We start from the raw sequence: 72089 nt of genomic DNA, 5'->3' as shown, positions 1-72089 counted from the left end.
TTCTTTAAATTCAGATCCTTCATCTATCTTCTTCTCATGATTTCATCGATTCTCTTTCTGCATAGCATAATCTTGAATGTTTATTTTTTTTTCATGAAGAGCATAATCTTGAATATGTTCTTGACTTAAGCTGCTTAGCCTCAAATCTTCACAGGCATTCGACGAGAAGCAGAACTGAAAATTTAGTATAGTGCCCCAGATATCTTATGTTATAAAACTGAGATTATTTTTGGGATGTGTTGCAATGTATCTGCATGTACCATGAGATTATTTTTACTCATTCTGTTTTTGTTATTTTATGTCCTATCCTCTCTATACAAAAGGAACAAAATTAGGAATATTTGGTTGGCTTTATTAAGAGGAGAATTTTATGAGAATTTTTTGCTTTCTTTCTCTACATTGCACTGGTAATATTGATGTTGTGTCCAATTAAAGCGTAAGCTTTCTAGTTTGGGATGAACTAGTGTATTCCCCCGCACAAAGTGAGTAAGTTAAAATATAATTGTTTGTTGATGTCATAATTTTTTATAAAAAAAAACATGCTCCATGTGGATAACAAAGAAAAGATACAAAAAATTTTTAGTATACATAGATGACTCCTTCAACTAGTCAAAAAATTTTACTCAAGACACATTCTCTTAAGGAGCAGCTTATTGAGAGTTTTCTCCTTATCCAATAGTACATGAGCTATAAACAAATTTTATAGCTCATGTACATGAAGAGAAATCTCCTCAATCTCACATCTTTACAGATTACGTGTGCCATGATTTCCATTTTCTATCTAAGAAACTAAAATAGGCATGTCGCCATGGTCTTATGAAAAGCAATGGAGCACTTACACCCCAAAAAGCCACAATGAATCCTATTGCCATAGAAACATAGAACCATTCCACTTCATTATCATCTCCATTTGTGTCATCTTCTTCATTTTCAACCTCAGGATTTTTACTGCATTTCTCCTCGAGTGGAAGCCCGCAAAGTTTATTTCCAGTAAAACTAGAAGGGCTAAAGCTTTGAAGTTGAGTGCTCAGAGGAATCCGCCCTGATAAGTTGTTGTGAGACACATTCAAGTAGCTCAAAGAGTACAAACTCAAAATGTTTTGTGGTATTTCACCAGAGAGTTGATTATTCGAGATATCAAGTGATTCTAGTACCTTCATCTTGTCAATGCCCCTCGGAATACTACCAGTCAGATGATTGTTGGAGAAATTTAATGATCTCAATCCCACAAGACTTGTAAGACTCATAGGAATGTTTCCAGAGAGATAGTTGTTGGAAAGATCCATGCTTGTAAACAATGACAAAATGGTATCATACTGGTACGTGTTGCCCTTAGTTGCTACTCTTGCACTCTCCCTGAAAACTCCAACATAATAAGAATAATCCATCTCGTCTTCTCCATCTCTAATTTCCTTCCTTCCATTCACCATGGCAGTGTAATTGTTAACGCACCGCGGTATAGCTCCAAACAAATTGTTGTTGGCAAGATCCAAGATCTGAAGATCATTGAGCTGGCAAAGTTCTGGTGCTAGTTCACCTTCGAATTTATTGGACCGAAGACTCAGGACTATCAGCTTTGAAAGCCTTGTACCTAGCCAAGGTGGTAAATTTCCATCTAACTCATTCTCATTCAAGTCTATTTTCCACAATCTTGTGCAGTTGTTCAAGGATGAAGGCAATGGACCAGAAAGCTTGTTTCTTTTCAAGTCCAAAGATTTCAAATTGCTTAAAGCTCCAATGGATCTTGGGATTCCTCCGGTAAGCTTATTTTCTCCCAAGTTGACAACTCTCAACTCTGGCCAATTCATCCAACAATCGGGAATTCCTTCAGAGAAAAGATTTCCACCAAGGTGCAGAATCTCTAACATGTAAGTTTCATTCCTTTTATCACACAAGAAGTTTGTTAAACCTTCCGAGAAGGAGTTATCTGAAAGGTCCAACTCCGTTACCATGGTTGGAATATGAGGGAGTGAACCACTAAAATTGTTGGAACTCAAGTAGATCAACCAAGGACCTCCACTTCCCATGTTGCTATCAGAGATTGAGAAAGTGGGAATTTCACCTATGAGCTGGTTGTGAGACATATTGAGGAAACGAATTTGAGACGATAAGTTCCAGAACCAAGTGGGAACTTCACCTACTATTCCAGCATTTGATATGTCCAAAGTCACAATTGATTGTTGAGATTGGATCCACAAAGGAAACTCGGGGCCTAAGCTCCAACCGCCAATTACAATGTCAAGAGCTTGGAATGGTGGAATCCAATCTGAACTCACTCTCAAAGTCAAATTACTCTTAGATGCAGAGAAAAACTTCAAATTTGTCAGGTTGGTGAAATGTTCTTCTGTTAACACCCCTTCCAACCTATTATTCAGTATGTAACAGAATTGTAGATTTGAAAGGTACCCAAAACTCTTTGGAAGATTTCCAATTAGCTTGTTGTCATTTAGTCTTAAAGTTCTCAAAGAAGAACAATTTCCTGAGCCTATTGGAGGACAATCATTCATAGTATTGAAGATCTCAGATACTTCTCCTTCAAATCGATTTTCTGAGAGATCAAGATCTTCTAGTTTCCACAACTTTCCAATTACACTCGGTAACTTTCCAGAAAGATAATTTTCAGACATGTCGATACTAGTTAGAGATGTCAAATTTGAAATCGAATCTGAAACTGTTCCCTCAAGACTGTTTTTCTTCAAGTTAAGCGTTTCAAGATTCTTGCATCCGTAGAGCCAATTCGGGATAGTGGAGTTCAGATTATTGGAAGCAAGACTAAGATAAGTGAGCTTGGTCAAGTTTCCATTTCCACTTGGTATTGGACCCTCAAGACCACAATAACTCAAATCAAGATATTCAAGATTACTAAGATCAAATAACCATTGAGGCAAAGCAGAACTAAAGGAGTTGCTTGAAGCTTTAAATGTTGTGAAAGAAGTCAAGTGAAAAGGACCCTTAGGAAATGAACCAGTGAAGTTACTACCAGTGAAATCAAGAGAAACAAGATTACTAAAACTGAAAACCCACCCAGGAATTGGAGAACTAAAGTTATTCAAAGAAAGATCAAGATTTTCAAGAACTGAATTGTTATGATCAAACAAAGGAGGTATTGAATGAAGACTACAATTCGAAAAACGAAGATTCACCAAAGAAGGGAGAATATTAATCACCTCAGTCCAGTTTGTAGCTTCACTCAAATCCACACCTGACATGTCCAAACTATCAAGATTCTCAAGACTTGATAACCATTGGAAATTATCAATATTTAGGCCTTTAAGTTCTGTCCAATCCCAGCCATTGATGGTTAGCTCAACGACAGAACCAGTTACATTATGGCACAAAACTCCTTCCCAGTCACAGCAATCTTCTTTATCAATCCAAGAAGATAGTACATTTGTTGGATCATTTGCTTCTTTCTTTAACCTTAGCAAAGCTTTTTTCTCATTTTCTTTGCAAATTCCACTACAAGAACTCAACTTTAAAGTAACTGTCAAAGAGAAAAACAGGACAAGTACTAAGTAGTACAACCCTCTCATTTCTGTGAAATTCTAATAAAAGAATGTGTCTTAGAAAGATATCCAAGTTTCTCAACATGATATATACATAAATTTTGAGTAACAAATTCGTGGTAGCTGCTGAATTGTAACTTTAAACGTGATGGTAGTTGTTTTTTAGACGTGGAAGTGCAAGTTGTTGCTTATGTGCATGCATTTCTTTTTGGCGTTTTAAAGTTTGACCGATACACGCTAAAGGCTGTGCTGTGTTGAGATCTTTATATGGGAGAAAATGTTAAAGACTTACACTAAAAGACACGAGTTAAAAGACGTATGCAGAAAACTGAAAAGATATAATGTGGTATTTTGTTCGAATTTACGTGGCCGTGCAGTGTATAGGGTGGTGCGGAAAAATCAAACCGACCGATAAATTGAATCGATAAAAATATTATTATTTTATTATTATTGGGTTAACGAATTTTTAATGGTTTTATAAAAAAAAAATTATTGGGTCATTGATTCGGTTTGGTTTTTTCTTATTGGGTTATTGGATAAACCAATAATCCAATAAGAATATATATATAGATATATGACCTATTATATATTTCTCTTAATTTCTCTTTAATCTCTACAAATTAACAAACTTATTATTTCAATTATAGAAACTCTTAATTTCTCCTAACAACATTTAGTTCAAACTTGAAGATTCTTGTAAATTAAAACACATTATGTAGGATTTGTGTTTGCAACTAAGATTCGATTGTTTTTCATGTTAGTTACTACTATTTTTATTTTATGAGTATTTTCTTATCGATTAAATCGAAAAATGAACAGATAAAGACTAAAAATCGATAAATCGAAAACCGATAAAAAATATCTTATTGGTTTGGTTATTGGTTTAGCATATTTAAAAATCAAAAACCGATAAATCGAACCAATAATATGTAAAATCGAACTGAACCGACTATTGCACACCCCTAACTCAACACATTGTTTTAAGAAAGGAATGGAGATTTCTAAACTTATATGGTGTATTTAGTTAGAAATTTTTTATAAAAGAATAATTTAAGTTACAAAACTATTAAAAGTCCCTTCATTGAAAAAATATTAGTTATAAATATCCCAACATTTACTAGTTTTACCTTGTGTAGTTAAAAGTTGAGATACATGTTAAAAACTCCCTTTTACATGTTATAACTTTATCAAATTAAGTAACGGTTTCCTCCTTTTTCAACGCCTTCTTTTCTGCTGCAGTTTCAATTCCTTTTTTTGCTCCAATTCAAACTTTTGAATTAAGGTAAAATTTTCTCCTAAAATCATATTCAATATCTTATTATCAACTTTACCTAGCATTCATCGCTCTAGAAAGTAAAATCATCTGCCTTCTCTATAGAATACTCCAACCAAAACCACTTTCATACCACTGGATCCGATAGATCCATACCAAAATTCTCAATCCATCCCTCCCAAACCGCCAAATAGCGACGAAAATGATACAGAAATGGATGTCTCACTTGCGTCAAAAGTTAGCTTCAAAGACAAACTTCGACTCAACGAAAAAAATTCTGAAATCAAAATGGATTTTTTCAATAATATTTTGCTGAGCGAAGCAAAAAATCAATTGGAACCCACGCCAGAAGATGATACAGTGATCAACTAATTTAAAGTCATTCATCTTTCCGAGGAAGAAACAATCCAACTACACTCACCTTGGAAATACTCTCTAATCATCAAGTTACTGGAGAAAAAAAATGTGCATTATTATCTCAAAATAAAAATTCAAGATCTATGGAGACCTTCAGAGTAATTTCTTGTATCTCTTGTTCTCTGTTTTTATTGTTATATGTATATCTTATTTTTTAAGTTTTAGTAAAATAGGCATATCAAAGATACATTTAGTGAGCTTAAAGATATATATATTGTGTGCGAGGTTGTTTCGTATGTATCTCACACTATTTTTTATTTTGATTCAAATATTTATACCAAAGATACATATTATGTAAAACAACAGATACATTTTAAGCTTTTTGTATATCTGATTTTGTGTTATTGTGGATTTATGTATCTCTTGTTATTTCAGATCTAGGTAATTTCGGACTTAGATACATATTTACACATACATGATACATTTTTCAATATCCTGTATCTATTGTTATTTGTTTAAGTTTTATATGTATCTTGTATTTTTAAGTTTTCGTGGAATCAACATACTAAAGATACATGTTAGTAAGCGTAAAGATACATATAGTGTATGAGAGATATCTTGCTTTTTTTTTTAATTCAATTATTTAGCCCTCATATGTTACATCGTTAATCCAAATGCCAGAATGATGTAACAACACTGAAATATTCATTGCAATTACTTCAAACAAAATCAAGAAAAAACAATAAAAAGGTCGTAGGAATCGTTTATAACTGGAAACAAAATATGAAAGAAATTTTGTTTAAAAATGTGGAATAACAAACAAATTACCTATTTTCGTGAGATTTTATTCAGTTTTTACTATTGTTAGTTAGGTTAATTGCTAAATTAAAGGAACTTTAGCCGTTACAACCCTTAAATTATGCAAATTAGTTTAATTACTAAATGTATCTGTAAGATGTATCTCATGTTAGTTATATGTATCTTCAGCGACAATATGTTAAAAAAATTAAGATGTATTTTATCGTACAGAAAAAATTAACTAGAGATACATATATGTACTATCGTGAATAATATATATCTTTAACACTACTAATATGTATCTTTGGTATGCTTATATCACTAAAACTAAAACATCAAGAGATACATATATATACACAACCCAAACCAGAGATACAAGATGAAGAAAAAATGTATCTAGTTAGACCAAATATGTATCTCGACCTACTAAAAATAACAAAAATAGAATTACATAAAACAACAATCAATTTTATGTTAAATGCATAATTGAATAAATAAGAGACAAATAACTACTTTTGAAACGTTAAACAAGATACAAATCTTTTCTGTCAAATCTTTTCACCTAGAAATTGAAGGAATGCTCAATGATATACCATACCATAACCGAAATAAGAGTACACTTATCCTTGTAGATTTGTCCAACCTTAAATTCACTATTTTTGCAATCTGTAATGATTTTGTTCCCCTTCATATCGAACAATGGCAATAGAGCAGAACAATTAGAATTATAACTAATTAATTCCACAACATCTTCACACAGATTATCCAAACACATTACTGCACCAGCTTTCCCATCAAATAACATCTCACTATCAGATTTATCTACTGTAGTGATGATAAATGGATACATCCCAAAATCAGGCTCACTTTTCATAATTTCAATATAAAGCTTTACACCCATCTCATTACGAATCAACAACGGTGTCGCATTACCATCAACTATTTAACGAGCCTCAATTTTTTCTGCTTTCATCAATTTTTAGTTCTATATCAATGGCCAAAATCAATTTATCATACGTTCACTAACAACGATTCCATCACTCTTATAGCCCTCGTACTTTATATCGTTAATCCAAACGCCGAAATGACGTAATAACACTGAAATATTCATTGCAATTGCTTCTAACAAAATCAAGAAAACAAAAAAAAAAGTCATATGAATAGTTTCTATCTGGAAACTAATTGTGGAAGAGATTTTATTTAAAAAGGTGAAATAACAAACAAATTACCTTTTTTCGTAGGATTTTATTGAGTTTTTACCATTATTAGTTGGGTTAATTACTAGTTTAGTTGTCACATTCTTTAAATTATGCAATTTAGTTTAATTGTTAAATGTATCTGTAAAATGTATTTCACATTAGTTATATGTATTATCAAAGGCTAATAGGTGAGATTTTTTGAAATTTAGAAAATGGTTGGAATTTTAGGTAAATAGCAGTAAACATGTCGTTATATAGGTAATTTTTACTATTTAGTTCGTACATTCTCCCTTAGCCCCATCCCACCACCCCATACCCCTACATCCCCACCCCCTATCTCAATAATGCTAACATGAGATGTTTAAAGTTAAATTATTTTTAAATACAAAAGTATATTTTCTCTTCTTTTTTTTTTTTTAAGATAGACTAAAAAAATGTGATAAATAAATAGAAATGGAAGGAGCACCAAAAAAAAAAAAAAAGGAATATGCAATGAGAAAATGATTTTAATAAAATGTAGACCTCAAAATTGACTTCGAGATAAGGGCACATACTACCATTGAACTATATAGATTAAATATATCAATTTCTTTGTTTTATAAAATGCAAGTGGATAAAACGAAGACTTTCTTTCTTGGTCCAATATCCAAATCGGGTTTGAATAATCAGTTTCAACTCATGCACATGTGAATACTTGGGTGTGGACAGGGAGTGGGTTTGGGGGTGGAAAGTCAGATCAATTATTGGTCATTATGAAAGAGAATCAAACTAAAACATCATCAAAAAGAAATGCCATCTTAATTATGGATTTTTTACAGCAAAGAAATGTATACATGTTTAATTCATAATATATTAAGGATAAATTTCACAAATGATCATTGAACTACAGATTTTTAACATCAAAGTCACGTAATTTTATTTTTGTCTCTTAAAAGTTACATTACTATAACCTTGGTAACCAAATACTCACGATAAGCTCTTGGTTATTTTATTCTCTTGTTTCCATCACACAATATGCTTTAGCAGAATAGATTTTAGGATGGAACTAATACCAAATCCAATTATCATAAGATATTATTAGCACTAATACCAAGTATGATCCAATTCTTAACTAGTGTTGGTATCAACAACACAGACTCGATATAAATAACACGAACTAACAAAAATGAATACCAGGAAAAAATAGATGTATACATAAGTTAGCTAGGTGCATGTCACAGGTTTTATATGGGAGAACATGTTGACTTGCACTAAAAGACACTCCGACAAACCTTGAAGTAGGGGTATTTGTAGACATCAAAATTTTGTGAACTCTATAAAATTTAATTTTTGTAGAGTTTATAAGGTTGTTTTATCCTAAATCTAGCTTGAAGGCTACTCTACCCAAATCCTAAATCACCCCTATATAAAGGGGCAAATACTCTCTTAAAGAACGATCTCTAATATCTTAAAAATTTGTGGGATATTCATAAAGAAATCAAAACTCTCTCTTTTGATAATCAAATACGTCAAGAATATCTACAAACCCATCAAATCAAAATATTACTACGTTCGAGAAATACACCACTAATGACCCTCGAATCATGGAGGAATCCATATCAAATCCAAATATTCCTACGTTCAAGAAATACGCCACTAATGGCCCTCGAATTACGTAGAAATCCATATCAAATTCAAATATACCTACGTTCAACAAATACGCCATTAACGGTCCTCGAATTATGGAGAAATTCATATCAAATTCAAATATACCTGCGTTCGAGAAATACGCCACTAACGGTCCTCAAATTATGGAGAAAATTCTCGATTTCCGGAGAAAATCAAGAGATAAGAATTCACTGCTCTCGTATTACGGAGAAATCCATATCAAATTCGATTATACCTATGTTCGAGAAATACGCCACTAACGACACTCGAATTACAGAGAAATCCATATCAAATTCAAATATACCTATGTTCGAGAAATACGCCACTAAAGTCCCCGAATCACGGAGAAATTCATATCAAATTCAAATATCGAGAAATCCATATCAAATTCAAATATTCCTAAATTCGAGAATTTCGCTACTGACAGCCCTCGAATTACGGAGAAAATCAAGAGAGAAGAATCCACTACCCTCGAATTACGGAGGAATCCATATCAAATCCAATCAAAATTCAAATATTCCTACATTCAAGAAATACGCTACTAAAGGCCCTCGAATTACGGAGAAATCCACATCAAATTTGAATATACCTACGTTCGAGAAATACACCACTAACGGTCCTCGAATTATGAAGAAATTCATATCAAATTCGAATATCGACAAATCCATATCAAATTCAAATATTCCTACATTCGAGAAATACGCTACTGACGCCCTCGAATTATGGAGAAAATAAGAGAGAAAAAATCAAGAGAAGAACAGATTTATATCCACATCGTTTATCAATAAAAAAAAAAATCATATTTCTTCATATTTTGTCCATAAAAATTTATTGAAAACACCCTAATACCTTCATATTTGATATATCCCTAACATCATATTTGACATGATATTTGAAAATTTCTCATACGTTTTCTGTGTGACATATCCTAACACCATATTTGACATGAAAATTTCTCAATCTTGTGGAATAGGTTTTTCCTGAGATTATTTTGGTTTCTACCAAAATTACCATTCTATCTCTGATTTGGCGTTCATTTTTTGCCTCCATTGTGGTATATTTCGTTGATTTGCCTCTTCATTTGATGTGCAAAAATCTCGATAATGGGGATTGAGAAGATCCATCCTATTGAGCTGCTTGATAATGAGCAATGTAGGTTTATTAAATGCACTTTCGATTAAGTTGGCGTCAAGTAATACCATCAACCGCATCTCAATAAAATTAGTGATCTAAAATCAAATTTTACTATTAGACCCTAAATATATATCCATAATAAAAATATTATCAACAATTTAGAGTTATTTTTTTATATTCTTAAGTAGTACTAATTTCACATAGTAATATTATTATTTATAAAAATAAGGACTAATTTTAACTAATAAGATATTAGTCATTTGTTTGCAATGGATTACCATAAATATTACTGTGAAAATTTTATTTATTAATATGATAATTTACTAAAAAAATTAAATTATTTTTTTTTGTTGATAAAAGCTCCATATGCATACGTGTCTACGATTGAGCCAGTCGCATCATTCAGCCCAGTGCAGTAATAACGGCTAGCTAATTTATCTTTAGGACTCTTGCTCTATTTTTGGATGTGTCTACGATTGAGCCAGTCGTACCATTCAGCCCAGTGTAGTAACAATGGCTAGTTGATTTACCTTTAGGACTCTTGCTCTATTTTTGGACTTATCAGCTTTGGTATATATATATATATAGGTATTGTATTTTAGTAGGTCTCTTGGTTACCTAGGTTTATTCAGCTTTATTTGTAATTCACAGTAAGGGTGTCAAACGGGCGGGTTTGACCAGGCCCGAACTGGCCCACATAAAAGGCTCAGCCCAGTTTGACCCGGCTCAGTCAGCCCCCGGGCTGTAGGGCTGCCGGTCCTGGGCTGGGCCAAATTTTTTTTGGGCCCGGTTAACCCTGCACTACAAAAAAAAACTGCGTTTAGCAACGGATTTATAGCAACAAAGTCTTTTTCGTCGCTAATTAACGACGGAATTGCAACGAAATAGAAATTTTGTCGCTAAATAAACGAAAATAAAATCAATAGCTTAATTAGTGACGGAATGGCAACGGAATATAAAATTAGTTGCTAATTTTTTGCGGTAAATATTGGCGCCTTTATTTTGGTAACAAAATTAGCGACAAAAATAGGGAGAATTTTTTTTGACATGGTGGAGACGGCAATAGCAATGAAAATACTGTCGCTGGAAGTATTTTACCATTTTTAATAATATATTAGGTATATATTTAATTAATGATTAGTAACGGATTATATATCTGTTGCTAAATCTGTCACCCTACCAACCTAATATTAGGGCTAAGTCTTTTATTTCACTTTGTTCCCAAAACATAACATCATTCGCCTCTCTCTCCAAAAACAGTCCCCTTGCCCTTTTCTCTCCCAAATCGCTCAATATCAGTCGAAAAGAGTGTCAATCGACGAATTTTGAATCTAAATTAGAGGTTAGATTTTATATCTCATAATTTTAGTTGTTTCTCCTCTTTTAATTTCTTAATTTCTATATTAGAAGTGACGTGCTAATGATATGTTTAGGATTTTTTGAGCTATTTTAGTTAGGGTTCTTCGATTATTGTGTTAAAAAATTCGATAAATGGTTATTTACTCGAAATGGGAACCGTATTTTCTTTCTTAGAATTATTTTTTATGGGATTTTTGATATTCCAATGTTGCATGTCTATGAATCTGAAATTTCTTCAACAAAATTTTCGGTTGTGGCTTAATTTTCAGTGTTTTGCATACACTGATTATGTTAGGGTTTTTGATTTTTTATTTGAAGTTCTATTTGTGGTTTTTTTGAGCTTTTTCAATTTTCTTTGTTCGATTGTTGTGTTAAAACGTTGTGTTAGTGGTTATTTAATCGAAATGGAAATAATATTTTTCCTCTTAACTTCTATTTATGTTTTTTTTGTATCTTTTGTTCCAGGTTCATTAATCTCTGATTTCTTCAACAAATTTTTCATTTGTGTGGTTTAGTTTTGTCTTTTTTATGTACAGGTTTATGTAAGGTTGTACTTAGTGTGTTGCATGTTGAAAAAATTAGAAAACATAGAGCAGTTTGAGTCACTTTTGCTTACTGTTATTCTGATTTTCTGTAAACAATAAAATATAGTATGTTTCATATTCCTTTGAAATTGTGTAATTGTCATAATCATTTTCTGTTTTCTTGTGTTGACTGTTTAGCCTTTATCTTTCTAAAAATTTCATTTGTGGGATCATATTTGATACATGTTGTTGTTTTTTCTTAATCTGATTGTGATGTTATATTTTGGGTTTTCAGAGAGATCCCCAAAGGATACCAGCAAATCCCAGAAAGTGAGCTAGCATATATCTGGTACTATAACATTTTCCCTTTTAAATGATTTTCGATTAGTTTTTCATATATTTCTCTATTGCCGTTTGTGTTCTTCATTATTCGTGAAACTGTCTCTATTTTCTTTTACTTACCGATTGAGGATTTGCTTTAAATCCGATTAAATTTTGTGATGTAACTTTGTGTTAAAGTTGTAGACTTTATTTGTTTATTTTTGCCAACAAAGTTGCAACTTATTTTTAGGTTTTGTTTAATGTTCAAATTTTAGGTATGTACATTGCTGAAATTTGATGTTTTAATCTTGTTGCCGGGAGCTTTGCCTCATGCCTTATGATTGTAATGATAGAAGTTTCAGTTTTGTATGTAATTAAACTTTTTCGCTAACACTTATTAAGAAGGACAATGAATGATATGTTGTGTTTGTGATTTCTTGTATATTTAGAAGAAAAATGACTGATATATTCTATTTCCTTGTAAAAATTGAAAGATATATTCCAGTTTGTTAAGATATTTAATTATTTCTTCACTTTAGTGGTAATCCTTGATGTATGCATTACTAAAATATAAAACTCTAACTATGTTGTTTATGTCGACATTAATAGGAATATGAATAATCTAGAGCGTGGATGGATGTATGATAGGTTGGATGGCCGAGGGGCTATAAACTCTAGATTCATTACTGGTGTGAATAACTTTACCCTCTTTGCATGTTCTCAACAAAATTGCATCAGTGGTAACAACATTAGATGTCCATGTAAAAAATGTCGCAACATTAAATACAAGGATGTTGAAACGGTTAGATATCACCTTCTTCATGATGGATTTGTTAAGGACTATTTTGTTTGGAAATATCAAGGGGAAGCAGATCTGATAGGTGAGATTTCTTTCAGTAATGATTTGATCAATGTTGCTCAACTTGAATTGGGATATGATAATCCATATCGACAAATGATTTTGGATGCTGCCGGTCCCAACTTTAACCATGGTTACAACAATATTGAATCTGGACCATCTCATCTGTATGAACCTTCAATTGAGGAGGAACATGAAACTTCGATGGAGGAAGAGCCTAATTTAGAGTACCAAAAATTTTATGAATTGTTGCACTCTGCTGATGCAAAATTGTATCCTGGTTTTTCCCTCTCTCAACTTGCAGTAATCTCTCGAATGTTAAATATTAAGATGAAAAATAATATGTCACTGAGGGGTTTTAACCAAATGATGCAATTGTTTAAAGAGTCTTTACCGGAAGATAACCTATTAGTTGATAGTTATTATCAGACTAAGAAGCTAGTGCGTAGCTTAGATTTAATGGTTGAAAAGATTGATTGTTGTGAATCGGGTTGTATGTTATATTGGAAAGACCATGAACATCTTACCTCTTGTAAATTTTGTGGCAAAGAGAGGTATAAACGTCGAGTTAGCTCTCGTAAGAGGAAATTGGTCCCTTACAAAAGGATGTATTATTTTCCTTTGATTCCTAGATTGAAGAGATTATATGCATCCCATACTACAGCAGCTGACATGACATGGCATCGTGAACATATAAAAGAGGATGGAGTAATGTGTCATCCATCAGACTCTGAATCTTGGAAGAACTTCAATGAAAGTTATCCTTTTTTTGCCGATGAACCAAGAAATGTTAGGTTGGGGTTATGTACTGATGGTTTCCAACCATTCAGTCAGTCTGGGAGAAAATATTCGTCATGGCCAGTAATTGTCACTCCATACAATTTACCTCCAGGGATGTGCATGAAAGAGGCTTATATGTTCTTAACTGTCATAGTTCCTGGGCCAAATAATCCCAAACATAAAATTGATGTTTATCTGCAGCCTCTAATAAAGGAATTGATGTTGTTGTGGGAGACGGGTGTAGAAGCATTTGATATGGACAGCTATGATGTGGACAATCAGTGACTTTCCAGCATATTCTATGTTATCAGGATAGAGTACTGCAGGTAAGTTTGCTTGTCCTTATTGTATAGAGGAAACACAATCCTTTAGATTACAACATGGTCGGAAAACATCATGGTTTGACTGTCACAGAATGTTCTTTGAACAATATCATCCATTTAGGAGAGATCGTAAAATTTTTCTTAAAGGTTAAACTATCAAAAAATCACCACCACCCTACAGAACCGGAGAAGAGATATTGAATCAAATTTGTGATATGGGGATAAGAAAAGTAATAGAGTTAGATGCAGAAGAAGTTAATCAACGAATATGTAGTTCTTGTAGATGGAAAAAGTGAAGCATCTTTTGGGATTTACCTTATTAGAGTTCTAACATGATTCGACATAACCTCAATGTCATGCATATTGAGAAAAACTTCTTTGCTAATGTATTTAATACGGTCCTCAATATTGATAAGAAAACCAATGAAAATCCACAAGCTCGTCTAGATATGGTCAATTACTGTGATTGACCTCAATTGGCAAAGGATGCTTCTGAAAAATATCCCAAAGCTGTATATACAATAGACAAGGAAGCAATCACAATCTTGTTTAATTGGGTGAAAGGCTTAAAATTTTCATATGGGTATGTTTCAAATTTGGATAGATGCCCAGACACATCTGCGAAAAGGTTATTTGGCATGAAGAGTCATGATTTTCATGTGTTCATGCAACGATTGATGCCTATTGCTTTTCGTGAACTACTTCCAACTAATGTATGGCAGACACTTACAGAATTGAGCTTATTCTTTAAAGATCTTACTCGACTACTCTCCGAGTAGATGAAATCGAGAGATTACAGAAAGATATTCCACAAATTTTGTGCAAGTTAGAACGTATTTTTCCTCCTGGGTTCTTTGACTCAATGAAATATCTGCCTGTGCACCTTCCATATGAAGCAAAGATTGTTGGACCTGTACAATATCGATGGATGTATCCTTTTGAAAGTTAATGCAAAAATTCAAGTTTAACTTGTGAGAATAATGTTGTTATTTACTTTTCAAATATGATGGTTTATCCATTTTTCTATTCAGGTATCTTGGAAGTCTTAAAAGAATGATTGGGAATAAAGCAAGTGTTGAGGGTTCTATATGTGAAGCTTACTTGATGACAGAGTCAACACTATTATTTTCTCATTATTTTGAACCATATGTCATGACACACAATCATAATGTGGATCGAAATGATGATGGTGGTATTGTAGAAGAAGTTGAAGGAAATTTATCAATATTCACCCATCCTGGACGATTATGGGGAGAATAAAAAAAAAAGAAATCTAACTCTTCAAGAAATCAACTCTGCCCAAACTTACATTTTGCTAAATTGTGAAGAGGTTGAGCCATATGTGAGGTAACAAAGTTAGTTGTATCAACTTAATTTTATAAGCATATTCATAAATCATGACTTGAAATTGAAATCTTTTTTCTTTAAATGAAGTATGTTTGTGCAACGTTTGCAAGAAGAATTTCCAAATGTCTCTCAAGATCAAATAAATGAGAGCCTGGAAGCAAATTTCTCTATATGGTTCAAGCAATATGTAAGGCTTCAAAAATTAAGATCTTTTATACAATTATGCACTTAATTAACTTACGAAATTGAACTAAATTTTATAATCTTCTAAATAGGTCTGGCTCAATCATAATGAGAATGAATTCCTATGTAGTCTTGCTCGTGGACCATTGATAGGCGCTACATCTCATTCGGTGTATTTTGTTAATGGATACAAGTTTCATACAGATTTTCACGGTAGCGCAAGATCAATAATGAATAGTGGAGTTTGTATTTCAGATCCAACTTTTGGTGATTTCTATGGATGGATAAAAGAGATTATAGAAGTGGAATACCGCGAAACACCTTTAAAGCGAACTGTACTATTCAAATGTAAATGGTTTGACCCAACTATGGATGTTGGTGTTAAAAAGCATAATCAGTATAAATTGGTTAATATTAACCATCGTTGCCGATATAAAAAAATATGAATCTTTTATTCTGGCAATGCAAGCAACTCAAGTGTGTTATGTGTCTTATCCTAGCAAGAAAAAGGACAAGGATGATTGGGTAGCTGTATTGAAGATCAAACCTCGAAATGTTGTTGAATTACCCGATGAGAAAATTGAGACAGCTGCAGAACTAAATATTCCATTTCAAGTTGAAGAAGTTCAAGTCTACGAGATAGACATGAATGTTGCCACAGATGAAAGCATACACTTACATGATGCAAATGGTGGCTTAATTAAAATGGATAAAGTCACTGATGATGGTTTATTACAAGAACATCATGACAACCAAGAGGATGCTACATAAGAAGAGTATGAAACTGAGGAAACTGAGGAAGATGAAGAGGAAGATTTGGAAGAAGACACAGATAGCGATTAGTGCTTGATAAAAAATATGCTATTGTATCTTATTTTTATTTTGTGAGCAGCCATTTTATCGAACTAGTATCATTTTCTTTGTCTCGTTGTTTACACAAAACTTGTTGCTTGAACTGGTTTTATGCTCTACTTCCCAATTTTTTACTCTTTCATTTCTTATTCATTTTTTTAGGCTACAACTGTGCTTTTACATTTTCTAATACATTATCTATATATTGTTGTTTGCTTCTCTTGGTATTATTAAGTTTGTATATTATTTCCACTTTAACTAATACAGATTTTTTTATAGATATGGCTAGAGGTCGAGGTCGCGGAAGCACAGGGCGTGGAGGAAAGTCTGCAGTTAGGAGTAATAATGATGTTACTGCAAACGTACCTACTGTTCCCACTCCTGCTATTGTTACTTCTCAAGCTGATGTCATAGGTGGTCAAAATAATACAAATCAAGTTCAACCATTGATTCCTCAAATTAGATCAACGGTTCAAACTTCTAGGCAGCAACCATACAACTCTTGAATTATCTCTGACTGCTCTAAATCAGATTAACAGAGCAAGAGAAGGTACATTTACTGTAAGGAACCAAATAGGTAAGCGTCTTAACCAATCGACTTTATCCTTGAAAATGGCTGAATATAATCAACTTCTAGTCTGCTTTTTGTCTACACATAAATATATGTTTTATTTTTTTCTGGTTGATGATCTGTTGTTGGTTCTTTATTTGAGAGTTCTTGTGGATAGAATTACAATGGAAATATTCTGTAGCATTTTGGTGGTTCTATTGGTAGTTCATGATCTGTTGGTGGTTCTTGTTGTGAGTATTTTGGTGATTCTATTGGTGGTTTTTGTTCTGTTATTGGTTCTTCATTTGGGAGGAGTTCTTATGGGAAAAATTACAATGGGAATTTTTTGTTGTATTTTGGTGGTTCTGTTGGTTATTCTTGATCTGTTGGTGGTTCTTGTTGTGAGTATTTTGGTGGTTCTTATTATGTTGGTGGTTCTTGATCTGTTCTTGGTTCTTGTTGTGAGTATTCCAATGTTACATAGGATTACAAAATGACAGTGAGGTATGTTGCTGTGAGGTATTTTGTTAGATAGGATTTCAAAATTAGAATATTAGATGATGTTGTGACTTTTTGTGTAAAATTTGCATCTTCTTTCCACTTTAACAAGTATAATTTTTTTAATAGATATGACTCGAGGAAGTGGTACAGGTCGAGGAAGCATAGGACGTGCGGACAAGTCAACAGCTAGGACTAATATGCCTGTTCGTACTGCAAATATGCCTACTATTCCCACTCCTACAGTTGCGCCACAAACAGCTGGTGGCGTAGGTGCTCCAACTTCTAATCATGGTAATACGTCTCCTACTACTCCAAATCAGACCAACCCAACAACTGTAGGTACGTCTTCACAAACCAACCAAGTAGGTGAGGACATATCTCATAGCAACACAAATGGAGAAAGTACAGTTGGAGCCATGTGCGGACCCTTGTTACTATAACTTCTGCAGGGTTAGTCCATTTCTTGTCTATTATTATTATATATTATTTTTTATTTATAGTAACCTCTAAATAATGTCTTCACATTGATACAGATTGCAACCTTCTAAAACATGCTCCAATAGGATACATGAGTCTTTCAAAAGTGAACTTGATCACAATGAGTCAATTGGAAAGGTGTCTCATGTGACATAAAAGATGGCTATTTTGGGGAATTCAAGGTATACATCTTCATCATAATTGATTTTGTAAAGTGCACTCATTTTTATAAATACGATATAATGTATTAGCTTGGAAATTTATTTCAGAAACACTTCTATTGGGATTCTTCCATTACTGATGCTGCAGTAAAGAAATACTGGCAGAGTAAGGCAGCAACTGTGTATAGAAATTTCATTGCTAAAATCAAAGAGAAAGGGATTAGGCAAGATTTTATACATGAAGATGTCTGGGAAAGCTGGCAGCGACTTTGGGCAGATCCAAAGTGTGTTGAAAAGTCTAAAATAAATGTACAGAATCATCATGGAGGCCAAGTAGCTGTTGGAACTCACATGGGAGGATCTATCTCAATTGGAGAGTACCAAAAGAGACTTGTAAGTATATATTTCAAGTATTAAACTGTAATTTATTTTGAAACAGTCTAAACTTAGTTCAACGTTATGCTATTGTTGCGTTTCTGTTTACTGTTTATCTCAAATGTTGATCACTTCTCACTGTTTCTGTCTCCTGTGTTGTATTTGGTATGTTGTGTTCTGTTGTTGTCTTGTAACCTGAAAAACTGAAATATAAACTGTGCTTATATATTGCAGAGTGGTATATTACTGAGGATTCGTATATTTACATGTTCTTCAAGATGTATTGGATAGAATTAAGACCTGATGATTCTGGAAATTACTTGTCTGTTTTATGTGATTGGTTTTCATCTTATATAACCTTCACACTAGAATCTGAGTGGAAATTTTCAAATATTCATTATTAGCATATGTTCTTAGTAATTTTGATGCAATGAAATTCAGCAATCTCTTTCCAGTCATTGCCTAGTAAGAACAATGTAAATTGGATAACATAGTTCTGACCATGTGACTAATAATATTTACCTGATGATCAACTACGTTCCACTTGAATTATGGCTTTACAAATATTTCTGGCTTACATGAAATGTTCCAGCAGTTTTGTTCTAGTACAATGCTCAACACTTTTTTTACAGGCTGCTGAAATGGGTCGAGATCCGACACCAAGTGAGTTACATTTGCATGTTCACATACATGATCATGATGAAAAATCTTTCGTTGATGAACGTTCCCGAATCGTCCATGTAAGATTAAATCTTAATGTAGTAGTTTACTTAATTCTCATTTTTTTAGTTTAAAGTACTTTTTGGTATCTAATCATTTGTATGTACAATCCGTTATAATTTGACTTTCACTATTACAAGAAAGATTTGAAGAAATATTACAAGAAAAAATATTATCAGAATCTGTTATTGATCAAATTGAAGCATATTACCAAGCTGCCGGAGGAGAAAAGAAGCGAAGAGTATTTGGTCTTGGATCTGAAGCCAAAGGCTACTACGGTCAAACTCTGTGTATTTGAATGAGTTTGTGAAGCGATTGATTCCCACACTTAAAAATCAATTTTTTTCTATTGTCATTGAAGAGGTACAGAAGTTGGTTTCTTCACGATCAGTTGTCACACTTCCGGTTACTCCTTTGGACGATCTTGATTCCTTAAATGATGATTGCAATGATCTTGATCAGTTGTGATACTTTTGACGATCAGTGCATTGGTTTTTGATGGTCTATTTTGTTGAAATGTTTAAAATTGTGCAACAAAAAATTACACTTGATGGATGTAGGTATTGAGGATGTTTTGGACATACTTATGTGCTTAGATGTTGCTATGTTTGGTATTGAGGATGTTTAGACTTTTTCTATCTATATATATGGGTTCTTTTATATGCATGTTGGATATTACAAGAAGATTTTCCTATCTATATATATGTGGTTTTTTTTATATGAATATTGGGTATTATAAGAATTTTATAATATTCAAAATACAAATAAAAAGATATTGAAAGAAAAGTAATGACGACAGATTTAGCGACAAAATTACTCATTGCCAAGCTAAAACATTTGCAACAGATTGAGGAAAATATTTTTTATCACAAAAATTGGGAATTTGTAGACGGACTAGTAATGAAATATTTGGTCAGGAAATAATCAAAATGACGAAATACAACATGAAATTAGTAACGACACTTATAAATATAACAACGAATATATTCGTTGCTAAAATATAGCAACGGATATAGGACGTCTCTATTCCGTTGCAAGTCTAGCAACGGATTTTATTTTTTCGTTGCTAAATGGTTAGAAACGTGCAATATAGCAATGAATAATATTTTGTCGCTGATCCGTCTCTAAATGAATTTAGCGATGAATTTCTGTTGATTAGCGTTATCGGTCTCTTGCTAAACGCGGTTTTTTTTTGTAGTGTGGCCCGGATCCAAACCGATCCTAGCCCGCCGGTTAATCGGCCCGGTCTGGTTTAATTTATTTTTTTTAACATGGAAAATGCAATTGGGCCAACTAGCCGTTATGAGCCTCAAACGGCTAGTGGGCCCATCTTTCTAAAAGAAAAACAAAAATTGATTTAATTTTTTTTAAAAATTCAAAAAATTTCCTATAAATACCCTGCACTTTCAAATCATTTTTCACACAATTTTCACTCTCTCAAATCTCATTCTCTCTCAAGTATTCTATATATCTCCTAAAGTGCTCAATTTTATTATTTAATTTTGCGATTACAAAGTACGAGTGGAAATTTCTAAAGTCTCAACTTTCAGATACATTCAAAATTTGATATTGTCGTTCTATCTCTTACTTTTAATTTTTAATTAGTGTATTAATTGTTGAATATTTAATTTTATTATTTTTGTGTATTTTGAATTTTTTTTAGTTTGATTTATATTATGGATAAATTAAGAAACCACAGTAAAAGTGTCAAAATTTTTTATACCGGAAGCGGTAGAGGTAGTTCAAGTAGTAGATATATTTGTGTGCCTCCGGTACCGCTTAGTCAACCTTTCAAAGAAGAAGTACATGCAGATGCTCACAATATGGATTATGCAGAAGCTCAAAAAAATTACGGTACATAAGAAGAAAATGAATTAGATGCGGTTAATTTAGAAGAAAATGATGAAAATATTGGTGAGACACCCGCAATAAGAAATGCTAATGTTAGATCTGAATCGGTTAATCGTCCTCCCCACCTCGTCCTCCCCGTGCCCCAAGAGCTCTTAGACCAACTAGTATTGCATGGCAATTTTTTACACGTATAGAAGGAGAAACTAAGTTGCAATGCAATATTTGTCAACAAGTATATGAGCATAAAAAAAAGGCAATCAAGGAGGTACGGGTACGTTAATGAGACATATAAAAGATAATCACAAAAGAGAGTTATTTATTGCACAAGGTGGTGAGGCTGTAGGTGGGCCAACACAAACTAGAATGGACGACCCAGCAACCGGTCAGATAATTAAGTACTATAATAAATTTAGGGACCGGGAAGAAATAGCAAAAATGGTAGTTGTGGGTTGTTTGTCTTTCAGTTTTCTTTCTTTGGATGCTTTTATTCATTATATTCAAGCAATTTATAATCATATGTTTAATAGTATTCCTAGAAGTACTTGTCGGGCCGATATTTTTAGACTTCATTCACAATATATTTTTTATTTATCTACATTGTTAAAAAATATTCAATATAGAATGGCTCTAACTTCTGATCTTGGTCTTGCTGTTAATAAAAATGATTATTTAACCATTACTTGTCACAGGATAGATAGTAATTTTCTTATGCAAAAGCGTATTCTAGTTTTTTTGTATGATAAAGATCATAGACATACTGGAAAATTTATTGTTGATTCGATTAGTAAAGTTGCAGAATTTTATGGTATTGAAAAAAAAGTCTTATATATTATTTTTGATAATGTTTCTAACAACAAGGCTGCTATTACAAAATTAAAAGCTAGTCTCTCTCCTTCGTTACCTGAAATATTTCATGTTAAGTGTGCTTGTCATATATATAATTTAATTGTAAGGGATGATCTTGAATTTTGTGAGCTTTATATTGAAAAAATTTGATTTGCTGTTGGCTTTATTCAAGGAAATAATTGAAGAAAAAAATTAGAGAATTTAAAGTTAAATGTGAACAAAATGGACTTAGAGCGATATTCATGCCTGAAGAATGTGACACTAAATGGAATGCTACGTATGATTATTTAAAACTTGTCATGCTTATAGAGTTCCTATTACACTAACTTTTAACCAATATTGTAGTTCATTTGCTGATTTGGCTGAATGTATGCTACATGATTCTGATTGGGTTGTAGTTAATGATCTTGTTAAGTTTTTGAAAAAAATTTATATAGCTACGGTTGAATTTTTCGGTGCTTATTATTCTACTGTTTGTAATATTTTAGGATATATAGCCGATATTTCTTCTTTGTTCAAAGAGTAAAAGAATAAAGAAGATTACAAAGAAGTTGTTGCTGCTATGTTTGCTAAATTTAAAAAATATTTTTTTTCGATTCCCCCTATTTACTTGATTGGTGCTATACTAAATCCAATTATGAAATATACTACTATGTGCCACTTTAGTACTCTTATTTATTCTAACTTAGAGATAAATACTAACAATGATTTTGATGATAAAGAACAAGAACAACCAGATTGTAAACGACTGTGAGTGATGCGAATATTTACATATATAAATTATATAACTATTATGTTGATTTACTTGATTTAGTTGTACCGACAAATATCACTCCAACTGTCGCTCCTCATCCTCCCGAGGAACCATCATCTTCTAAAAAGTTGGCACATAGTGATTTTTCTGATCAATTTTATGAATTAAATGTTTGAAACAGTTTTAGGAAGGAACTTACACAACAACTTCTCGAGAAAATCTTAAGTATTATCTTCGAACATTGATAGAGGATCGTAGACGACGGATCAACGCGTTGGATTGGTGGAAGAATAATGAAACACAATATCATGTGCTTTCAAGATTAGCTAGAGATATATTGAATGTTCTAATGTCAACCGTTACATCAGAGAGCACTTTTAGTTAGGGACGAAAACAGCTTGGAGACAACCGACACTCATTGTGAAGCAATGCTATGAATGTTCTAGTTTACCTTAGCGATTGGATTAGAGCGGAATGAAGAAATCAAGGAATGGAGATGGAGCTGAAAAACGAACAGAATCTTGAAGAAATTATGACTTCAAGGGAGAACTCAGCACAATCAAATCCAATGCATGGTTTTGCCCCCATTGATTTTGACTATCATATGCCAGTTTCCGTTAATGTTAACATGGATGAGTTGGAAAAAATGATGAAAACTTTGTAGATTTTTCATTCATGTACATTATAAATTTTGAATCATTTTGCAATCAATAAAATATAACATTCATTCACTCCTTACTTTGTAATTTTTTTCCATTTAATGATTTAAATTGAATTTCTAGTTTAAATTAAATACTTAGTTTTAATATATTACTAATTTACTATCAAGCTTTACACTAAGTAATAGACAATTAAAAATAACAAACATATAATCATATATACACATAATGAAAAAATAAATTTCTTTTAAGTTCAAAACGTCAAGTATTATTAATTTATTATATTAAGTAGCATATTCTTTAAAGTAGTACGTATGTATGTGTATATATTTTCTATAGACTCTAAAGTAATATATATTTAAGGTATACATGTGTATATGTTTTATAAATTAGTATATATATTGTAGTATATATCGTGTAGTATATGTTTTATTTAAAGTAGTACAGCTATTGAATGGTACGTATATATGTGTATATATTTTCTATAAAATCTAAAGTAGTATATATTTAAGTTATACATGTGTATATGTTTTTTAAATTAGTATATATATTGTAGTATATATCTTGTAGTATATGTTTTATTTAAAGTAGTATATATATTTAACTAACGTATAGTCGTATACATGATTACATGTGTAATTGTGTATATGTGTATATGCTTTTAAAATTCTAATGTAGTATATACTATATATATAGTGTATATATATTGTGTGTATATTGTTTAACGTATTTAAAATGTATATAGGTGGGTATATATAGTGTATATTGGAGAAAACACTTTTAATTTTTTTTTTTGTTTTGACCGAATTTTTTATCGGTTTTGACTGAGTTTACTCTGGTTGGACCGGGTTACGTGTAATGGGCCGGTCCCGGGTTGCTTCTTAAAAAATTTCTATTAGACTCGGAATCGGATCGGCCCGTAAACCAGGCCCGGAATCGGACCGGCCCACAAACCGATTAAAAGTGACGGGCCGGTTCCGTATTGACCCAAACCGCCCCGTTATCTGGCTTAATTCACAGGCTATAGTAGTCAATACAGGGAATCAATAAAATCATCGTTCATCTGCTACCCATTCTTCTCTTCCTCTCTCTTTATGGTTTCAGAGCTCTATAGCTTCAATAGAGCTTGATCCTTGCCTAAATAGACCCAAATTACAAGCATCGTCAATGCCGACAACATCTCCAACTCAAAGAATGTTGTCCAGTTCAATCCGGTTACTCAACTCCCCGTCAAACTTGTTGGTAGCCATAACTTTTCGTTGTGGAAGGCGCAGGCGTCCATGCTTATGTGTGGACACAACCTCTTTGATCACCTTGATGGATCGATACCAACCTCCTCCAAAGCTATATGTGAAAACAACCTAATAAGTACCTGATCCTCCTCATGTTTCATAACCATAATAAGGGCACCTGATCAACATGTATTCCCTTGAATCGCTCTCCGCGCGCTTCATATAATTGTTCTTGCTCGTTCTGCCTAAGGACATGTAGGGAAATAGGCAAAGCCTAATTCCATCCATTTGTGGTAGTGGGATATATAGTTGTGCTGGCGGATAGAGCAACCACAGATGAAGTTGTTCGAATGAATTGCATCATTGGAATCAGTTGGCCGGAAGGTTGCATCATCTAGGTTTGGTTGCAAAATGCCTGAGGCAAGCTCATTGACTCGATCGGGGTTGAGACGAATCTTGCATTGTCCTTTTTTTTCTTCCTTTGGTTTCTCCATAGGTAAAGTATGACTAACAATAGAAGCATCAAAAATTAAATAGGAAAAAGTTTATTTCTCCATCCTCCCCTGGATGGCTAATTCTGTTTCTATCTATTGGGATAACAGGAAAAAGCCAGGTATTAATCTTTCAAATCTCTCAACTCTAATCCCAAGTTTAGTCAATTGATAACAACATAAAATTTAAAAACAAATTCTTGTGATTCGGCTCTTTTTTGAACTCCAATCATAACAGAAATTTTAGTTACATTTTTTGTTTCTTTTATTCTTGAATAATAATAAAACCAGATTATCAATCTTAAGATTATTGTATTAAGCCAACTTAAACCTCCTATAAGACCTATATTCTGGCTATTAGCCGGAGAATATCCAATAATAGTTTCTATTGGATGAATAATGCTTCGGAATAAGCTTGAGTAATTCTCGTCTCAACTCATAGTGAGTGTTCGTAAAAAACAATACCAAGATACCATTCCTTTTTTCACTCACTATACATTAAGAAAAAACCATCGGAATAAACATTACTGGAATTAAATGGACAAGGAAAGAAGATGAACCTTAAACAGATAATTTTACTCCTTTGGAATCGACCGAAGGGTATTTTATTAGGGTTTTGAAGGGGAGTGGTAATTTGTAGGTAAGTGAGTCCTATTAAAGTCCTAAAAATAAGCAACTTTTTTCAAAATTTAACATACATACAAAGTAGCAATCGAACCGAAAAGAAATTGAATCTAAAAAAATCTCAAAAGATGGAAATATATTCTTATGATTGAAAAAAATAATTGGACAAGTTAAAAGTTGGATGTCTGTAAAATAACATTTTACATAAAAAGTTTGATATATGCCTATCGACCAAAATGAGAATTATACATACTGAATGAAATCATTACATTTGCATCATCTTTATTAAGTATTATTTAGAATAATAAAAATACAAGCCAAAGCTTCCTCATTTTAGCAGTATGAATAAAATATTGTCGCTCTATTGTCTACAGCAAACCTTGTGAACGTGAAAAAAAAAATTACTAAGAAAAAAAAGTGAAATGATCAAATGGACTGTATAAAATGGAGAAAAAATATCCAGGCATTAACTTAATGAAATGAAATGCAAACTAAAACGAGATTTCACATGGTGCATGGAATGTTCTTCCTCTGCAAATAGCTTCCAGGTTTTCACCAGCATATGAACAAAGTGGAGAAACTTCCACGCCTGAAAAATCAAATGCGCAACTTTAAGAAGACTATGAGACACTTACTTTTGGTTCACGGTGTACAACTATAACAACTATGTCATGCAGTCCCAAACGAGCTGGGTTTACGCTCTATTCAAGTAAAAATCATAATGTAAGAACTTTTATGTAGTGAATAATAATGTAGAGGTTATATGGTGAATAGTTATGCATGGAGTTCTCATTGGTCATGACTCATGATGATTATTAACCTTTAAACATTCCTTTCTATCATTCATTATGAACTTCACAAAACTCATTTCTTCCCCAAACATCAAAATACCTGTGGCATATAAGGGCACAGAATGCGTCAGGAAGCCTCCGGCTGCAACCACCCAACGGGTGTGGAGACGAAGAACAAGCAATCTAGCACTGTCAGGAGTATCAAAGTTTGCACCGTTGGCATTTTTAACTGGAGCAAATTCTTCTTCACGAACAACCTATTTAGACAAAACATTTCAAGTCCCGCTATTAGACAAATATGCATTTAGCTGCTATCGGAGACTTGGAAGTACAGAATGGCAATTACCTCATATAGTGTTGTTGAAGGTGTATAAGGAAAAGCATCAAATATGAATTGTTCCAGTTTGTATCCCACTGTTTGACCATGAATTGAGGGGATTTTCTTCTCTGCAAGATGATAACTGCAATCATGTCGTAAAAGCTCTTTTTAGACTGGTATTCCAACAATGGTAACCAACTGCACCTATGTTTGCAGAACATAGCCATTCCCCAGAGTCCAAATAAGGCAGGAGGTTGCAGTAGAACTAGAGAAACAGTCAAATTATGCAGTGCACATGAAAAAGCATAGTCAGGTTGCTGACATGAAGGATTAGTATCTACAGGTGTGAACGTAATAGTCTTATTTTGTAACCATCCCCACCGATTTAAGGCCTTTATGCTTCTATTGTTGGTGTGTGATTGATTCCATCAAATAAACATTACAGCCAAAACTTAAAGAAGTTTTTAGGGAACCAAACAGAACAAATACAAAGGAGAAAGGCATTGCTCACATGCTGTCTTTCTCAAGGCCATTTGCCACTTGATTCAGGAAATCTACAGTAAACATATGTAAGCAGACCTGAAAAGTAAAATGCACGAGTAAGGTATAACAAACAGGTGCATACAAGACAACTTTGCTTTCCTCTTCACAAGGTCCACCAAATAACCCCCCCCCGCCCTTCTTTTTGATTATTATTCTTCATACATTTTTCATCGGAAATATTGAATCCTCTCTGTGTTTCTTGAAGCGCCACATCTAAGAGCGAAGATTCTTTTTCTTCTTGAACTAAGCTCCTTTTTTTTAATTTATCAAAAAAAAAAAAAGCTTAGTTCCAGCAAAAAGGTTGATGCATACAAATCTGAATTCCACCAAAGGAGAACTCACTCAAAGCAGGTTTATTTTGAAGTGTTTCCTTGCAATTAAAGATAAGAGGTATAAAAGATTTAATGACAACTCTCTTTAAATCATAGGTAACTGCACCATTTTCTCACTAAATGTTATCAAGGAAAATGGTCAAGGTTTTGGCTAAGATTTATAACATATCTTCTGTTGAAAATAACATCCTAAATTTACTGCAAGAGAAGCAAGAAGTATACACAAGATTCAATTTTCATCCTGTTAAAATTATTATGTCAGAAATTAACAGATTTGAGGAAACCTGTTGCTGTAAACTATTAGTAGAGTTCCACTGAATTATTTGTGAGAGAAGCAGTAGAGACACAAATCTACAGAAAGAATGGAGAGAGGAAAAATGGATAGGTGAGAGGTTCAATTTACATTGCTCCAACAAAAGCGAAGACGTCCTGTTTCCTGGTTTACTGCATTACAGAGTGAAGGATCCAACTCACTATACTCAACCACAGCAAGTGGTCCACCTTTACCTCGCCGGACAAACACACCAACCTTCTCTTGTGGATAGGCCTACAAGTAGAGTGGATAAAAATCAATGTATGCATATGAAATAACTTCCTTCTGAAGGGTTCTATTAAAATACTATTATGATTGATAAGCACTCTAAATGTGACGCACTGTGTTCTACACAAAACGAAAAAAAATAAATTGATAAGTCAATAAGAATAAATTGTGAGGTCAGGTAGATAAATGTAATTCATGTCCCAATCTAAGCTCCACTGCAGCTTCATCACAGAAACACCAAACTTCCACTTAGTTTTCTTGGACTAGAAAAATAGCCATCTCATACACTGTTTCTGCTGATCCTTCGTAGAATTTTGGATTGATTTTCTCTTTAATATATCAATGTGCCTCATACCCTGCTGCTAGTAATTGTGTTGCTTCCTAGGGAAATATAAAAAGCAACTGCTTCTTGTACTTATAAGAGTCCATTTATTTTGGGAGAGCTAGGTATTCCAGGATTTGAGGGAAGAGGGGTAACCATAACAGAAATGTAAAATCCAAACATTAGTTTGGAAAAGAGTGGATTGAAGGAAGAAACTTACCAACACACTAAACAAGTTAAACTTAACACAAAGGCAAAATAATCAAATTCCAAGATTATATTCTTGGTCTTGAAAGAATAACCATCATGCTTGCATTCAGCTTTATAGAATACCGATATATAGACCCAAGGAATGTAAAATAGTATAAAGCTATTTTCTTCATCTAAAAAACAGAGGAAACTTTTCCTCTCTATGTGGTGTCACCTTGACTAGAGATATACATTAACTCATTGGGATAGCAAGAGCAACACGTTTGTGCAGAACATACCACAACAATAAAACTGCACAATCATCTCAGTGAAGAAACAAAACTCATCAATTTCTTTTATCTTTAAAAAATCACAACTCTATACATTTGCTCAGTTAGATTATACTTGATAATGAGCATCTTTTAACCTATTGAAGACACTATATCAGTGACTTTCAGTTCCCAAAACAAAAAGACGCTTTAAAAAGGTAGCTGAATAGATTTGGCATCCTGAGCAGATACTGGACTTAAAAATTTTGCAACTCTTTCCTTCCCTCTCAGATGCTAAATTGAATGTTCAAAAAGTTGGATAGGAGAAGTACAGATTGCTTCTTTTTTAGAGTTTCTTTTTTAGAAAGAAAAAAAGAAGAATAAAAACAAAATTACTCACCTTGCGTACAACTTTTGCAGCAGCAGACACACCTTTATCAATGAAATAACCCAAAAAGGTAGGATCTGCCACTCGAACCTGCTTCCAGAAGACTATTAATATGTATCTTAACAGAACAAATTGCTAGAAATTTCATTCAACGGGAAAACAATATTAAAAATATGAGGAAAAGGACAAATTACCAACGCATTGTCAACTCCATAGCAATCCACATATTTAATGCCTCTCGTGTTCATTTCTTCCAATAATCTTGAAGATTTCAATGCTGGAAACAATTCAAATGTTAATTGACTGACTTCAATATGGTAGACTACAAGCAAATAACATCTGTCCAAATCTCGAAATCCACAGTACTCCATTGCATTGAGAGAAAAATGCTTAAAGTGAGGTATAACTGTACCTGTATAAACTCCACCATTTCCATCTGGAGACTTTGCTACCTGCTTCAACAAAAAACTTTAATAGTCTATTAACACTTTAGAATATAGCCAAAGCGGAAGCAGTAATTTTGTTTTTCCATAAAACTAAAGTAATAATATAAAAGAAAAGTTAGATGAAAATACAGATATTTTACAAGTAGAACTGGTATAACTCTTACTATCAACAACTGCAGCAAAATTAAGTTAATGTTTAGCCACTACATCAGCGCACTCATGGCCTCTTTGCTCCATCAAACTGACACCTCTGAGGAAGACGGAGAAAGAACCATCCGCGGCAAAAATGGTATCAATTGTCTGTTTTAGAGAGTCAAGGAAATTACGTTACCTCTTTGAATTCTCTATCTCTCTCTCAATTTACCGTGGATCAATCTCACATGCTTTATTTGATACCATAATTCTTGTACAGGGAATTTCAAACTATCTAGACCCCTTTATATAGTTCCAACACAAGTCAAGTGTGATAAAGTTTCAGCAGTAAATCCATTCCCTAGTAGGATACTCAAGTTTATTAAGAGCTGCTGTAATTCATCAATTTCTAGTTCCGAAGTTTAGGAGGTAACTGGCAATAAAATTAATGAATGATAGAAGTACAGAATGGAAAATAAAATATAATGGCCTATAAATGGAGGGCAATGGAGTAAGTGTCAAGGTACAGCAACAAGGCAAAATGAGATTCTAGGTGTCAATCACCTGTTAGTTCAACTTCTACTGGATTAACTATATATTTCATGCACTTACACCTACTCAAGACAGATAGCATTAGCAAGCTTTGTCCATAAGGTTAAAAAGTAAGCAAAACATTTCTATTTATCCCTGGAAAAGAAAAGGGTTAAGTGAGACATCTCTAGTTGGACATGTAACTCTTGGATAGTGAGTTTAAACAGAAAGTTCTACTTCACCTATGTAAATTTAATTATTAAACAATTACACTTTCATTAGTAATAGCATAATATCTTGCATATACTTGTAAAATGCTTTTCACTACATTGCAGCTTGAAGATATGCATGAGATTTGATGATTGACTTTTTGTGAAATCATCTGATAGAAAAAATTTCAAGCAAAGAAGTCACCTACCCGGTATGGAGTCTCCATGATAAATCTTCCATCCTTTGAAACACAAGGTATGGTACCTTGTTGGAAAAAGGTGACCTGCATTAACAAAATTTCTCTTTAATGCGAAAAAAGAAAAGGATCAAAAACCAGTAAACTGTCAGCTTAATTTAGATAAAAATGAGACAGAAAAAAGGGTAACGAATGAAATCTTACTTGATCTGGTTCAAGGCCAAAATACTTATGACTTTCAAAGTATTTGCGCGTGGCTTCATCAGTGAATGGACTGGTCATGATATACCACTGTATCGGAACAATGCCAGCACCTGAAAACTAACCGTATATTTGAATGTGGATACGTGAACTAACATCCAAGGGCATTGAACAAGAATCTCACCCTCATTTGCAGTTATAGCTGCTAATCTTTGAATACACAAAATTCTCTCAGCTTGAAGATGGAAAAGTGACTTCCCAGATGGAAGTCCAATATCTGGTACAAAAGGAAAAAAAAAAAGAACATGAATAAGTCAAAGCTTTATTTCCCCATAGTTCTATTTTCCGCCATCCTTCCTCACCTTCGTCCCCTTTAGAGAGAAAAGGTGGAAGCAATATAGCAGCTGTATGTTAATCCATCCAAAAAGAAAGTATTTACGTTTTAAATTGGAAAAACACTATTAGTTATAGATAAAATTATTTTTGTTATTTGCTAACTCGGTGATTTCCAAATTTCCGCATGACCATCACAGAAAGTTCTTCCTGTTAAGTGTCACTAAAAATATTTATAAATATTCTTGTGTATTAGGATAAACCAACTTCAACTATATCCAATTTCTCCCAAGAGTGGAACCATGCCATTCAGTACAAAACGATGCCAGTCATAAGTAGATATGTCAATGGCAGTGCTCAATAACATTACTACCTAACTTTTTACCTTGTTCAATAAAAAGAATACTCGAGAGTGATCTTTGTTATACTCCACAACAAATATCTAGCCCATCCTATCAAACATAACAGTATTTAATAAGACATGTAGATTATTCGTTGATTAGTAGTTTTTTATATCTTAGCTCTTTCTCGTTATCAAAAAAAAGTTTATAGTTTAACCTAAATACTAGAAACAATGACAAAGAGAACTAATTGTTATGTACCATGAATTCATACAACACAGATAACGACCATAGACCCCCTACCTTAAGCGCTTACTAAGAAAAAATACTTGTTTATAAAACCATCACCGGAACTATCAACAATTGTGGTAACATAAAGTTGGCAGGTAATCACTATGAATAAGGTGTAGACACCTAATTTTGTCCCTCTCGAAGACCCAAGTTATTCATTTTTAACCTCGTCTTACCATGTGTCCTACCCCGTGTGATAATTCCTTCACAAAAATACAAAAATAACAACCCTTAAAAAAATCCCTAACAAATTTTATCTTGTTTTAATCCTATCCTAACCACCTCACCCCTCATCCTAACAACCGTATCCTATGAAATTAGGACACGTCACACCCCAATTTCCCCACCCTTCATGTTTTTATCCAAGTTGAAACCATTTCTAAGGAAACAAAAAGGAGTGGGCCCCACGGGAGAATATTCCTAATATTGTTCAATTCCTAACAAAAAAGGGGAGGGTCACATTTTCTATAATACACCTAAGGGGGGGAGGGGGACAAAGGAGAGAATTTCCATCTTTAGAAAAGGGAAGGGGGCCCACGGGAGAAGACATCTTCTCCAGGGGTATAATACGCACCTAAACACGTCATCACTCATACGCATTCTCATAATATATATATACATACACCACCATCACTGGAGAGAGATAGACACTGCCATAACCATCGACGCACACCCAATCGAGAAACAGTGAAGAAAGAAAAGGAGAGTCAGTGAGCAAAAAAACGAAGAGAGAGAGAGGAGATCGAGAGAGAGAACGGAGTATGGGGAAGAATAGCTTTTTCCGGTGAGCTTGTCACCGGAATAGTGCCTCGTCGTAAAGACCATCCACTCCTCCCCAAAACCCAATCGAAACCAGCTTCAAACCCCTAAAAATCGTGACACCAGTGCCCGACTACTCTGCCGCCACCGCTGTTACTGTTCCGGCGGCGGATTTTTCGCCTGGCATGCGCCAAATAAGTCAAAATCATCCAAAAAATATCGAGAAAATAGTGGGTTCACCTTTGGGTTTTCGACAGTCAAGTTCAAGGTTTGTTTGTGATTTGGTATTGGCGAAAAACGAAACAAAGGGGATATATCGAAGTTGGATTGTTCGTTTTGTGAGGTTCGATCCGAGATTATAGACGCGGTTCAGTCGGAAGGAGAAACTTTAATCGAAAGCAACATTTGAGGTTCAATTCTATCTTCTCTACTTTTTAGTTTTTACATAATTATGAATGATTTGTGTTTGGCATGTTTGAATCCTCGTGATGTGTGGGTTGATGTTAGATTTGGATATAAAAACTTGATCGGTGGCTTGTATATTGAATTGGTTTAATCGTGTTAAAAAAAGTTGGGGCGCGAATTGAAAATTTGCTAAAGTGAATTAGGATTAATTTTGATTTATTGTTGTCTTGATTCATTGACGCCGTCGATCGTGATAGTGCCATGATAGGTCGAGTTAGGTAGGCAAAAAGTAGGTTGGGTAGGCAAAGTTTAGGATCTGTGATTGTTGAATGATGAAATGTTTGTGGAGTGGTTTTGATTTATACATTGGGAGCTATTGTATTCATTTGGCCGGGGAATACCCCGAGGGATTTGTATTGATTTATCCGGAGAATGCGTCGAAGTATCATGTACTTGAAGACGGCGCACGATCAAGGCCTGGAACGTCGGGTGGAGAAAGCAATGGAGTGTAGTTAGGATTAGCCTAGAATAGAGTAGGTTTATATTTCCATATTTTTTATTTTTTTCGAAACTGTATAATTGGACTGAACACTAAATTTTGGATTATTTTGTTTGGTTTTACTTGATTGATTGTTGTGCGTGCTTTGTGTGGTTTATAAAGTCGTGTTAAATTAGTCGATATGCTCCACCAAGCGATCGTGGTCGAACTATAGGATCGAGGGGTGCCTAACACCTTCCCCTCGATCAACAGAATTCCTTAGTCGGAATCTTTGTTCGTGGATCAGTTTTATAGAGTCAAAATCGTTTTGAAAAAGGATATCCAAGGGTGACTTGGCACACCCGATTTATGCCAAGTGGCGACTCTGAGTTTTGAATATAAATAATCTTTTTTCGAAACAAATTCTCATCTTTTGTCACTTAATATTAAAACCCTTTCAAACTTAAAAATAATATCTTTTCGAGTTAAAAAAGGGGTGTGAAAGCTCTGGCGACTCTGCTGGCGACATTTCAGAATTCAAGCTTATTTTAAAGTTGTATCGGCTTAGTTTGGCACTATAGGTATATAGACATTTTGTTTGTGATTATTGTTTATGTTATTGTTGTTGTGCGTTTTCGTGCTCCTTATTTACAGTTTTTATTTATGTGTTACCGCTTTATATCTGGCATCATGTGCATAACCCGAGTCAATTCTTTCTACAACAAGTTCTGTAGTACACGCTGTGTACACGACCTATAGTTGAGTCACCCTTATTTTAGGAGGGGAGCCGTCGGCTGGTATGGAGTAGGTGGACAACCAAAGCAGCTACTATCGATCATACGCTCCCCCCGAACAGCCTTGTTAGTGAACCCCAGCGTAGGTCAGCCTTTAGGTCATACTTATGTGCATCATATTGAGACTTAACGAGGCCCATTTAGTCCTTTGTAGGAGACTCACCTCTAAAGCATCCCTACGTGCTAAATGTTGCATCTTTAAGGGTAATAAGGTCATTTGACAGATTGATTTGGGCAAAAGCATGTGTTAGAAGTAAAGTATGTAGACAAGAAATTGTTGGGAAAAAAAAAAGGAAAAAAGGAGTGAAAAAAAAGAGTTTTGTAGTTTTTTAGAGTTACTTTATGGCTTTTGTTTTTTTTCACAATTCAAAAAGATTTTCTTACCTTTTTCACGCATTTATTCAAAAACAAAAAAATCCTCAAAAAGATTTTCCCTTAATAAAATAATAAGTAATAAATGTTGCTTCCATTTCAACACGGAACGGAACAAAGGGGACAATATACAGGATGGGTAGAAAGAGTTGTGCTACTTGGCTTGATTCAGGGAAACTACAAACTACAGGATATAAAAAAATATACCAATCCTAAGAATCCGTAGGATTTATTGTGGATCCAAGACAACAATAGAAAGATTTGAGTCTTAGATTTTTATTTAGTTTTCTAGATTTTGTATTTCAAATATCTCCTTTATCATGCATTCATAATTCAAAATTTTCAAAAATATTTTTAGGAGCTTTTTATAAAAACAAAATTCAAAAAAAAATGGCAGAAGTTTTGTACATTTCATATAACGAAAATACCAAAAAGATTTTCTCTTTCATAGTTGTTGGTGTCAGTCTTACGTGAAGTGTCAAACTAAAAACTCAAAACAACTTTATTGTTTTTCATCTTTTATTTGTGGTCGCGTCTCTCAAGTCAGGGTTCAGTCGGTTATTTAATCCTAAATTGTCCTATCTAGATGAACTACGCACCCCTGATTCTCCTCTCTCGGGAGTGAGATACGTAGGCAGCCTATTATAGGTTCGGGGAGCTTATTTGAAAAATTCAAAAAAGATTTTCTTTACTCTTCATTTAGAGTAGATGTTTCATACATATCATGAAAAAAAAATACAAAAAAAAATCCTTAATAGTCGTAGGTTTTATTTTTTTATTTTTGGTTAATCTTATTTCAAAAATCCAAAAATATTTTTCTTCACTCTTCATTTCGAGTAGGTGTCTATGCATCAATAAAAGAAAACTACAAAAAGATTTTCCTTTAATAGGTGCAAGTTTCATTGTCGTATGAAATGCAAAATTGAAAACCCAAAAAAAAAGTTTCTTTGGTAATCATAGGTTTCATTTTGTATAGGTTATTAAAGCTGAAAAATTCAAAAGATTTTCGTCTATTCTTTTGACAATTTGTCATTTTTCTTTTCTTCTTAAAATTTCAAGAAAAAAGAAAAAGAGTTTAATTGGCCATTTTGGCAAGACTTCACAAACTACGCACACCTGATTCTCCCTTTTTGGGGGTGAGATACGTAGGCGCCCTTCTTGGGTTTGGTAACCTTTTCAAAAAGAAAAAAAGAGGTTTTGAAAAAAAGGTGTTGAACTCTAACATATTTGGTATTTCTTTTGTTCAGTTAGTTTAAGATGGTTGGTTTGTGGCAATGAGTTGGTCCTCCACATCACACCAAATCTAAGGAAGGTTTAGCTGTGTTCAACAAAGATATAGAGAGTGACCTCATGTATCAAACAAAGAGTCAAGAAATTGAGAGTTTAAAGGAAGAGAATTTGAGACTAAGACAACAAATGATGGAAATGTATCGAGCTTGGGACAGTGGGCTATCTCCTTCTCCATTCCCCACTATTGACCTTGCAAATACCTTGAGTCTTCCACCAAAATCGCAAAGTCAGTTTTCTACTATTGTTGATGCACCACAGCATGCCTCAGAATCTATTCCACGTCAAATGCACCTCAATACTTTCACCACTCTTTCTTTAGCTCCTCAGTATAAGTCTACCACATTCACATCACCACATACCGTTTGTGCTTTTGTTGCTTAACCTTCTACTAAGGCTTCCACTTTTGCTATCAATCCAACGATTGTGCTTCCCCAGTCCACTAGTGAATCCACGTCCAATACTCGTGATGATCATTGTTATACTCTTGAGCCTACAGTTAAGTTAAGTGGACCGCCAAAATTTCTTACTAAGAAGCATAGTATGCTAGAAGACCCAGAGAAAATGGTTGGGAATGTTAAGAGTGTAGAAAATGATATGAAAAGTTCCTTGGGACTTGTGGGCTATAAAGATGTTTCATATAAAAACTGGGGCATGTTTTCAAGTGTTAACCTTCCTCCAAGCTTTGAGACATCAAAATTTGAGGAGCTTAGTGGACAGAATAATTCTATGAAACATTTAGGCCGATATTGCAATCAATCAAGGGAAACTGAAGGAAAGGAAAAGGAAAACGCATCTGTTGTCGTGCCTGGGCCAAAACAGTGTTTGAGAGGTCCAACTCACCAATACTGTCAGCCTCAATCCCATGCTTACATATCAAATCCACTTATTCATCTGCAACAAGGTTCCTCTTTTCAAAATCCAAGGAGTTCCATTCCACTTCCTCAATGTCCTTTGAACAATGCACAATTGTGTACCCATCCGTCTTGTTATCCACAATGGCATGCACCTATCCCTCAACATCATCCTCGACCCCCACAAATTTACCAAGGAACCTCTAAATTCATGTTTCATCCGAGGCTAGAGTTCGCAAAGAGAAGGAAGGAAAAGAATAATTTCACTCCTATTGGGGAGTCCTATGACAGTTTGTTCCAGAGATTGAGACATAGGGGCATGATTACTCCTCTCCTTGGGTATACACCTGACCCACATTCAAGAATGATCCTAATGTATGGAGTGCATATCATTCTGATGTTCAGGGTCATAGTACTGAAGATTGTCATACTTTGAAAAGAGAAATAGAAAAGATGATTCAAGATAAATTGATTGTGGTGCAAAATATTGGCCCCTCGACCATCCCACAGAGTTCTTCACCAACATGCGGTACTGCACAATATGTGGGAGGCAACGAGTTAAGCATGGGGATGTAAAACTTATTTGTAGAAGGAAATGTGTCTAACAATGGTGGAAGCTCTAGTCATGATTATATGCAAACTAGTGGCTAAGATGTCAGGCTGAGCAATTGAGAAGTCACCCCTCTCCCTACTAGGAACAGGTCTGGTAGTTTGTTTTCTTTTCTTTTCTGTTTTTCGAATTATTTCAAGGTTGTAGTTCGGGATCTATCTTGTTTTGTCCTTTTGTCGTTTAGGTTCAAACCCTTCTATCTTTTATTTCAACTAAATGAATTGTCCCTTTTCCTTTGTGTTTTAAATATGTGTTGTTTGTTTGTTTTCTTTATACAGTACATTTTATGTTGACTCCAGTGATATGACATGCTTGCGGAATTTTCAGCCAGACCTTAAAGTCCAATTTAACCATGAAACATAAAATCAGAGGGCTAAGGTTAGAAAAAAAACATCTGAGAAAATTGGTAGAATGCTGAGACATTTGGTGACAAGTTGAAGCCTTCTTTCAAAATTAAGTCAATTATTTTGAGAACTTGGTCATCAATTGAAAAACATAGCTCAATTAGGTCAAACAGTGTCTGCATGATCCTATCAAGAGGAACAGAAAGAAAATTAACTCCATGAAAGCATGATGAGTCATTCAATGTGAGGAATGTACAACAAATATGGAGTTGTATGTTTGACAAGTAAAGAAAAATAGGTGACACACATGTTCAGGGCAAGTTAGTGTTGTAAAACATGTCATAAATGATGTTGATCGTGCACTTTCACATTGTATGCTATGTACTAGTATTTTCAAGGATTGATATGACGAAGGCATTTTATTCTGCTATCCAAATATTGTGTCATCCTTTGTTTATCCTATTTGAGCCTTAGGGTTATTTTCTTTCATACCCCTCTTTTGGAATCAAGATAGAGTCAACAAAGCTCAAATGAAAAGTATCGAGCAAAACAGTAGAGCCAGAAAAATTTCAAAAAAAAAAAGAAAGAAGAAAAAGAAGAAGAAAATATGTCCAAAAAGAAAGTAAAGAGAGGAGTGTTGAGAAAAATAGAGTCAGAAAGTTTCAAAGAGAAAAAAAGTCAATAAAAGAGAAAAGCAAAAAAAAAAATCGGAATCAAGCAAAAGAACAAGCTACCAGAACTACGCGTGACCTGATTCTCCTCTCTCAGGGGTGAGATATGTAGGCTGCCCTACTCTGGGCTCGATCCAACCAAATAAACAATTTAGAATTACTCAGTCAAAAGAAACTGGGGCATAAGTTAATACTCATTATTTGAGTCGATTCCAAAAGTTGTAAGTCCTACACCACTTCAAGTGTCGTTTGGGCCTCATGTCATCCCTTCTTTCTAACCTTATCCAAAACCCAAGTTATACCAAAGAAAAACCTTCAGATCAATCTTTGAAAATGTTAAGGCTAAGTATGCAATGGATATGATGATTCATTTTGGGTACTACTTGTCTTCCTCAGCATAAGAAATCAGGAGAGAAATAAAAATGAGAGTCTTATTAGTGAAACCCCTCATGGGCACCATAAGGCGATGGTAAGTTGAGAGAAATAAAAATGAGAGTCTTATTGGTGAAAACCCTCACAGGCACCGTAAGACGACTGTGAGTTGAGAGAAATGAAAATTAGAGAATCTTATTGGTGAAAAAACCTCACGGATACCATAAGGCAATGGTGAGCCGAGAGAAAGAAAATGAGAGAGGCTTGTTGGCGAAAACCCTTCAAGGTTTCACTAGCTGAATGAGATCTCTGAATGCAATTGACCCAAGGAAGTAACTCAATTTCAGGGTCATTAGCTCAACAACAATTGATGAAAGTTTGGATAAAAAGATCAGGCAGCTTAATCCAAATGCATGGCATAATCATTAGAGTTGATTGTCATTTTAGATAAATTTTTCGTCTCTTTGTTTCAAATGGGGACATTCATTGTCTTTTCTTTCTTCTCTTTATCTTTATTTTTTTATTTTCTTGAGTCAGTTATCCAAATAAAAAAAAGTCATTGTTATTTTTCTCGTGTCTTAAGTCAAGTCCATGAAAAAATAAGTGAGAAAAGATTTCAAAACTGGCTACCAGTTTCTTCAATTGCACAAAGCAAGACAAAGTCAGCATATAAAGAGACATGATTGTGAGCCAAATAAGGCATGCAGAAAGTTTTATCAACAGACAAGTCGGGGAACTCATAAAAATACCAGGGTTCAAAGGATCTATCTGAGAAGCATGGCAAAGCAGATATACTATGTTTGTTTCAGTTACTCTTAAGAGTTCGGGTCAATGATTCAACAAGTCAAAGATATATGCTAATGGTTGGAAGCAAGGTTAAAAGTGACGGGGGCAAAAGCGATCGTCGCGAAAGCTAAAGCCACAAACTAGCCACCATGTTTTAAACTCACAAGTTTTCTTTGATGAAACAGGAAACATATTACCTTCAAAGCAAGGACTTCAAAGCATAAACATCAAGGGCTGCAATGCCTCACTTTTACAAATGCAGGAAGCAATATTGCTGCACAAGTTTGATAATAAAATCATGGTAAAAATTCATCATCCTATATCCCTCGGAGACACACTTGTCCAGGGATTTCAGTTTTCATTTGCTAGGTGATACACTTCTTAAATTGAATCTTCACTCCTAGGAGACGTACCTTTTAGTCGAGTCATTCCCCTTGACCCTCAGAAGACCTACCTTTTAGTCGAGTCATTTCTCTTGATTCCTATAAGACGTACCTTTTAGTCGAGTCATCCCCCTTTGATTCCTATAAGACGTACCTTTTAGTCGAGTCATCCCCCTTGATTCCTATAAAACATACCTTTTAGTCGAGCATCTCCCTTGATTTCTATAAGATGTACCTTTTAATCGAGTCATTACCCTTGATTCCTATAAGACGTACCTTTTAGTCGAGTCATTCCCCTTGATTCCTATAAGACGTACCTTTTAGTCGAGTCATACGTACCTTTTAGTCGAGTCATTTCCCTTGATTACTATAAGACGTACCTTTTAGTCGAGTCATTCCTCTTGATTCCTATAAGACGTACCTTTTAGTCAAGTCATCTCCTTTGATTCCTATAAGATGTACCTTTTAGTCGAGTCATTCCCCTTGATTCCTATAAGACGTACCTTTTAGTCGAGTCATTTCCCTTGATTCCTATAAGACGTACCTTTTAGTCGAGCCATTCCCCCTTGATTCCTATAAGACGTACCTTTTAGTCGAGTCATTTCCCTTGATTCCTATAAGACGTACCTTTTAGTCGAGTCATTCCCCTTGATTCCTATAAGACGTATCTTTTAGTCGAGTCATTCCCCTTGATTCCTATAAGACGTACCTTTTAGTCGAGTCATCTACTTTGATTCCTATAAGATGTACTTTTTAGTTGAGTCATTCCCTCTTCAATTCCTATAAGACGTACCTTTTAGTTGAGTTATTCCCTTTGATTCCTATAAGGCGTACCTTTTAGTCGAGTCATTCTCCTTGATTCCTATAATGATGTGACTTTCACAAAAGTCCTTTGATGATAAACTGGGGCAAAGTTTAATTCTTGTGTTTGGACTTCACCTATCTGGCAAATGAAATCTCTTTATAATAATCTTTATTTGGGATAATTTTCTTTTTAGTTTTGATGTGATTTCAGGAGCCCGCCTGAAGAACAAGGCAAATAAATGAAAAGAAGCAACATGGTGAAAAAGTTGAAAGTCAAGCAACAAGGTGAAGAAATTAAAAGTCAACAAAAAAAAAATAGCAAGTCAGGAACCCACCTGAAAAATAGGGTGAAGAAATTGAAACCAAGCAACAAGTGATGAAATTGTAAGTTGGGAGCTTGCCCGAAAAACAGAGTGATGAAATTGCAAGTCAGGAGCCCGCCTGAAGAATAGGGTGATGAAGTAGCGAGTAAAGAATCAAGGAAAGTTGCATAGATAGAGCTTTTGTAATTTCTTTTATATTTTTAACTTGTAATTTTTATTTTGATGTAATGACAGAGCCACGAACCGAAACCTCGATGGAACCTCACTCGACTCTCCAATTCGGTATAGCTCCTCTCCTTCCAACCTTTTGGGATACGTGTCAATTGATTCCTTCATAACTTGGGTAGGTAGGATGTCTTAATTCAAGACCCAGTTGCTCTTCCTCCTTCTGTTTCTTTCCTTGAATAATGGTCGAGTCAAAATTTGATCTCGTTGTCTACTTCTTTGTCTGAAAATACTTCGTGTTTACATTCAAAGGGGGCATAATGTAGACACCTAGTTTTGTCCCTCTCAAAGACCCAAGTTATTCATTTTTAACCTCGTCTTACCATGTGTCCTACCCCGTGTGATAATCCCTTCACAAAAATACAAAAATAACAACCCTTAAAAAAATCCCTAACAAATTTTATCTATTTTAATCCTATCCTAACCACGTCACCCCTCATCCTAACAATCGTATCCTATGAAATTAGGACACGTCACACCCCAATTTTCCCACCTCTTACGTTTTTATCCAAGTTGAAACCATTTCTAAGGAAACAAAAAGGAGTGGGCCCCACAGGAGAATATTCCTAATATTGTTCAATTCCTAACAGAAAAGGGTAGGGTCACATTGTCTATAATACACCTAAGGGGAGAGGGGGACAAAGGAGAGAATTTCCATCTTTAGAAAAAGGAAAGGGGGGCCCGGGAGAATTCATCTTCTCCAGGGGTATAATACGCACCTACATACATCATCACTCATACGCATTCTCACAATATATATATGCATACACCACCATCACCAGAGAGAGATAGACACTGCCATAACCATCGACGCACACCCAATTGAGAAACAGTGAAGAAAGAAAGGAAAGAATCAATGAGCAAAAAAATAAAGAAAGAGAGAGAGGAGATCGAGAGAGAGAACAGAGTAGGGGGAAGAACAGCTTTTTCTGGTGAGCTTGTCACCGGAATAGTGCCTCGTCGTAGAGACCGTCCACTCCTCCCCAAAACCCAATCAAAACCAGCTTCAAACCCCTAAAAATCGTGACACCAGTGACCGACTACTCCGCCGCCACCGCTGTTACTGTTCCGGCGACGGAGTTTTCACCTGGAACGCGCCAAATCGATCAAAATCGTCCCAAAAATATCGAGAAAATAGTGGGTTCACCTTTGGGTTTTCGACAGTCGAGTTCAAGGTCTGTTTGTGATTTGGTATTGGTGAAAAACGGAACAAAGGGGATATATCGAAGTTGAAGTTGTTCGTTTTGTGAGGTTCGATCCGAGTTTATGGACGCGGTCCAGTCGGAAGGAGAAACTTTAATCGAAAGCAACATTTGAGGTTCAATTTTATCTTCTCTACTTTTTAGTTTTTACATAATTATGAATGATTTATGTGTTTGGCATGTTTGAATCTTCGTGATGTGTGGGTTGATGTTGGATTTGGATATAAAAACTTGATCGGTGGATTGTATTATATTGAATTGGTTTAAACGTGTTAAAAAAAGTTGGGGCGCGAATTGAAAATTTGCTAAAGTGAATTAGGATTAATTTTGATTTATTGTTGTTTTGATTCATTGACGCCGTCGATCGTGATAGTGCCACGATAGGTCGAGTTGGGTAGGCAAAAAGTAGGTTGGGTAGGCAAAGTTTAGGATCTGTGATTGTTGAATGATGAAATGTTTGTGGAGTGGTTTTGATTTATGCATTGGGATCTATTGTATTCATTTGGTCGAGGAATGCTCCGAGGGATTTGTATTGATTTATCCGGGGAATGCCCCGAAGTATCATGTACTTGAAGACAGCGCACGATCAAGGCCTGGAACATCGGGTGGAGAAAGTAATGTAGTGTAGTTAGGATTAGCCTAGAATAGAGTAGGTTTATATTTCCATATTTTTTATTTTTTTGGGGACTGTATAATTGGACTGAACGCTAAAGTTTGGATTATTTTGTTTGGTTTTGCTTTTGATTGATTGTTGTGTGTGCTTTGTGTGGTTTATAAATTCTTAGTGTTAAATTAACCGATATGCTCCACCAAGCGACCGTGGTCGAACCACGGGATCGAGGGGTGCCTAACACCTTCCCCTCGATCAACAGAATTCCTTAGTCGGAATCTCTGTTCGTGGATCAGTTTTATAGAGTCAAAATCGTTTTGAAAAAGGATATCCAAGGGTGACTTGGCACACCCGATTTATGCCAAGTGGCGACTTTGAGTTTTGAATATAAATAATCTTTTTTCGAAACAAACTCTCATCTTTCGTCACTTAATATTAAAACCCTTTCAAACTTAAAAATGATACCTTTTCGAGTTAAAAAAGGGGTGTGACATAAGGCATTATAGCAAATGTTGTAAATCATGTAAACTACATCTTTGAGCGTGATTGGAGGAAACAACCACAAAAATCTATAAAAGGAATTAAAGAATTAGGCAACTTATAAGGATGTCAAATAAGTATAAAAATTACTCACTGAAACATCCTTTGGGGTCTGAACTACCAAGTCGAGTCCCCTGCATCAAAATTCATATTTTCAACATCTAGACTAGAAAATTTAGAATAGCCTGAACACATATATTAGAACATTAGAATAACAAAGTAACATCACAAATACAATTTGGAAATAGAACAGGCTCAAAGTGATTTTAACCTATTATAGTTTCTTTTGGAAGCAAACACAAAAAAGTTCTTATCACAGACCAAAAGGTGATCCTGTTAAATCAGTTTTCATGATCTGTAACCGTTCTCCTCAATCATACAACAACAACAAACCCAGTGTATTCCCACAAAGTGAGGTCTGGGGAGGGTAAGATGTACGCAGTCCATACCGTTCTCCTCAATCATAATGCAAATTCATCTAGCCAAAAGGTAAGCAAATAAATTAGGAAAAGAAAAGCTCCAGTTATATGAAAGTGCTTTTCAATGCTTGCCCTCAGAAAGCGGCGGTAGGGACAAACTTTTAAAATACTAGTACTTAAAATGATATTTTTATGGAATTAACTTTTTTTTTTCTTTTCATTAGGATAGATATAACTATTTTTGCAAGTAGAAGCATCAAGCAAGAATGCTCCAATCAGTCAATTAAAGAGGCAAACAACACAGAGGCAATCCTTATACGTATATTAGAATACATCATAAATACTTAGGATCACGAATTGTTACTTATCCTTAAATGGTAAGTTGAGTGATAACAACCAGCAGATATACATACAAAGTTTTCAACCTATATCATAATGAGACAGAGAGTGGAAAATCACACTGTATGGGATGTGTGCCCCATTCTTACTTGTAAAAAACTCAATCACATTAATACACTCACTCTTATTCATCAAAAGAAAATATTAATACACTTTATCTCACTTTATACTTGAAATGATTATGAGGGATCCAGATCTCACTGAAGAAAACAACTTTTAAAGCAACTTGTCATTATGCATAAACATTATCATAGCCTGCTTTTGGTTCCCTTGATTAAAGTCAAGAGTTCCATAGTGGCAGCACAAATCCTCACGAAACTACATGATAAGAAATCATACCAAAGTAGTTAGCTAATCAAAGTCAGCCACCAAATTTTTGACAACTTCACATTTTCAGCTGGACCAACTAAAAGCAAAAAAGGCGCACAACTATGCTTAAAAGTCAAGAATCCTGAAATCTTTGATAACATTACCTGGCCACCAGACAAAAGCAACACACCTAATTTGCCTTCTGCAATGGCCTTCATGCCCATTTTCCACCACTTCTCTCTATCTTCCATTGTCCTCTCCTCCACAGTTGACACACAACTTTCCGGCACTGGCTCTATCGCCGCTGCCGGGAGCCCTGAAAATCATTATTTAACAGATACTAAGCTTTAAGGTAAACAAGTTTTTTCATTTTTTTGAGCATCATGAGAGGTCTCACGTTCAAATCCCACCAGAGACAAAAACACTAGTGATTCTTCCCAGATGGTGGGAGGTGGCAGGTATCCCATAGAAATAGTCAGGTGCGAGAAAGTTGTCCCAAACACCACGGTTATCAAAAAAAGGAAAGAAGATCTTTTCTCATTTGATTAAAAAACAAAGAAGAAGAAAGTGTAGTTGGCACTGACCTTGTGAGTGAAACGAACATCGAATGATCCGATCAATCCTAGGAAGATCTATATTCTGCAATTAAAAAATACTTCCACGTTAAAAATCATCACTTTATCAGTAATATCCAAACAGGTAAACCAAACTAATCAAACCAAAATTCTAATTTATCGGACAATTCACATTCTAAACAAAAACCAACAAAAAAACAGTTTACAGAAACAATACTAGTTAATCAGGTAACTCACATTCAAAACAGAAATGATAAAAAGAAACAATTTTTATTCTAATTTATCAGGTAATGCACACTCCAAACAGAAATGGAAAAAAAAAAAAACAATTTTAACTGCAAGAATCGCATTTTCCTTCAAACTGATGATCCAAAATTTAGAAGAAAAAAGGCATGCCGGTGCACTAAAGGTACCGTTATATTATAGAAGAAAGGGATCTAGAAGAAAAAAGACCTCGATATCGTTAACAAGGAGATGTTTTTCTTCAGGAGAAAGTTCATCCCATAGTGCAAAAGCATCTTCTTGTCCATAATCTTTGAGTCTTTCAAGTAAAGCTTGTGGCGGTGGAGATAGTGGAGCATTCTCCATTGTTGGTTCCCTCATTTACTCTTTCTCTCACTAGATCTCTGGGTTGGATTTCTCTCTCTAGATCTCTGAGTGTTAAATTTGGGTTGTGCTGACGGTTGGTTGTTATGAAATACAGAGCGAGAGAGGGAGCGCCACAGTGACGAGGAAGACAAGAATCGAGTTTGTATTGATAACGTAAAATTACCAATTTGCCCCTCAACACGTCATCTTTTTCCTTTTGGAAAAAATGATTAAATTTACGCCTATATTACTATAAGAAGTTGAAGGGAACGAGGTCATGAAATTAAAATAATGATTAAATTGATCCTTGTGATCGAGTTCTTTTCTAAAATTTACTCATAATGAAAACTTTGATGCACCAATATGTTCTATATTACCTTAAGCAATTTTTTCCTTCTATATGTATGATTTGTTGTCTAATATTACCACTATCGTTAGGAAAATGAAAAAGGACCTAAAATGTCCTTCATCTATTGAAAATTATACAAAAATGTACTTTATCCATCTTTTAATTTTATAATATCCTTTACGTTCATCTTTGGGTTCCAAAATATTCTTTATATCCATTTTTGAGCTTCATCATGTGATTCACATCCACCTTTAGACTCTAAATGCCCTTTAATTAACAACTTCAATATTAAATAAAAAAAATTATTAATGATGTGGTACCTTCCCAATTGATTTCCATTTAATTAATTAAAATTTTTAAAACATCGTAACCCATAACACTCAATCCATCCATTCTTTCCCAATTTTATTTTCTATTGTCGCTCAATCCATCCATTCTTTCCCAATTTTATTTTCTATTGTCGATCCATTTTTTATTGAGCAATTCTCCCAACTCTCAAATTCCATCCTTTTAGATTTGACTCTCAGTATTAGATCTCACTGTATTAGTTGGTTTTGTTAGGATCAACATTATTATTAAAGGATTAAACATAGAATTATTAGATGAGTTTGATATATATATATATATATATATATAATATTGAGATTATAAATTTTCTTTAATTTGCAGAACTTCACAATAAGAAGAGAAGTTAAGTGACTGCTATAAGAAGATATAGATTCACAATTCACATATAGACTATCTATTCGAGAATATCTTTTCATGTTAACTAGTTGAATACAATCAATGTAATTGTAATCATACTTGTTACTATTAAAATGTCCCTTGTTTAATTTTTACGTGAATTGTGGAGGTTGAAAATTTGGCTAGAAGACTAATAGCAAATAGTTTTGCATTCTGCTATTAGTATTAGTATTATTTTCGATACAAGCAATAACATAATCAGTTTAATACCAAACGATACCAAGCAGATATGTACAAATAACCAGTATTATTTTTGGAACAAGCAACAACATAATCAATTTAGGCATGCACCAATATGGTGCAATTCTAACAGCTGATACCAAACACATATATTTACTTGTAAAAAAAGAAAAACACTTTGACCTGATTGCACAACAAAAAATATTAAAATATTAGTATATTAGTATTGATCGTCACAAAATCAACTCAATACATTAGGATTCAATATTGATAGGCAAATTTAAAAGGATGAAATTTGAGACTTGGATGATTATCGGGTAAATAATGCATCGATAATAAAATTAAAAAAAAATAGGTGTGGATTAAGATTAAATAATGGGGCGAATCGAGTGTTTGGATTATGATTTTTTGAAATTTCTAATTAATTAAAAGGCGATCAATTCGAAGGTGCCACATCATTAATGAAATATTTTTCAATATTAAATATTAGAACTGTTAAATAAGGGATATTTTGGAACCTCAAGGTAGATGTAAAGAATATTTTGATGGATGTGAAGGGCATTATAAAGCCAAAAGTTGGATGAAGGATATTTTTATATCATGTTCAATAGATTAAAAAGTATTTTAGACCCTTCTTCGTTAGAGAAAACTATCTTATTTTTACCTAACTTTTGCAAAAGATCTAACTATAGAGCAATTTTTAAATCTATATTAGAAGCTAAATGATAAATTTAATTATTTTAACCTTTCGAAAAATTTAGAACTGATTCACTATCTTAAGCTATGTTAATATAAAGAAATACTCCTACAAAATAATGATACATATTAATATATTTTATTCTTTAAAATAAAGTTATATTATCTCTAATAATATTAGGAAGTTATTATCACAAAAGATTATTGAACTATCAAAAAATATCTTGTAAAGTTATTGAATTTTACTTTCTATCAAAAATATTATCCACCTTAAGATTTTATTTTCTAAAGTAATTAAAGTACATATATCATTTTAAAAATGACATGGAAAAATAAATTATTTATTTATGTATATATAAACCCCAAATTTAAAAAAAAAATCTATTCATTTTCATTTTTATACTCATTCCAGATCACCACTTTCCATTTTTATGCCCATTCCAGACCATCATTAGGTTTCACCTAAAACCCATTTCCGAAGTTTTCTCACTATTATTTTTTTGTTTATTTTTTTTTCATTCGATCTCTATTTTCGTAAGCTTGGTTGTATTTGAATTCACAATATTCATATATTATGTAATTTATTTATGAGAGCAATACTTTTAATAAGAAATTCGAACCACTAACTAAGAATATAAAAAATTTAACCATCACAACGTATCATATTGATGTTATCTCTTTGTTCAATTTCACAAGTTTTAATTTATTTGCTTATAAAATCTCCCCCTTTATGAAAATTTCTGATGGAGCCAAATGCGATAGGGACAAGACTTACAACATTGTTTTTTTTGAATTTTTTTTCCTTGGTTTTTATTTATCTCTTATGCTCTAACATGGCAAAAGAAATAGCTACAAATTTTATCGATTATTTATATCAATAAATTCTCTATCGCATTTTTTATCTATTACATTTTGACTTATTGTTTTACTTTATTACCTCTATTAATTGATGTCTAGTTTTAAACCTTAAAAAATTATTTAAGAAATAAGTAATTAACGCTAAAGGTTATTTGAGGGAAAAATTCGTAAGAAAAATTCATTTTACAAATAAGTGACAAATAAAATGAACAGGGTAGGGAGGGGTAAGGGGATAAATTTTAGATATGTTATGAAATATAAAGTAAGTACAAGAAGAATAAAGATAGAAGAGAAGAGACTTCTTTATTTCTCATGAGGATTTTTGAGGAGTGAATTACAATGAAGGTAAAATCCCTTTATTTATAGGGGGGAAATAACCTTAGGATTTCTAACTTTTCCATAAATAGATATTCATATATGGTAAAGTAGACATTCACAATGTATGGTAAAGTAGAAATTCACTATATATGGTAATATATTTATAACACTCCTCCTTGAATGTCTAATTGATAGATAATGTGCCTCGTTAAAATCTTACTAGAAAAAAAAAACAGTGAAAAAAATCTAGTGCAGGAAAAAGGGTACACATATCTAATAATACGCATATACGCTACCTCATTGAAAACCTTACAAGGAAAATCCAGTGGGACAAAACCTCATAAGGAAAAAAGAGTACAACGCGTATTAACTCCCCCTAATGAGAAAATCCTTGAGCATTTGCATCTTGATCTTGTACATCATCTTCTTAAAAGTTGCAATTGAAGGAGACTTGGTGAATAAATCAGCCACATTGTCACTTGAACGAATCCATTGCACGTTAATATCACCATTCTTTTGGAGCTCATGTATGTAGAAAAGCTTTGATAAAGTGTGCTTCGTTTTATCTCCTTTTATGAATCCTCCATTAAGATGTATTATGCATGTTGCATTATTTTCGAATAAAATTGTGGGTGCATTGTCACATTTCACGCTATATTTTTCTCGAATGAGATTTATCATGGATCTCAACCATACTCATTCTCGGCTTGCTTCATGAATAACTATTATCTCAGCATGGTTCGATAAAGTAGCTAGATAGACTGCTTTGTATATCTCCAAGATATGACAGTATTCCGACATGTGAACATATAGCTTATTTGAGATCGAGCTTTATACGGGTCAGATAAGTATCCAACATCAGCATAACCAACAAGATCGAGACTACAATCTTTAAAATAAATAAGCTCATATATTTGATCTTATTTCGATGTCTCCTCGTAGGTGTAGAACTATATCTTGCTAACACATTGAGCGAAAGGATATATTTGGTTTTGTAGTATTTTACAAGATACATTAGTACACCAATTGCACTAAGATATATAACCAATCCAATTTGGTATATTTCTTATTTCAGCAAGTAATCTATTGCTTTTGAAAACTCTCCAAGAGTTTCAATAATTTTCAAGCTATAAGCTCATACAATATAAGAATTATAAATAAGTTTTTCGAAAACTTTTATATGCTTCAAACATTTTGAATCCTTAAAAGTTTTCATATAAATTTTGTCAAGTGACAAAATTCAATATTTCATGAGTGACATCTTCAAGTATCTGAACTGCAAATCAAATAAGTTTTATCTTACCAAGATGCATCCTTTCACGTTACTTAATAAATATTTCTACGCCAGCATGCTTAAATAAACGTAGAATTTAGATCCTCATAATCTTTTACAATATTGCGCCAATATTGTATAAAAGATATTGATGATTTATCATTTCATATCGGTTCACAGTATGACATAACATTTTGAGATCTCATCACTTTATCATTTTCAGGTACCTGAACCTCTCATAAGGTTTCATGAAGTGTTATGTCGTAGGCTCTTCAAGAGCATATTGCCTTTTTATTATGATTATTTGCTCCTTATCCTTTTCAAGGATTATTTCATTTGGAACTGATTGATCTACCACGCTTCACGCATACATAGACTTTGTCCTTTATGAACACAAAATAGGAGCACTTGCAGCTTAAATATGAGATGCGTTCGGCATTTGACTTGAATTATCTTGTGAATGAGGATCTGATGATAATTCCTAGCATATTTCATAGATGCTTATAATCCCCCCCCCCCTTGTGTTAGAAAAACTAACATACATCCCCCATATTCTTTGAGGAATCCATTTTTGTACATCATGATATATTCATTAATCGTATACCGCACATCAAAACTATTCGATAGAATAGTTGGTTCCTTATCTTGAACCAATTGAAAGAGAAGAAATAATCATAATTTATTGGTCCAATTCATACAAGTGCTATTGTATACAACATATCATATTTCAGACAAACACATGAAGCTTTGTTCTAATTAGCAATAGTTTAGCTATTTATCGAAGGCATTCAATGTCAAACCATCATCATCAAGATGAATTGTCTTGATTCCACAATCTGAAAATTATGTTCTTAACTTAATTTTATTGAGCAAACAACTTTATGAATGTCAAACTACAGGTTGACAATAAATGTACATGTGATTATCTTATTGATACATTTTTTCAATATATCACATGAAAGGTGAATGGGTCCTTATTCACCTTTTATATTTTTCAGATTTTGAGGGATCCAATCCAATAATTAGTTGGTCCAACCAACTTATCATGAGAACAAACAACATGAATAATTCTTGAAGAGTTTTCTAATCTTCATTACATGTCCAATACTCAATATGCATATCTTTGGGATGTCATAATCGTTCATGTCAATTTATGAACTTTTATTCTAGCAAACTCCAAGTTTACCATGACATGTACCTTTTTACTTTAGTAAATTTCAGATTTACTATTACATGAATAAATTTTAGATTTACTACTTTAGAAGTAGATTACAAAATAACTCTTCTCGGTTATTTTGCCTCATTTGGAGGTGAGTTGTGAAGCCACCACAATCAAGTTCACGTTTGTTGATAAGTTTCACTAAATATCATCACATTTACCTAGGGAATGGATCTATGCTTATAACAATTAAAATTTTCATTCCCATGAATGAAATATAATCGTGTTTTAAGCCTATCAAATTGATAGCTTATAACCTCTTTTATGATATTGCTACTTTAGGAGCAAATCGAGGCATACATATGATCTAGAGAAATTTTCTCTAACATATCTTATGATCATAATATGCGTGTGAAAATATCATTACTTTTGATGATCATTACATATTGTCCCTCCACGCATATATTCGTGCATTCAATCACTCATCTTCTTTCAGACATATTATGCACTGTTATCACATACACTTCAAGAATAAAGTAAGTTGTCATATTTCAGACTTATCATATATTGCTATCACATTCACTTCACCAAATAAAGTAGATTCAATGGGACATATTTCATAATTTTTCGTTAAAAACACATTATTTTGTCTTAGCCATCATAATATCATTAATATGGTGCTTTAAGATTCAAACTCAACGTCTTACCCATATAAAGGCGTCTTAGGCACAAATCAATGGGACTTAAACCCAAAATCTTATCATTATAATGTTCAAACTCAATGTCTTATTCAGATTCATATAAAGGCGTCTTAGGCCACAAATCGATAGGGTTTGAACCCAACATCTTATTTTCATAATGCATGCATCCATATTGTGCTTTTGAGAGGATGATCATCTTCAAGTGGTCAAATATTTCTTTTAGGCTATTCCACAAAACAAGTGGATCCTTGGTAGTAAGGTATTCAATTTTCATAATTTTGTCAAGATGATGACACAAGAAAATCATAGCCTTAGCTCGATTTTGATTAGATGTTGTATTTTCTTTTTTTTATGGCGTCTCCAAAACCCATAACATCTAAGTAGATTTCAGCATTCAATACCCATGAAAGGTAGTTCTTGCTCGAGGCAACGAACTCCAATTTTGTAAGATTATTACCAATATGAAAAGAAAGAAAATAATACCTTAGCCTTAAAATTTGAGACGGCAGAGTCTCGTGCTGATAACGTGTTATGAAATATAAAGTAAGTACAAGAAGAATAAAGAGAAAAAAGAGGAGACTTCTTTATTTCTCATGAGGATTCTTGAGGAGTGAATTACAATGAAGGTAAAACCCCTTTATTTATAGGGGGAAAATAACCTTGGGGTTTCTAGCTTTTCCATAAATAGATATGGTAAAGTAGACATTCACTATATATGGTAATATATTTATAACAAGATAATAATTTGCTCTAATTTAAGAAGAAGCAGAAAATAGTGCTTGGAAAATAGAATTTTAGATTTTTAGATGAAACCCAATTGTGGTCTAAATTGGGTATAGAAATGAAAAGGAATGAATTTGATTTTACGTGGGGTTCACGTTTACATGGCATAAATAAATAATTTATTGAGAAAAGACATGTTTTCCCCCCTGAACTTGTCCTTCAAACTCACTTTAGCACTTAAACTTAACTTTCATTTATTTACCCCCCTTAACATTTTTAAAGTGTATTAATTTCACCCTTCGAAACTAAATATCACTCTTACAATGGAGAGTGTGCACACACGCTGATAAATCAGTGCCACGTCGTAGCCACGCAAGAAAAGTATTTTTAAAAAATAATTTCACACACACATATATATATATATTAAAAAATATTTTTTTCACATACATTCCCACCCACCCACCCACGTTCACCCACCCCGCCGTCATCTGTCATCTTCAACATTGCCCATGTATGGGTTCTTCATTTTTGGGTCTCACATTTCAACATAAACTAGCTAAATTCATACCAATCAAACTCAAATTTCAACTACAACTTCACAACATCATTAGAAAATCTCAATAATCAATTTGGAATAAACCATGAATTCAACAAACTCATTTTTTTTTTGTCTTCAAATTTTTTAAAGGTTCAATAATGGTGGATACAAAATTAAACTAGTAAAATTCATACCAATCAAACTCAAATTTCAGGTACAACTTTACAACATCCTCAGAAAACTTCAATAATCAATTTCGACATCAATCTCATCTTGAATTCTACGAACTCATTTTTTTTGTCTTCCAGCTTCAAAAATGGCGGATACAAAATTAAACTAGCAAAATTCATACCAATCAAATTCAAAATTCAAGTACAACTTCACATCATCATCAGGAAACCCCAATAATCAATTTGAACATCAACCATGAATTCGACACTCTTTTTTTTTTGTCTTCAAACTTTTTCAAGGTTCAATAATGATGGATACAAAAGACAATCTTATAAATAAAACAATAGATTTCTTGAAAATTCACATAAGTAATTTAGTTCAACAATCATGTATTGAAAGTCTTTCTTTTCCAAAATTATTTTCTAACCTATTAAAATTCATAATTTTTCACACATATTTTTTTCTTTCTTGAAGAAATTAATGAAGATAATAGAAGTGAAGATGGAGAGTTAGAAGAAGGAAAAAGGAAATTGGGGTAGGGTGTAAGAAGAAATACAAGAAAACGGGATGGGGTGAGGGGTGAGGGGTGAGAAAGTGGGGCTTATGAAGAAGATGAAGATTGAGTGGGGTGAGAGGTAAGGGGTGGATTTCTCTTTATATATATATATATTTTTGATAGAAAGTAAAGTTTAATAACTTTACAATATAATTTTCAATAATTTAATGACCTCCTGAGATATAACTCTTATATTAGGATGAACCATTATATATTCTGCAAATCTCTATCTCATCCATCATAAATTAATTCTCCAACAAAAGCCACACCAATTGATTAAATACAATTTATTAATCGTTAGCAATATTGACTTAATTTCAGACAATAATATTAATTGCATGGGGTAAAATTAGTACAAAAGTGTGGTAAAATTTGGATAGGCAACTCGAGCATGTTCGTCAAGCCGGATGTTATGACTATGAAGGATTCAATTTCAGGGAGTTCGCAATAAAAGCATCCTCTCGTAAAGGATAAAGGCGTCTGTCCCTTGCCTCCCTAAAATGTAAAGAAATCAGAAATTAATTCTTAAACTAAAACATAAATTATTCTTGACAATATAAAGGACCGCAATAAAAAATGAAACAACCCAAATGTATCCTTCACAAAGTTTGATATGAAACATAAAAATTCAAATAATATTAAAGTTTTAATTTTTTCCTGTCAATTCAGTAATTAAAAATGTTTCTACATACATTTTAAGCCTAGAAGAAAAAACTTATTTGATTCGATGTTTTAATCTATTAAATAACTACACGAACAAAACTCAAGAAGCCTAAAAGATTGATAAATAGATCAATCATAGTATACAAACAACTTAATCGGTGAAGAAACTGAGGAACTACCAATAATCACTCGATATTTCATTCTCTCTTAAATTTATCCGTTACACCATCCGATAACCGTCCGTTAATTGCTAATCCGATTCCGAACTAACCATTATCTTATTGGGTGGCTAGCGGATTAGTATATTTAAAAATCGATAACCAATAAGTCGAACCACTAAACATAATTATCCAACCGATAAACATCCCTAGTCACCATCAATGATATGACATAAGAAAAACAATTAGGGAACAAGTGTGTCAAGCTCTCCAGAAGCGCGGATGAGTATGTATAGAGCAGAGCCCCAAGCGAATGAGAGCTTCGAAGCGGACACTTGGTGAGCCCGCATAGATCTTAGTCTTTTAGGGTGTTATTTAGTATGTTTTACTTGTAGCCGATTGCTTCCCTTTCATCACCTAATAATCTAATGAAAAAATTACTTAAAACTACACTTTATGACCTTAAGTTACTAATGTTACGTAAAATCCCAGCTCTACAGAGTAATTACGAAATTTCAACTTTCACTTTCTCTCTCTAAAAAGACAATACATAAAATTACTCCATTATCACCTAAATGACCTAAAAGTGCGGCCGAAACACCTCCATCGCCGACCATAAAATTACTCTCTTCCTGCCGACCACGACTCACCGATGAAACACCTTCATCGTTGCCTCTCCATCACCATTAAACCCAATTCCTCCTCTCCTAACTCTATTAAAAACGAATTGAAATAGATCTAATGAAGCTCTGTTAGACCCATCGAAAGTCATTTTCAAATATGAAGATACATCACGCGATCGGTTAAAAAAGTACAAATAGATGGAGTTCGAAGATTCGTCAATGAAGGTTGAAGATGATGATGACAGATCTTGAATCCACGACATCCTCCACCATCACATCTCGAATCCAGGCAACGTACAAGACAGTTTAAACCACGAGGAATTCTAAAGTTTGGAGATTCGTCAATGGATGTTGAAGATGATAATGTTAATGAAGATACATAAGAATGATGTGTCTGTAAGAGAGTTCGGAGATACATAAGAGCGATGTATCTGGAAGAAAAGAATAAGAAGATACATCACCTCGTCCTCCATCAAATGTACAAACATTGTGTATCTTTTTGAATATTAGGTTTCAGATATATAACAAAGATGTGTTTGAATGAAAATCTATAAAATCATGTATTGGAATGTTTTTGGTGCTACTGATACATAAGACTTATGTATCTGGATGTATCTTTGTGATTTTAATACATAAGAGTTATGTATCGATACTTATGTTTCAAATGATGATGTATCGCGAGTCTTAACTATGTATCGCGACAATGAATGTATCTTTGGAATGTTTTTTGTGCTACTGATACATAAGACGTATGTATCTGAATGTATCTTTGTGATTTTAATACATAAGAGTTATGTATCAATACACATGTTTCAAATGATGATGTAGCGCGAGTCTTAACTATGTATCGCGATAATGAATGAAAAATCAAAATTTTACGTAATTATGAAAACAGATGAAATTTTATGTAGTTAGATACTAAACTAATAGGATTTATGAAAATTGCCCTAATCTAATAGCGCTAACAAATCGAATTTAAAACAATGTTAAATCGTAGCATATGCTCTTGATTTACCTAAAAATTTAAGTATACCAAATCCACAATAAATAAATATCACCATCAATTTGTCATTCATTTTCTTACTCCTATTTGATGGTTCCTGGTTTTCTTTAGTCTACTTATTTAGAAAAAGAAAGCCTATCTTATTGACTCTATTATATTACGCCAAATTTTTTTGATCTATCTACAAAATAGAAACTCTTTCTTACTATAAGAAATTTCAAACAAATCATATTGATCAGTTGATTTTAAATTATTAAAATACTTTATTTCATGTTTGCTGAATTTTATTTCTGGAATGAAAAATAAAAAAAATACTTTAGTAGAACATTATGCAATGTAATGTGGTGGTTCGGCACTTCACCCCTTAAGCAAGAGGTTGGGGGTTCGATCCCCACCTCTGGTGAACAAAGAAAACTCTGTGGTCAGTTCCCTATCACTTAGTGCGCTGACAATGAAACGAAGGATTAGTTTCACTACTGCCGGAGGGATAGTTGGGAAACCAAAAAAAAAAAAAAAAATCTCTGAGTTTTGATTTCTAGATTCATTCAAAACAAATGATGAAAGAGGGGCAGTTATATTTACTCACGGACTATTAAGCATTTGAATAAAATAAATTAAACATAATTCTAAAGTACATCTCGCCATAATAAATAAAATATAGTATAAAATATTTCTTTTAAAAAAATCATATAATAAATTTATTATTAGTAAAAAAAAATGAGGTCCCTCAAATTAGGGGTTTGCTTTATTTTGTAAGGCATAGGGCCGCCCCTAGAGTTAACTCAGATAACGCTGTTACGCCTATCTTTTCTATTATATAGTCTGGAATAATAGAAGTAGTGTTTGGCAAAATATGAGGAAATGGTCCCAAAAGGAAAAACAAAAAGGTCTTACTTTTAGATAATACGTTTAATTTTATTGTCATAATTTGCATTTCTAGATTATTGAAATCCTTAGGATAAGAGGGTCCTTGTCTTTGCTCCACCAAAATCGTAATTGTCATTATCATACGTATTATTTTAAGTTGCTTATAATTCCTCTTTCCTTTTAAGGAGACTTGTTGAATATAAATAATTATCTTGAGTTGGAAATGATATTTATTTATGCAACTAATAAGAATATTGATATTCCAACCTCTCTTCAACATGGAGTGAAATTCAAGCAAAGTATAATTAAGTAACACGATCGGGATATAATTCCAAAACATATTTTATTTTGTTTTTAATGAATAATTAGTTGTAGTAAATTATTCATCATATAGTATATGACTAATAAACAAATGAAACAATTTGAGATGCACCGACAATTGGTGGAAATGACGAGGAATATTACAAGAAAACAGCAGTAGTTAATTTCATGGCCAAGGCTTATCATATGATAATAATGACATTTTAATTACTATGCGTCTGTTCGGCAGACTGCATAGTATTTTAGCGGTAATATATATATATATATATATATATATATGTATTTAATAGAATTCGGAATCAAAATAAGTCATAAAATAAAAAAAATGATCAAAATAGGTTCATCTATTTAAAAAGTTATCAAAATAGACTAAATATAATAAATTATTACGTTTTTCATTTTTTCTTAACGGTCAACTAATGGTCAACACGTTTTATAAAACGTAATAATTTATTACGTTTTGCACAAACAATCAAAAACAAAAAAGAGTGTGCTGTCACATCTTCTTTTGTCAAATCATGTGTAGTTTGTAATAATTTATTACGTTTTACAAATAGTATTTATAAAACGTAATAATTTATTATAAACTACAAACAATGTTTGTAAGTTATAATAAATTATTACAACTTACACCTAACTACATCACATCACCTTTACTTTTCCCACTTTTAAATTTAACCCACCCCACCCCACCCCTTGTAGAACCCTCTCACCCTATCCCTGCCCTTCCCCTTTTTTTTTTTTTTTTTTAATTAAGGTTTTGTTCTTTTTCTTTTCAAGTTTAAGTTGTTAGTAAAAAATTAAGGTAGCCAGTGTCCATTTTTGAATCCATACTAAGCTCCACTACTAAACTTCATTTGAAGAATTTTCATCGGTCCCCCATTCCTCTTTACTTAGTTCTTTTTTTTTTTTTTTATGTTAAAAATATGAAATTAATTTTTTCGATTAATGTTTTCATATTAGTTTCTAATTAGTGTTTTGATTAGGACTTTGAGGAAACTTACATGGACAAACACATTTTTTATTATAATTAATAAAGTAAGAAATCACAATTTAAGTTACGGGTGTATAAAAATCGAATCGATAAAAATGTTATTGATTTATCTTTATTGGGTTAACAATTTTTTTTATAATTTTATAAAAAAATTATTGGGTTACTGATTTGATTTTAATTTTTTTTATTGGATATTGGATAAATCGATAACCGATTAAGATTATACGAAATTATTATTTACACCCTTCATATATATATATATATATATATAAATATATAAGTAGGATTGAATGTTAATTGCAACCAACATCCAATCCTACTTATATATTTATATATATATGGAGGGTGTAAATAATAATTTCATATAATCTTAATCAGTTATCGATTTACCCAATAACTCAATAAAAAAAAATCAAAATTGAATCAATAATCCAATAATTTTTTTATAAAATCATTAAAAAATCATTAACCAATAAAGATAAATCAATAACATTTTTATCGTTTCAATTTTATACACCCGTAACTTAAATTTGACTTCTTACTTTACTAATTATAATAAAAAACGTATTTGTCTATGTAAGTTTTCTCAAAATCTTAATCAAAACACTAATCAGAAATTAATATAAAACATTAATCGAAAAAAATAATTTCATATTTTTAACACATAAAAGTGGGGTGAGAGGGTTCTACAAGGGGTGGGTTACATTTAAAAGTGGGATGGGGTGGGATGGGGTGAGTTAAATTTAAAAGTGAAAAAAGTAAAGGCGATGTGATGTGGTTAGGTGTAAGTTGTAATAATTTATTACAACTTACAAACACTGTTTGTAGTTTGTAATAAATTATTACGTTTTACAAACACTATTTGTAAACGTAATAAATTATTACAAACTACATGATTTGACATAAAGAGGATGTGACAACACACTATTTTTTATTTTTATTTTTTATGAAAACGTAATAAATTATTACGTTTTACAAACCGTGTTGACCGTTAAAAAAAGTGAAAAACGTAATAATTTATTACATTTAGCTTATTTTAGTAACTTTTTAAATAGGTGGCCTATTTTGATTACTTTTTTATTTTGTGGCTTATTTTGGTTCCGAGTTATATTTAATAAATAGAATGTTAAAATTGTTATTAATATTAGTTGATTGTTATTGGATGCAATATTGTTATAAATTCTTAGGAATATTTATAAAGAGTTTTAAAATGTAATTGTCACGAGCAAATATTTTTAAAAAAATATATTTAGTGGCAATTAAATTATTGCCATTAAATATTTTTTTTTAGATTCCCACTAGTATTTTTTACAATTTGATCCATTTTTTAACTGATGGTAGCATGAAATAAAATATATTTTTTTAAAAAATATTTTAAATTATACTATATTCTGTTAGTTAGATTCTTTGGAGAACATCTTCTCTAGAAAAATGATGTTCATATTGATTTATCCTTCTCTTTTTCCAAGCATAATTTGTAGCCGTTTGGTCATCGGTAATTTTTTATTTTTTTAAAAAAAATTATTTCACTTTTTTCGCTTTCACAAAATTTTAAAAACAACTTTAATTTATAACATGGTCAAACATAATTCCAACTCCAACCGCAACTTCAATTCCAACTCCAATTTCAACTCCGAAAAATTATGATTTTCATAACTAAACAGGGCCAAAATCTTTAATATTTACCTTATCCCTCTTAGTCTCATCTCCACCACACCAGTTTGGTATTTTCTTCGTGCAACTTTATCTGTTCATACTTCATACTATAAAAATAGAAATTACTATCTTTATCTTTATTTTGGCAATAAGCAGAGTTGAGTAGTTGGCGAAGTTTCAAGTGGATTGATTAGTTGAGGATTAAAGCTGTCGGCCACCAATATTTAATTTGGAATTTGAATCACAGCTTAGGACTTACGACTTAGGTTGTTGCACCTAAGAGTTCGTTAGTCATCTTAACAAGCCAACATGTGTGATTCAAAATCATAGTATTTGGTAAGCCATATATTCCATGTCCCCTCTAAATGGAGTTTTTAGTTTGATCACGCGTCTTTACAAAATTATTCATTTATAAAAGTAAGATATATTTTTTTTAACTTGACCTAAATAAATATCTTGAAAAAGATATTATTCTTTAATATATTTTATGGTTATACAAAACTTTTTTTTTTTTAAATTTAAATAAGGAAGAAATTGAAAGAGTATTATTAATATATTTTTTAATTATGTGATTCGTGGCTTATTTTGAAACAAAATAAAAAAGTACTCCCTCCACTGTGTTTATTTATCATATTTGGACTTAGCATGCACATTAAGAAAACAGTGATTGATTTGACTATTTTACCACAATATTTTTATTAATTGATATTTAGGTAAGATTGCGTACAATACACTCTTATAGTGGGATCCTCCCCAGACTCTACATATAACATGAGCTTTAGTACACACGCTATTCCTTCTTTAAGTATTAGGTCTTGAAAAATGATTTGAAGAATATTCATGCAAAGAGTAAAACATAAAAAAAAAAAAAATTATCTAGTAAAACATGAAAATTTTTTTATCTTTTCTTAATATATTAAAAGTGATAAATAAAAATAAAAGCTATTTTTGAAATACTATTTTTGAAATAAAGAACATGTAAAGATAAGAGAAAAATAAAAAAGTCACACTTATTTTATGAAAGAATTATATAAATATACACCTTAACTTTTACGCAAATCTCCACCTTACAAAGTAATTACAAAAATTTCAACTAATTATGTATCTTCGTTGGATATATTGGGAGCTAATTATGTATCTCGATCGATTTAAAGTCGGAAATAAATATATCGGGAGCTTATTATGTATTTTTACAAATGAAAAGATGTAATCTTCATTAGGTGTATTAGGTATCTCGATAGACGCAAAATAAAAAAAAAACATATTGAAAGCTAATTTTATATCTTTACAAAGAAAAAAAATGTATCTTCATCGAATGTATCAGGAGCTAATAAATATCTGTTAGGGTTTTTGCCCTGATTTTCTTATCAAATTTAAGTTTTATTTTTCGTAGAAGGAAAATAAAAGTAATACCATAATTACTTTTACTTTTCCTAAAAGGAAAATATAATACTTTTTTTATATTTAACAAACCTCTTTCTTAGAGAAAATATTTTGGATCTCTATAAATGAAATACTCCCCTTCTCATACCACAACACAATAACATCCACAATGTAGTATTTTCAAAAGAATCTAATTTATGAGGAGATTTTATCTCTCATTAGTTTAATTTCTTTAATATTAGATTTTATATGTAGGTCAATTGGATAAATAATATAATAATATTAATTTTTTTTTTTAGTATTATTTTTTTGGTAGTCTGATTTATCGTCTTATAGTTTACAACTAATAGCTTCCGCATGATGCCCTCTCGATTTTGAATCCAACAATATCTCGGCATATTCAATCGAGATTTCAGTAATTAAAAAAATATTAAAATCTTTTATAATTAAGTTCTATACTGTTGAATTTATATTGTTTTTCCTTATTTTAAATGTAGGGAGTATTAACCCCTGATAAGTATCTTAATCAGAACTTCACTGAACTTGTATAAAAATTCTCAAGTACAATATCTAAAGGTACTACTCTAATTATTGTCTTCAAAGTACAATGTCTTTATAAGTAGCTTTAATAAATATTTTTGTGAATCCTCCCAAAAGAATGTAGTTTGGACATCATGATGGTAACTTTGCAGTAAAATCACAAATTGGACTATGATCTCATTTGGAAAAGAAAATGATTTCCACGGTAAACTTTTCATGCTTTCAATTTCCAGAGATACAACTCTGTTTATTACTCCATTAAAATTATGTATTGTTTGAAGTTAAACTTTTTAAAAAATTAAAGGGAAAAAGACACAAATACTATTTTGGCTAAAAATATTCATACAAAATGGCATTGAATTTTAATTTCAATTTCTATCTATTCATTGGCAACTGACATATTTTATACAATCCTGATATAATTTTGATACACATCTTATACTGATATATATTCAATACAATAAAGATATAATTTCTATATGCATCTTATACATACTTATACATACACATATATTATACAATAATGATACAATTTTCATATACATCATACTAAAAGAATGCATATTATGTATAAGGGAAAATACTTAGAAAAATACTTAAACTTTGTCTGAAATTCCAGTTGAGCATACTGAACTTTGCGGGGGTCCTATTATCCCCTAGACTTTTTTTTTCGTATTTTAATGACATATATCTGCCCACTTGAACCATTGCGTGTAAGTCACACGCATTGAGCACGTCAGAGTGTTAAAAAAACGTTATAAACCTTTTTTTCTCAAATAGCTCCTCAATTTTTATTATAAACCTTTATTTTATTTTTTCCATTAAAATACTCACATAATCATATATATACTCAGCATATATACACACACTCCACATACAGTGAAGACACTGACCATACAAACACTGTCATCGGAAAACGCACGCACGCACACACTCACATACCGGAGAACACTACACACACAGTGATACGCACACTCTCGGAGAGAATCGAGAGAGGGAGACAGACAGTAAAAAATTGAGAGAAAATAAGAGAGGAAAATAGGCGGCTTGCCAGAGCTTCAGCAACAGCGAATCTGGGAAATATAAACCACTAATTTTGCGATTTGAATAAAATTATTAAAGAAAATTTCGATTTGAATTTGAAATTTGGGTTTTAGATACAAGCTCTATTTTTGTCATTTTTGATTAGGGTTTTATCGATTCGAACATAAAACAGTAACTGAAGATGTTTTCAATTTCTTTGGTCTTTTGAATCTTATGCTAAAGCTTCATTTCCAAACAAGGTTTTTTCACCAAAATCTTGATTCCTAATTCTTGATTCCTATTTTGATGGAATTGAAGGATGATCCATTTCGTGTGTGTGTTTTGAAATTGGGTTAAATTGATGTAATTGAATTGGGCGTGTTGAAGATGACCTATTTAGGGTGTGTGTGTAATAAAATTGTGTTTAATTTCAATTCAACAATAGAGCAATCATGGTGAATAAAATAGTATGAACTAAATAAAAGTCAAATTTCAAGAATTAAGAATCAAGATTTGGGTGAAAAATGATGAAAAAATGACGAAAAGTGATGAAAAGAATAAAAATGGAGAAGAAAGTAAATAAAAATTAATTTGTAGTGTTACCAGTGTTGTTTGATGTTATTTTCTTATTGAATTTGTAGTATTACCAGTGTTTTAAAATTATTTGTAGTATTATCAGTATTGTTTGTAGGAGGAATATAATTGTAATGGTGAAAATGGAGAAGAAAGAGCGCGTGTATTACACCTCCAACCGCCAAAACTGAATATAGTGTTTCGGGAGGGGGAGGGGGGGGGGGGGGGATAATAATTCCACTTTAAAAAGTATAGCGGGGTAATAGAACCCCCGCAAAGTTCAATATACTCAACTGAAAATTCAGGTATTTTTTTGAGCATTTTCCCTATGTATAACAATGATACAATTTCTGTACACATCCTATACATACACATATTCGATATAATAATGATATAGTTTTCATATGTATCGTATATACATTTTTTATACAACCGCTATCCAATCTTTATACATACTCTACAGTCCACTAACAATGAAGTAGTTATGCAAATTGAAGTTTCAGTGAAGAAGTTAGTACTTCTCAATTTCTAGTCGATCAATTCGAATTAATCTTTTCATAAATTTGCTGCTCCATTTTTTTTATGAACTGTATTAGATATATGTTGTATCAATATGATATCAGAACTCTATCTGAACTATTTGGGTCAAAATGATCCAAATTAGTAAAGGACCATTTTGTGGAATTTAAACAAAAAAATAACATAAATATACACCTTAACTTATCATATTTACACAAATTTCCACCTTACAAAGTAATTACAAAAATCTCAACTAATTATATATCTTTGTTGGATGTATCAGGGAGCTAATTATGTAACTTGAAAAACATCAATTTTTTTTTAAAAAATATCTGAAGCTAATCATGTATCTTCACACAGAAAAAATGTATCTTCATTGAATGTATTATATATCTCGACAAATTCAAAATCGAAAAAATATATCGAGAGCTAATTATGTATCTTTACAAAGAAAAAAATGTATTTTCGTTGGATATATCGAGAGTTAACTATGTATCTCAACAGATTCAAAATTAATTTTTTTAATAATTATGTAAAAGGTCAAAATGTTCTATAATTAAACTTCAAACTATCAAAATTTATATTAGAGAAAAGTCATCATTTCACCCTTGAACTTGTCGCCACAACTTACTTTCACTTTAACTATATAGGTAATTATTTAACCCCCGAACTTTAAAATGTACTATTTTACTCCCTTAACGAATGACATGGCAAAAAAAAAAAAGAATGTGTTTCAGTGGAAAAAAGAGTAAAAAAAGTTTAAGTGGGGCTTATTTTAAAATTTTCACCTATTTTTTTTCCTTCTTCCTCACACCCCACCATCTCATGTCTTTTCCTTTCTCTATTTCTTTTTTTTTTCCACTCCTTTTATAAAATAAACACATTTTATTTTCTCATATTTTTTCATTCGCATTTTAGATTTTATACTAGTTGAATTGTATTAAATGTTAAAAAGATGACAATAGAAGGAAATGTTATTAAGTAGTCACATTGTAGCTTAGTTTGATCTTCTGTAGATGGAAACTCTGATTTTAGGGCAAGCAATATAGCAAATTTCAATGCCCCTAAAAAAAGGAAAGAACAAACGTTTGATTAAATTGGGTCACAGAGAGTATCCATAAATCTTTCAGAATAAAGAACAAAGAAAATTCAATTGCTTATGTGCTATATTATATCTTTAATACTTTGCCCATTTATTCATCTCTTTGTTTTCTGAAAGTTCTGAAGTGACATAGAAAAAAATTGATCTAAGACTCTTCAGTGCAAATGAGAAATGGATATGTAGCTTTTTTGTGTTAGAACATTATTGATTTAATTTAAGCAATTAAAATATCAGACGTATCATGTAGGAGTACTGAATAGGCATAATTGCTATACCTGATTGGAGTTTTTCTTAGTCAAAATTTTCACCGGCCAGCGATGGCGGTGGCGGCGAGCTGTTTCGTTGGTGTTTTGATCGTGGTGGTGATGACTGGAAGCTCAGAGCTTCGCCGGTCATCGCCTCCGACGAAGCAGTGTCGAAAAAGTGAAGAAAGGGAGAAAGCTGTACGTAGGAGGCTAAACTCGTCGGAGTCCAGTGGTGATGGCTGTCGGAGAAGGCAGCGAAGAGAGTTGGAAATTTAAAATAATTTATTTACATGACATTGACATGACTCCAACGTGGCGCGAGTGTCATGCATTCTGCATAGTGATAGTGGTATAATTTTTTAAGGGTGGTAAAATATTCATATAAAAGTTGTTAAGGGGGGTAAATAATTGTCCGATTAGTTTAGAGTTTAAAGTAAGTTTTAACGACAAGTTCAAGGGAATTTTGATGTCTTTTCTCTTTATTTGCCCATTAAAATAACTTAGTAGCCTCATTTTGGACCACCTTTGAAATGACTATTTTCAGTGAAAATATTTTTCCAGAAGGGCCGTGGGGTGTGCTTTCCCAATATTAAAAGGAGATTGCTAGCCCATCTTCAATTATCTATAATATTTTAAAAGTATGAAGACGCTTGGAAAAGTGAATCAAACTTTTTGTCCTTCATTAAAAGATTTGGCAACAGATAAAATCGTCTTTTCATCCTTTCTAACATCAATAAATACTAGTTTAGGTGTACGCGCCTCACGCGTGTATCTCACTTTATTGAGTTCAAACATTACACTAAATAGGATATTTGTTTAAATAATAAAGATGAAAACAATAATTAAATTCAATATCTTTTGGAGAATTGATTTAATTAAACCTAATCTTTACCAAAAAAAGTTCTCAAAGCCGATCGACTTTCATCTACCGGCTGTAAACTGCAACAAAATAATACGATGATAGAGACATCAAAGTAATATAATTAAATCTAACTTTTACACAAAAAATATCTCAAAACCATCCGACACTCATCTACCACTTGTAAACTATTAAAAAATAACATGACAATAGAGATATACAAATAATACAACTAACTTTACTTTTACACCAAAAAAATTCCCCAAACAGAGATATAAAAATAATACAATTAAACCCAATATTTACTAAAAAAAAATTCTCAAAGCCGACCGACATTCATCTATCACCTGTATTATCTACGACCTGTAAACTACAATAAAATAATACAATAGTGAGTACTAAAACTTCAATTTTGATGAAAATAATTTTTTCCTGAGCAAAAATTTTGACAATATAAAGAATGACTTGAATGAAATCAAAAAAGATATATACACACACACACATTGAATTAAAACTGTCTAGACAAATTTAGCTAGATAGAATGAGAGAAAAAACCCAATTAGGTGATTTTTGTGGACAATTTGGTATGAAAAATTCTCCTTCTACTAGAAAAAAGGGTCGTGGAGACAATAATCCTGACAAACCCTATAGACGAAAAAGATCTAGACGTAGATCCAAAGAAGAGCGTGAAGCTAGAAAATCCAATCGAAAGTTCTCTAGATTTACGAAAAATAGGTCTAAAAGAGACCTAATAAAAATCAAGTGCTACAAGTGTAATCAATACGGTCATATAGCTCCTAAATGTAAACTTTAAAAACTCAAGTCTTTAGGACCCTCTGAGGAGGTGCATAACCAAGTCTATAGTCTATTATATACTTCTGGTTCTGAATCTGATTATGAAACTAAATCTGAAAATGATTTTGAATTACCTAATTCTTCTGATAATGAAAATCATGAAAAACCTACAACTAATGTTTGCAATGATAGTAATAATGATAAATGTGATTGTGATGAGGCATTTTACAAACTCCAATCTCAATTTGAAGATTTAGAATTAAATGTTTGCACAATTACTGCTGATAGCGCGTTAGAATTACTAAAAGAAGTGACTGATGAGAAGTTTTGTCAAAAAATTATTGATCTTGCTTCTATATCAGTCAACAATTCTAGTAATTCTAAGCTTAGTAAATATGTCAAGAAAAATATTGATTCTAATATTGATATCATGCCTTACTCTATTTCTGAAGTTAATAGAAGACTTGCTATTAGTCAAATGCCAGGAAGAGATACACTTTTGATGATTTGAAAATAGAGGTTGACAATTTAAAAATGAAAATTATCTCTTTAAAGCAAAATCAGATGGTCTCAGATCATAGAATTTTGAAAATTGAAGAAGATATTTCTAACAATTTTGCAAAAAATACTAATCCTAAAGGAAAAGAAAAAGATTTTGAAAATTCTCAAAATACTGATATTGTCCAAAACATAAATTTAAAGCATGATTATTTCTTGGGTATGATGCAAATTGTTACTGCTCATAAATGGTATATAAATTATACTATTTTAATTAATAAAGAATTTTCTGTCACTAATATAGCTATGATTGATAGTGGGGTGGATGTTAGTTGCATTCAAGAAGGTTTAATTCCAACCAGATATTTTAAAAAAAACTACTCATATAATCAAATCTGCATCTGGGCATAATCTTGATATTAACTATAAATTGCCTAATACTCATATTTGTCAAAATAAGGTCTGCATTCCACATTTTTTTTTGGTAAAAAATCAGTTATATCCTCCTATTATTTTAGGAACTATTTTATAAATGCTATTTATCCTTATACGCATATCGATGTGAATGGTTACTTATAAAAGTAAAGAAATTTCTTATCCTTTTGTTACAGACTCTGTAACAAGAGATATAAATGCTTTAATTAATATGAAACACCGACAAGTAAACTTTCTACAATTAGAAATGATGAGTATTAACATTCATAATACTATGAATTCTGTAAAAGTTTAAGAAAAAATGAAAATGATTTCGGATCAATTGGCTATTGATATTTGTGATGATCATACAAATGCCTTCTGGGATTGTAAGAAATATATTGTTTCTCTTCCTTATGAAGATGGTTTCAATGAAGAAAAAATTCCCACAAAATTTCGACCTTGTCAGATGAATACAAAGTTAGTAGAATTCTGTAAAAAAGAGATTGATAGTCTCTTGCAAAAAGGTCTTATAAAATCCTCAAAGTCCCTTGGTCTTGTACTGCTTTCTATGTTAATAATGCAGCTGAAAAGGAACGAGGTATGCCTAGACTTGTCATTAATTATAAACCTCTGAATAAAGTTTTAAAATGGATTAGGTATCCAATACCTAATAAAAAAGACTTGCTTTCTAGATTATATGACGCCAATATATTTTCTAAGTTTGATTTAAAGTTTGGTTATTGACAAATTTAGATTGATAAAGATCACACTTATAGAACTACTTTTAATGTCCCTTTCGGACAATATGAATGAAATGTCATGCCTTTTGGATTGAAAAATGCTCCCTCTGAATTTCAGAAAATTATGAATGATATATTTAATTCTTATATGGATTTTATAATTGTCTATATTGATGATATTCTAGTATTCTCAAAAATCCTTGAATCACATTTTAAACATCTACATATGTTTAAACAAATTGTTATGCAAAATGACTTGATTATTTCTAAACCAAAGATGAGTTTGTTCCAGACGAATATTAGTTTTTAGGACATAATATTTGTCAGGGTACAATTGAACCTATACAAAGGATTTTAAATTTTGCTGAAAAATTTCAGGATATTTTTACTGACAAAAAGCAACTGCAAAGATTTCTAGAAAGTCTTAACTATATCTCCCCTTTTTATAAAAATCTCTCTAGAGACTTAGCTCCTTTATATGATAGATTAAAAAAGGATTATAAAATGCCTTGGACTCAAGTTTATACCGATTTGATTAAATTAATTAAAAAACTAGTTCAAGCTTTTCTTTGTGTAACTCTTGCAAATCCTGATTGATTAAAAATAATTGAAACTGATGCATCAAATATTGGTTATGGTGGAATACTTAAACAAATTAATCCCCATACTAAAATTGAATGTCTACTTAGATTTTACTCTAGTAAATGGACTGAAAGTCAGAACAAATATGCCACGGTAGCCCATGAAATGTTAACTATTGTTAAATATGTTCTAAAATTTCAAGATGATTTGTATAACCAAAAGTTTATAGTTAGAACTGATGCCCAATTTGTTAAATACATGTTTGTCAAAGACTTTAAACATGATGCTTCGAAATTAATTTTTGCCAGGTGGCAGGCTCAGCTAGCCCCTTTTGATTTTGAGATACAACATAAAAAGAGAAGCGAAAATTCTTTGCCCGACTTTCTTTCTAGATAATATTTGCAAGACCAATGAATTTTTATACTCACTATCTCTCTGAAAAAACTGTTATTACTATTATCAAATGTATTCCTTTAAATGAATACATTCATTATGTGATATTAGAAACTCTCATCCGTAAAATAATTGAAGAAGAATTTGTCTCTAATCTCAACGAATTCCACGATGATAACATCTATTGGTTTGATATTGACTCAAGCGATTAATCTTTACAGGATCTCAAAAGCAATAATAAAGCTCTTCGTTCATTTCTCTCTCACAAATTTTTAATCACTTTTATAAAGGCAACTCCTTTGAATGCAGACATGCATATGCTTATTCTAAGAAAAGTCATCACTAGTCTTATTACAAAAGATACACTTTATGAAGACTTATCTGAATATTTGGCTTGGTATGATAATCAATGGGAAAACTTTGACAAACCTCAATTTACACTTGCAGAATGGAGTCTCCCTGGCAGATAGCCAGATGACGAGGAAGGGGTGGTCGAAATCTAAGCTCTTCATATTATGGGGAGCAAAACACTTCATATTACGGAGGACGAAGAAACCCTTCTTATTTTAGTAATAGAAATAATTCTGCATATAACTCTGTAAGTTCTAATTTTTCAGTATTACAATAAGAAAACAGAACTTTGGTGAATTCAAAAATTCTCCAAGAAGGATCATCATCATCAAAAACTCAGAATATTGGTTCTTCAATCCATCTAAAAAATATTCCAGTAGACCATTCTTTGTACAAGCAACTTCAATCTTATATATCCTATCATCAAAAACTGTAGATTCTTTTGCATCTATAGTCCTAGAAAACTCCAAAAATAAACCCACATATGAAAAATTGGATTCTAGAGAACTCATACTTCTTATTGAAAATCCGCATATTCCTAGACAAGAAAATTCTGAAGAAGCATAGCGATTACTTCAAAAATACTTGACTACTAATGTTTATTTTACAGGAAAATCATATAAAACACGAATTTTTTATGAAAATATTCTTATTTAGACATTCAATGCAGATTTTGATCACAGTCCAATGGGAGACACTACCCTTGGTGTACATGGATACTCCAAGATGGTTGTTAAAAGGCTTATTTCTATTGAAGAATGGGAAATTTCGTCTATGACTCAAAAATCTATGCCTATGGGATCAATGGGACAGTCTGAGATAAATTTTACATATTGGGATTATATTAAGGCATTTTCTCAAGTTTTATATTATAATACTATTAAACACAAATATACATGGTTTATAAAAATTTGTGCCAAGGTATTTGATAAACCCATTCCAAATTAGTTTGTGCAATGATGGACTTATCACGGACCTACCGTTAAAATATTACCTCTAGAATATTCTTCTCTTTATCATACATGGAAAAAATCTTCACCCTTCTTGGCTGAATTATACCTTTCTGAACATATTTGTAAAATAGACACTATTGACCAAATGTATTTCTATATAGAATTTTCTATCCCTTGGATTCATAGATGGTCAATTAAAATAGGTTATACTAGCCAACAAATTCCTTCTCTATACAAAATATTTTATTGTAATTTTTGGGACAAGCTAACTCGTGAAGATCCAAATACCAAACTCACATATGGACATGATCAATGAGAAAATATCGTCAAGAAAATTACTGAATATGAACAGACCCCTCAAAAATCAATTCTAGTTGA

At 32.5% G+C, this 72089-nt stretch overlaps 3 protein-coding genes and 1 pseudogene across 3 annotated transcripts; 2 read left to right on the top strand and 2 right to left on the bottom strand.

Moving 5' to 3' along the window:
- Window positions 1–752: 752 nt before the first annotated feature.
- On the bottom strand, window positions 753–6835 carry LOC107858901 (receptor-like protein EIX2). The gene is made up of 2 exons (XM_016703705.2): window positions 6553–6835; window positions 753–3484 (listed from the first exon to the last, which is right to left on the bottom strand). Exons 1-2 carry the CDS (start codon window positions 6833–6835, stop codon window positions 753–755), a joined length of 3015 nt encoding a protein of 1004 aa, XP_016559191.2.
- Window positions 6836–12731: 5896 nt separating this feature from the next.
- Window positions 12732–14042, top strand: LOC124896232. Its single transcript, XM_047407762.1, has one exon. The coding sequence runs from the start codon at window positions 12732–12734 to the stop codon at window positions 14040–14042; it is 1311 nt and encodes a 436-aa protein (XP_047263718.1).
- Window positions 14043–16743: 2701 nt separating this feature from the next.
- On the top strand, window positions 16744–19714 carry LOC124896231 (annotated as a pseudogene).
- A 6210-nt stretch (window positions 19715–25924) lies between these two features.
- On the bottom strand, window positions 25925–46401 carry LOC107858900 (UDP-N-acetylglucosamine diphosphorylase 2). The gene is made up of 15 exons (XM_016703704.2): window positions 46053–46401; window positions 45609–45663; window positions 45189–45340; window positions 43992–44031; window positions 31298–31390; window positions 31117–31226; window positions 30925–30999; window positions 29810–29849; window positions 29592–29674; window positions 29410–29487; window positions 28092–28235; window positions 27325–27392; window positions 26841–26955; window positions 26595–26751; window positions 25925–26292 (listed from the first exon to the last, which is right to left on the bottom strand). Exons 1-15 carry the CDS (start codon window positions 46200–46202, stop codon window positions 26195–26197), a joined length of 1458 nt encoding a protein of 485 aa, XP_016559190.1. The 5' UTR covers window positions 46203–46401; the 3' UTR covers window positions 25925–26194.
- Between the last annotated feature and the right edge of the window lie 25688 nt (window positions 46402–72089).

Source organism: Capsicum annuum, chromosome 2 (genome assembly GCF_002878395.1).
Source record: "Capsicum annuum cultivar UCD-10X-F1 chromosome 2, UCD10Xv1.1, whole genome shotgun sequence".
Taxonomy (NCBI): Eukaryota; Viridiplantae; Streptophyta; class Magnoliopsida; order Solanales; family Solanaceae; genus Capsicum; species Capsicum annuum.
The sequence above is the reverse complement of the archived record's forward strand: the minus strand, read 5'-3'. Positions and strand labels throughout refer to the sequence as shown.

Coding starts and splice junctions, on each gene's coding strand:
- LOC124896232 (XM_047407762.1), top strand. CDS start 12,732: ATGAATAATCTAGAGCGTGGATGGATGTATGATAGGTTGGATGGCCGA.
- LOC107858900 (XM_016703704.2), bottom strand. CDS start 46,202: ATGAGGGAACCAACAATGGAGAATGCTCCACTATCTCCACCGCCACAA. Junction 29,850..30,924: donor TCATGGAGACTCCATACCGG/GTAGGTGACTTC, acceptor TTGTTGAAGCAG/GTAGCAAAGTCTCCAGATGG. Junction 29,675..29,809: donor AAATGGTGGAGTTTATACAG/GTACAGTTATAC, acceptor AATTGTTTCCAG/CATTGAAATCTTCAAGATTA.
- LOC107858901 (XM_016703705.2), bottom strand. CDS start 6,835: ATGGGTGTAAAGCTTTATATTGAAATTATGAAAAGTGAGCCTGATTTT. Junction 3,485..6,552: donor ACAAATCTACAAGGATAAGT/GTACTCTTATTT, acceptor TCTCTTTGACAG/TTACTTTAAAGTTGAGTTCT.